The 67,605-nt window shown below is 41.7% G+C and overlaps 1 protein-coding gene across 1 annotated transcript; it reads right to left on the bottom strand.

Annotated features, from left to right (window-relative positions):
* Positions 1-28,180: 28,180 nt before the first annotated feature.
* LOC108785110 (interleukin-18 receptor 1-like) lies at positions 28,181-61,328 on the bottom strand. The gene is made up of 5 exons (XM_018554119.1): positions 61,240-61,328; positions 38,593-38,732; positions 36,813-36,974; positions 32,630-32,785; positions 28,181-28,619 (listed from the first exon to the last, which is right to left on the bottom strand). The coding sequence occupies exons 1-5, from the start codon at positions 61,326-61,328 to the stop codon at positions 28,228-28,230; spliced, it is 939 nt and encodes a 312-aa protein (XP_018409621.1). The 3' UTR covers positions 28,181-28,227.
* Positions 61,329-67,605: the final 6,277 nt, after the last annotated feature.

Below are 67,605 nucleotides of genomic sequence, written 5' to 3'. Positions count from 1 at the left end.
CACCTTGCTTGAGAGTTACTATTAACTCTCAAGCTACCAGAAACTACAGTTATCCGGCACATACCAATCCCTGTGAGTGCCGGATAACTTGGAGTTTACTGTATTTAAACTATTTTTTTTTTTTATTTTGTGATTGTAAGGTATTGTAAAATGCCCACAGCATTTGTCCAGAATAGTATGCAGAAATTACTTCCTGCCTCATTTAAGCATAGTTCATTCCCATGATCTTTGTATACATACACATATGGTCAAAGCAGAGGACATGAAATCTAAGCCACAAGGAAACACATCCATTGTCCTGTAAGCTAACTCTTATGGGGCTAAGGGTACACCTGTCCAGTGAAAATTGTCTAGGGATTTTGTAGAGATTATTTCCCACTTCCTGTTATGCCTGTGGAACAGGAAGTAAAAGTGACACTAAGCTTAGGAGTTAAATCTTAACAATGAATTCAAGTATCTTAACTATTAAAAAAATTTATCTTATTTGTGTGTCACTCAGCTGTAGATCCTCAAATCATCTCTAAATTCATGGTGACACTGTCCTTCCTTCTGGAGGGTGGCTACTTTTGTTCCCCACCACTCCAAGATCACTCCCATGATGGACTACAATCTCAAAACAAATTAGTAAACTAAACATGAGATTGTGTCCATCACAGGAGCGAGCTTGGAGTTGTGGCTACTTTACAACACACAGGGACCATGGGGAACAAAAGTAGCCACCCTCCAGAAGGAAGGACAGTGCCAGCATGAATTCAGAGATGATTTGAGGCTCTACAGCTGAGTGATACACAAATAAGATATACGGGTCTATTCACTAAGCTGCCAAGTAACTAAGTGACCCGAAGCGAAGTGAGCCGAACGCTGTTCGGCTATTCACTTCAGGGTTGTACGGCTGATTCCAGCCGTGTATGGGCTGAAATCAGCCGTACATCGGGTGGCTTCAGCTGGCTTCGGGTTGGCCAAACATGCTCAGCCTGTTCGGTCGACCCGAACTCCATATATATACTGAGTTGAACTCCATATATATGGAGTTTGACTCAGCCGATATAACATCTGGATCGGCCAAGCCGAACCTCCGGCAGGCTACTCGCTGCTGTGTGGCCTATTCTCATAGATGCCGAACAGCAGTGGGTGAATAGCTGAATGCCGCCGAGCGGCATTCAACTCAGCTTTTCGGCTCACTACCTCTGTGGTACCGAGCAGAATAGAAAAACAGTTTAAAAAGTAGAAAAAAAATAGAAAACAATTAGGCGGAGCTAGCAGTGACAGCTAGCTCCGCCCCAACTGTTTTCTATTGGCAGGGCAGTTCTGCTGCCGTCAGAATAAAACTAAATAAAAAAAACATCATAGGAATGCATAGCTACATTCCTATTGGCTATTTCACTTTGCAATAGCCAATAGCAAACTAGCCATTGCACCCACCCTCTGCTGCTGTCAATCACTAGAGGGGACCTGATGGAGAACTTCAGGTCCCCTCTGCTTATTGACAGCAGCAGTGGGCGGGTGCAATAGCTAGTTTGCTATTGGCTATTGCAATTTGAAATAGCCAACAGGAATGTAGCTATGCATTCCTATGTTGTTGTTTTTTTACGGCAACCAACGGCTCCGATGTCAGAAGAAAAACAAAAAAAGACAACAGAGCAGGGAAAGGTTTACTCTGCTCTGTTTCTTTCCCGTTGGCCGGGAGTCGCTATCTAATAGTGGGAGACTCCCAGAGCCAGTGGCGGAACTACCAGGGTTGCAAAGGTCGCAGCTGCGACTGGGCCCTGGAGTTCTGCCACTTAGATGGGGCCCAGGACAGGAGGACGGGCCCCAGAGGCGGCTCCACCGGCACTTCACTGAGACACGGCCGGCTCAGTCTCCAGCCCAGCAGCGAGAGCAGGAGGGGAGAGAGAGCGAGCCGACACACAGATCAGAGGGATGAGAGAGGGAACTCCCGCGCTCCCCCGCCGAGGTTGCACTCCACATTGCCCTGCTGGGACTCCGCTCCATCCTGCAGTGGCAGAGAATGGGATAATTGCCGCCGGGCAGGCACTGAAACGGGGAGGAGGTGGAGGACACCGGGGCTGGTGCCCAGTAGCGCCGGTCCAGTGAAGGAAGAGGTCGTTGATGGTCCTGTGCTGTAAGAAGCTCGCTGCGGCAGGTAAGGAGCTGCAAGGAAATGCCCCCCTCCGACCAGCCAACCTGAGACCCTGCACAGCTTACCATAGACAGTCTCTGTGGGCTGTGCAGGATTGGGTTCTGTGGGGGCCTCAGGTGGGTGCGTTGCTATGCCTTCTCTCTCTCTCTCGTGGCTGTCTCTCTCTCTCTTTCTCTAGTGGCTGTCTCTCTTCGCTCTCTCCTGGCTGTCTCTCTACGCTCTCTCCTGGCTGTCTCTTTTTGCTCTCTCCTGGCTGTCTCTCTTCGCGCTCACCTGGCTGTCTCTCTTCTCGCTCTCTCTCCTGGCTGTCTCTCTTCGCTCTATCTCCTGGCTGTCTCTCTTTGCTCTCTCTCCTGGCTGTCTCTCTTTGCTCGCTCTCCCTCCTGGCTGTCTCTCTTTGCTCGCTCTCCCTCCTGGCTGCTAGAGCGTTGGGGTCTTGCTTTAAGAAAAAGTGGCAACCCTAATCAGCTCACCTCCCGGGTGAAAGGGGACCAGCGCTGGATCTAGAAAAAAGCTGTGGGTGCGGGGAAGGGGGGGGAGTTTTGACCTGTGCAGGCCTGTAAAATCCATGCATTGGCCCTGGGCCACTCCGCTGGACATCCGCCTCGCTCTACCATCACTTATCGCGATGTTCGATTAAACATTTTTCATTATGGGTGTAAGTGGGGGGCCTCACATTTGAGTTTTGCCTAAGGCCTCACAAACTCTAGAGCCGCTTTTTAAAACAATCTACCTAATTTTTTCCTCTGGGGGGGGGGCCCTTCTTGGATTCTTGCACCGGGGCCCTGAGGTCACTAGTTACGCCCCTGCCCAGAGCCAATGGCCAGCCGTTCAGCCAGCTTCGGCTTTCATCTCGGCTCAGTTGAGCCAAAGCATATGCCTTCGGCTCGACTTAGCCGCTTGGCCTACTTCGGCAGCTGTGCGGGCTATAGTGAATAGCCCGTACAGCAGCCCTTCGGTTCAGTCCTGGGGTCGAAGCTAGGTGAAGGATCAGCCGAACCTATGGCTAGATCCTTCGGCAGCTTAGTGAATAGACCCCACAGTATTATTATTAGTTAGGGTACTTAAATGCATTTTAAGATTTAACTGCTGAGTTTAGTGTCACTTGAAGGTAAATCTCTCGAATGAGAGGTATTATCCCCTGCCTGCTCTATTCAAAAATAAAAAATGTTTTGGTTATGCATACAGTTTAAGAAAAATGTCTCAATTGTTTGCATTATAAAACAGTAGAATATAGTAAAACAAGAATATTTTTAGAACAATACAAGTAAAATACTATCAATTAGATTTAAAGGTATATTTTGCAATAAACCCATCAGTGATTTGTCAAATTTATTGAGAGCTGAAAACTTTTGTGTTGGAACTAGATGTAGCTCTAGATGCTTGATTCCTAACAGCAAGACATTCATTGTAGTTGTTTAACCTCTTTAATAATTCAAAGTCTTACCTGTGAGCCCCGTCAAAGTAGTGCAATTTACGATGGACAAAATAACATTCAGTATGAAGCACACGCTGTTTTTCATCTTCTTTTTTCTAGCGAGTTCACGCTGTCATTTACGCAGCATAAAGAAGAAACAGATGACTTCTGCCAGAGAAATGACACTCTACCACAAACTAGAAATACTTCCTTCCACATTTACCTATGAATAAGAAAAAAAAAATTCAGTTAAAAGGTCAATACACACAAAATCAATGCAGTGCCTTGGAAAAGTATTCACCTCCTTAGTGTTTTTCCTGTTCTATTGTATTGCAGCCTGGAATTAGAATAGATTTTTAGTACCATGTGTTGTACACAACATGCCTACCATTCTGTAGGTGCACAATCATTTTTATTTTGACACAAACAATATTTAAGACAACATACAGAAATCTTGAGAGTGCATATGTATTCACCCCTCAAAAGTCAATACTTTGTAGAGCCACCATTTTCTGCCATTACAGCTGCAAGTCTCTCGGGGTATGTCTTTATTAGCTTAGCACATCTAGCCACTGGGATTTTTGCGCATTCTTCAGGGCAAAACTGTTCCAACTCCTCCAGGTTAGATGGGTTGCGTTGGTGTACAGCAATGGCTTTTTTCTTGCCACTCTTCCATAAATCCCCATTCTGCGGAGTGTATGACCTAAAGTGGTCTTATGGGCAGATACTTTAATCTCCGCTGTGGATCTTTGCAGCTCCTTCAGTGCTATCTTTGGGGGTTTTGATGCATCTCTGATTAATGATCTTCTGCTCAGTCTGTGAGTTTTGGCGGTCTGCCCGCTTTTGTCAGGTTTGTAGTGGTTCCATATTCTTTCCATTTCTTAATAAGGGATTTAATGGTGTGTTAAATGTTCAAGAGCAGCTGTTGTTAAAGTGTTTAAAGACTGGACTGTCAGCCGAAAATCTGGGTCTGAACGCACGAATTGTGGCCGTCAGCGACTAGTCAATGTTAGGGCAGAACGGAGAGTGGCAAGACTGGTACAAGACAACAGAAGGGCAACAGTTCCTTACCAGTGCCAATAAACTTTAAAAACTAAAAAGTTTTCACCAAGGGGAGATGTGGGGGACCCCAAGCTAGATCTTAGTGGGTCCCCAGCCTCGAGCCCTCGTGCAGCCACAGGGGCAGTAGGTTTGCCCTCCCTGTATATACAGCCCTTCCCCTGCTACTTCTGGGCTCTCGCCTGCGCCACAGTCAGACTAGGATAGTGATGGCGAATGTCTTTGAACTCAAGTGTCCAAACTGCGACTCAAAATCAATGTATTTATCTCAAAGTGCCAACATTGAAAAAAACTTTAGTATTGTGTTGCAGCTTGGGCGCTCGGGTTTAAAAAATGTTCAGCATCACTGCCACTGCCAAACATTCATACACTCATTAAAACACACAAATCACGCGCTCATTAACCACTTGCTGCCCGGAGCAATTTCTGTGAAACCGCACAAAACTACAATATACAAAATTTCCCATAGGCGACCCTTTAAATGCTCTTATGGCTCATCAGTTTAGGGCTATCAATGATTGATGGGCCTAGAATTATTGATCTCACTCTGACGCTCGCGACGATATATAACATGCTTGCGTTGTATGTGCGTGGACGTGGGGAGCGGGGGACCTTAACTGCTTGCCGTCCGCCTGTTGTGAAAAAATGGACGGACAGCAAACTCACATTTGCGGGTTGCCTTAATTAGACGGCTTTTTTTCTGCTCGCACGCGCCCCATAGTGAGGCAGAAAAAACCTGTCCGTTCTGAGGAGCCGTTTCATTTGGATTGGCCGGACAGCAATTAATCCACATAATCCCTTTCCCCATCTCTATACTGTATCTCTATATATGCTTTCTGTTTTACTGAATGCTGTTTCTACAATATATCTATTGCCTCTCATGAATGTGCTAATCCCTCATATATTACCTCTAGGTTCCTCTTAGCCTACATATACACTTGCCACCTGATAGGATATTCTTGCCTCACTGACTTGATTTGTCTATTTTTGTACAGTCTGGTTTATTCACTTAGGGGTCTATTCACGAAGCTGCCGAAGGATCTGGCCGTAGCTTCGTATCAGCGTCCCTGGTTACCTTCTAACCAGGGACACTGATCTCTAATGAGCTAACTCTCCCTGGTGGCCCGGGAGTCTCCTGCTCCCGGCCGCCAAGGAGAGAAACAGAGAAAAAAAAAAGCTGTGTCTTTTTTTCTTTATTCTGACACGAGCGATGTCAGAATAGAATAACTTTTTTCACTCTTTTTCTGTTCTGCTCGGTCCCTCTGAGGGACCGAGCAGAACAGCCGAGCCGAATGCCGCTCAGCGGCATTCGGCTATTCTCTCACTGCTGTTCGGCATCTTTCAGAATAGCCCGAACAGCAGTGAGAAGCCTGAAGTGAAGAGCCGAACAGTGTTCGGCTCACTTCACTTCAGGTCGGTCATTCACTCGGCTGCCCTCGGCAGCTTAGTGAATAGACCCCTTAGTATCTATTGAATCTTTGTATCTATTCTCTTTATATTGTGATCTCTTTTACACAACTGTTTACATTTTACTCTATAGAATTAGATCTTAGTATCTATTCTATTGATTCTCTTTATATTGTGAACGATTTATATTGTGAACTCTTTTACACAGCTGTTTAGATTGTACTCTACTTTGAGTATCAGCATCTTACTGTTATGTTTGAAAATTATTCAATAAAGAAATACATGCTTAAAAAAAATAGTATCCATTTGCAATCCTCAATTATACAAGCTGCATACAGTTCTGCATACACTACAAAAAAAAATGCATAATCAAATTAGGAAAACAATTCTATTTAGAGAAATATCACCCTTTAAAATGACTATGCCTCTGCTTAACTGACTTCCCCTGAAGTGTAATCTGATGTTAATATCTACCCAGTATATAGCATATAGAAGCCCTCATAAACCGCACGATACAACGTTTAATGATAATGATATTTAATGGAAACATGATTTTACTGTATATGCCTTAACCAGACCTGTTCACCTTGCATTTGAGGAACATCATAAATATCTCTAGTATAATTAGAAAGATAGTCATTTTAGCCAGTTTACCCAGTAAGTGAGATGGCAATTATGAGTCAGATATACTGTACCTCACCTCTAAAAAAAAAAAAAAATATATATATATATTCTTGGATCAATAGAACTAAATGGCATGTTGCACATGCTGCAGTATTATATTATGATATTTGATAGTATTTATCAGTATGAGGTATATATAAATGTTTTGGACATTTATCGGTTTGAAAGCAGTCAAAAATTTGTTATGATGGTGATATTTTCTGACACAAAGCTAACTTAATATCTAGTCATCAATGTCACAGTAAAAATGTTTTTCAGTCATTTGAACCCTGCAATCTTGACTATAACTGGAGCAAAACTTACTTTTTTTAGTTTCCAATGGAGCAGAAAGAGGTAAAATCTCTGTCAGTTTTTTTCTCTGCGTCCCATTGGGAAAATGTCCTTTTACTTCATATGCCAGAAACACATTAGGAAGTGAGAGGTAAATACAAAGTGAGGGGAAATTCCTTCCTAAACAGATTTCCCCATTTGGAAGATTTCCCCTCCTTTCCTGTTCTGACAACTGTAAAATATTGGATTTCTCATCATTATCTATCCCATTTCAATGCTCAGCAGGACAAACAGTGAGGGTGAATCAACCCAGCGGGTTCATAGACAACAATAAAAAAAAACTGACAGGTCTTTTAACACTCCCCTACTCTGTGTGGCACTAGGAAAAAAGGTTTTGGATTACAATATACCTTAAAGTGAACCGGTCAGTCATTTCGAACTTTGAATATAAAAATCCCAAGTAAAAACACTATAAGGTGTCTGCTAAAACCTTTGTTAGCTAGAATTTCCTCTTCTCTGTGCCCCTTTGATCCTGCTTTTACCTTATAACTAAAGGCTTGACTTACCGGCAGAACAAAGCCTTAGATACTATCCATTTGTCTAAGGGAGAAAAAAAGGTGCTCATATTGAACAGTGGACAACAGGTACATGGAGGTGATGCCTAAAGCTGCATTCACATGGGGGCTTATGCTGCGTTCAGGGATACCTGTGGCAAGAACGTAAGGATTCTTGCCACAAGAATCCTAGGTGTGCCCTTTCAAATGTGATTACCTGTGGTTTGGTATAGGTGAATGTCCCTAGACGCAGGATAGATGTGTCTAGGGATAATCATCTATCTTGAAATGCAGGTAGTGTGGACTGCTGCTGAGTAATTCAGCCGCTGTCACTCTGTCATTAACCTGTGGAGGCACATCAGCTGCATATGAATGGATACACCTGGGATTCCCTGAACACAGCATAAGCCCCTGCGTGAATGGGGCCTTAGTCCTAAAGGTGGGGGACATGATGTATAGGGAAACATTATTTTACTTTAATTCATATATCAGATAGATTCAGGCAGGATAGATAGAGTGTTGTTTATTGTCAGGGCTATATCCTCTGTCATCATTCTTGATGAGTCTGTATTTTGGTTGAATTTTCTTCAACTAAAATACAACGCGTCAACTAAATGCATAATAATAAATAATACATTATTAGAACATACCCAGTACTATTGGACAATATTTCAAACTTTGTGTAAAGGAAATGTATGTTTTGCTATTTTTTTGATAGACATAGAAAATTATTGAGCTTGCAGTGAAAACTGCAAACATAACAAAGAACTAAACATAAACACTATAAATAAGTAAAGGCAACTGGACTTGCTGTATTTTTCTTGAAGGCGTTTCACTGTTCATCCAACCAGCTTTTTCAAAGCAGAATGACTTGTACAAAAAATTATCTGGAAATAAATATGGTGAATGTTGCTCCAATCCACATAATCTGTTAGTCACAACCAGGTGTTGATTGCATTTGCATAATTGGAGTCTAGGTATTATTAACCTATAGGGCCCCAGTGACAGACATCTGAAAAAATGTCATAAGACACGCAGCCAAACACTAGTTACCACAGAAGGACTTGGGTTAAAGGTGATACCACTGCAAGAGTTGCAGAAAATCAAACCTTGTATCAATCCACCCATAATAAAAAGTATACTGTATATCATCATTTTTGTGTGATATACAGTATATGTTTTAATTAACCTTTATAATGCATCACTTTGTCTTTACTTATACCTTCCTTTTTTTAATTTACAAGATCATCTATACATGAAATAAGCCACAAAAATATCTGTAATGTTTTCAAAATCAAAGAGTACATGAATACCTAACTGGGCAACAGTCATGTAAAGAAAATGGTATTAAATTCCCTTATACTTACTTTGCTTTTCTACTTTCCCCCCAAACATGAATCATGCCTACATGTTTCACAGTATTGTGGAAATTTCCCTTTTGTTATATACAAAGCATTCATCTTCTTTAAAAGTAAATTGGTAACTCAAATAACCTTTTTCTTTTCACTGAACCACCTACATATTTTCTATGCTCTTGTACATCCTGTCTGTTATTAATTTACAGCACTGCTATTCTCTTTTAGGTACTCTACCATTAAACCCTGTCATGAGGATTGTAATTGCACAGCACAGGAGGAAGTGCATCCTTATGTTGGCGGTCAGTGGTGAGAGACGCCTAAAATGCTAGTGGTTAGTGATGTGTGTGCCCCATAATATTGGTGTTCAGGGGTCAGTGTATTGCCCCCTTGCATTGCTAGTTCCTATGCCCCTGTACATTGGTGGTTTGCGTACTCACCTAAATTGGTCATTGTGATCTCTTATAACATTGATGGTCAGTGTGCCTCTTTATAACATTGGTGGTCAGTATGCCCCTTTATAACATTGGTGGTCAGTGTGCCCCTTTATAACATTGGTGGTCAGTATGCCCCTTTATAACATTGGTGGTCAGTGTGCCCCTTTATAACATTGGTGGTCAGTATGCCCCTTTATAACATTGGTGGTCAGTGTGCCCCTTTATAACATTGGTGGTCAGTGGCATTTGTCCCCCTTCATTGGTGATCTGTGGGAACTGAATTATTTACCTTACAAACACTTCCTCTTGGCTCGTGGGTCTTCCGAGTGAAATTGGGCATGAATTATGCAGGCTGCGTCAGTCTGGACATTGCTCCATCACGCGCTGCCTACATACAACAAAGCATATTACTCTGACAGTGACTTGTCCCAATAGGTCTCACTAGACATGTGGTACCTGGCAAATGAACATGGGCATGTCACTCTGGTGCCGAGGTCAGCAGTACACAGCAACGTCTGTGCATTCAGCACGCTTGCTGGTGTGAACATCTTAGTTACAAAGCATATATATAGTGCCAAGATGCCATGAGGCAGCAGGAGGCAGAGGAGGAATAAGAGAAGAAGGAGGATTCGGGGTGCTGGTTGGAAGAAGGAGGTCAAAATTGGTGGGAGACCTCAAGGGGGACGTCTCATTTTTGCAAAGAAAATCTATGTTACGTTTCCTGCTGTGGCTGGATCCACTGCACTGTAGGCAAAGCTGTATGGGCAAAACCTAGGGGAATAGGCTGGCTGCACTTTCAAGGTGACTTTGGTTTGACACTTGTTCTTGGCAACCTGGGGAAAACACTCCTGGCTGGTCATGAATGAAGCTGGAGATGGCAGGATTAACAGATTTACAGTCAGGTTGAAGCATACACTTCAACCTGCTTGTCCCCGAAGAAGACACTCTTCCCTCTTTTATGTAAAATAAGCCTCTCAAATCCCTTGTAAGACCTCCATTCCTATTGTTTGAGGCTGCAGATGTTGTAGAGGTTAAAGATAAAGATTCTTATATAGTGGTAGGAAATGTGGAAAGGGAGGTGCAAGAAGGACAAGGAGTGTAGACCTTTTGTGAGTTCACACCTGTTGAGTGTGGACATCATATATGTGCTGCTCCCACCTAGCTTTGTGGAGAACAGTCATGTGTCTCCCCATGCATGTAGTATTCAAATGTATCATGCTTAATATGCTGCAGGCAGAGGTTGCAAACCACTATCGTCTGCAGCGAGTGTGTGAAAAAAGGCCCGATTATCAGTGCAACACACAATTACACACTACTGTGCATTACCAAAAATGCTCCAATTGTAGGTGTGGCATGACTGGCTGAGGAACAGAAGCCAGAGCACATTAGCACAAAGTTCGCTCTATCACCATGCTCCCAGATAGCAAGGATAACTTGCTACAAACTTGTGGCAGGGTTAAATTGTAATTCTTGTTAACTTGCTGCACACATTCCTGGCAGGTTGTAGACTTGCAGAACACTTGCAGCACAAGTTCTAGTTGACACTTTTTGAATTTGTAGCAAATTTGCTTGGCAAGTCTACAGCAAGAGTCCTGCAGGTCTTAGCAAGAGCTCTGCAAGCTCGCTGGTCTGGAGACTTGCAATGCAATGCAATGCAATAGTTTAGCAAGTCATTTTCAAACTTGCAGCTCAATTGCTTGCTATCTAGGCTATTCCAGAGCACTTAAAAATAACTTTTTTCCGCATCTGACAGCTGGTAGGCTGGCTGAGTCTGTATTTTCAGCACTAGGGTCTAGCTGCTGCACCATGGAGGCTCGGGTGGGTGCACCCCCTAATTACTCCTCTTTATCTATGCTCTGACTCCAAAGTGAATAATTAAAGGAGGACTATGAGGTGATTGATTTCCACTCATCCTCACTCACTTAGAACCAACCTGTGACAAAGAAGCTGTCACAGGTCGGCTCTATTGAATGGGAAATGAGCAGAAACATGCAGCCGAACCACTCACTTTCCGATCATCTCCCTGCAGTGAGCGGTGACTCTCAGTCACCGCTTCCCACAGGGATTCCCCTCCCCTCTCCGATCCTCCAGCGCTGACTCTAGGAACGAACAGGGAGGGGGCGGGCACAGCTGGCTCTGTCTCTAGATAGGAAGGGCCAGCTGTCACTCATGCAGCTGGGTGGATCCAGACAGTATTGTCGGGATCCATCCCGGCTGTGGCGCTCTCAGCATATCGCGTGCAGAAGCCCACTATATGCTGAGCTTTGGGTCATGGGAGGAGGTTAGTATATGTCCTCCCGTGACCCTAAAGAGAACTATGGGGGGAAAACACTTACTCCATAGTTCTCTTTGAGGGTGTTGGGCATGGGTCAAACTTACAGTTGGATATCTGAATAGCCATATTTTTCCAGTGCATACCCCTGATACTTTATTTACATTACATTTCATAAGGGATGATTTATACAGAAAACCTGAAGCCACTTATGTTCCCATACACTGGATGTAGGCCTAATTTATCCCTAACCTAACTGCCTCAGTGGCAGCTCAATCTGAAAAGAATAAGAAGTAATTTTTGCAGAACCCGCACCTCTTTGAACTAAACATTGTTCAAGAAATTATTTAAATTGAAATGCTGACTTAGAAGATCAGTTAACATGTGACAGAAAGGAAGGTGAGGCCTGGGAATAGTTAAAAATTGCTTAACCAATTGTAATGGGCAAGGTAGATGACCAAATGCATAAAGGGTTAACAACCTACCTTTTACCTCGCTGGTTGGTTTTGGACTGGCTTAAAAACATGAACTACCCCATCCCATAACTTAATGTTATCCTGTAAACCCGAATTAACTGAACAAGAAGTGGAAGCCAACTCTGAAACCTGAAAGGCACCAAAAAGAGCAAGGGAAAATCCAACTCCGAATAACAATGCGCAGCAGAACAAACTGACTCAGAAGCTGTTGAAATCCTGGAGTTTAAGATGTTTTCAGAAATTGCATTGTAGATGTTCTCTGTCTGCCAGGGGAAGCCAGTTTTCTAAATCAATAAAAGTCTAAATCAATAAAAGTCCTAGTGTAGCTTTATTTCAGATATTGAAATGAAGTCAGTGAAAAATAAAATGTCTAAACAGCCAAATCGCTAAAGGTGATCTTGAAAGACAGTTCACTGCATATAAAACACCCATGTTGTCAGTTTGAAACAGGATCCTCATTTTGTTGAACTGCTTACCCCAATGTACCACCAAAAAATCCTGTTGTGCTTTGGTATAAATTTGTGTGAAACCAGCTGATCCTCTTTCATCTCACTGGTGAGGTAAACATGCCACTATGGGTATTTAACGCTTTACTCATGACAGTCTTGAGGTAATCACAGTTGACATTTCTGAGGTAACTGCTGAAAAACACCCAGTGGCAGAGATGTGTGTGTGTGATATATCTAATTATATATATTGACCAGATGTTTCCCATCCAAAATTCTGATTCAAACTCCAATCCACCACTCGCTGTCAGTAACAACGGTATCCCACGGGCATACCTTTCTATCAACACCAGGTAGCTTATCACCTGCAATAGAAATCAGAAAAAAACAGCACCCACAAAGCCATTTATATTTAAGTATTGCGTCTGTGGCAGTTCTAACATGTACACAAACTCCCGACCACTTTAGCTGTCGGGAGTTTGTTTACCCTTTTAGTCCTGGTTGCTGGCATTTTTGGGGGAAGGGGGTGGCGGAGGAAAGGAATTTTTGTAGCTGATGTGTGAAATGTATCAGGTGCCTGGGAAGATTTTCATTAATCTTAGACATATAGTTTTTCCCCTCTGAGGAACGTTTATCCGGAATGTTTATTTGAATAATGAATGTAATCAATGTGCACTGGAACCTGGATGTGTATAGTCCTTCAAATAAATATGATTGGTATCAACAAAAATTATGCTTGATTGAAGATGTCTTGTTAGTATGCAGCAAAACATAACAAGTGACCCGGTTAATTGGTATGCAACGTACCGCTGAGTTATGGTCCCACTTAATATGAGAGAAACCTCCAATTTGTATATAGTGGAGACTCGAGTAAAGTTTTACTCACGGTTACTTGCTCTTTTTAACCCGACGGTCAGGTATTCCAAGAAATGTGGGCACTTGGAGTGTTGTTACAATGTGTACTCGTTATGTTGCCCAGGTGGTATCCAGGTAGTTCTTAGGGTAGATTCCTTAAGACGGCTGGTGTTTTCAGGGGAGTGCCAGGTTCGTTTCCATTAAACCCTATTGGATCCAGATTGCCGGCATGAATAGTCTTTTAGTCCCGCTGTTTAATCAACCACATATCAGGTAAGCATCCTGCAACGCATGACGCGTTTCGCCCCTCCTACGTTTCTCGGGGCTTCGTCAGATCCTGTTGGGTTATTCAATCATGAGGCTTTTATCCATCTGCTCATGTGTTCATTGTTAACCCATTTAATGCCATGGTTGATCAGGCACGAGGATTTTTTCGTTAGATTATGCATTTGTATATTTATTTTCTGAACGGCTGTCAGACATAAAATGACATTGATAAGGGATAGGACCAAACAGGATCATGTTTTGGGGATATTTTTACTTTAGGGATTTATTTACCACATGTGTTGTTGAAGATTTATTTATTACGTAAGTTATTAAATCCTGTTCATGATTTCATTTGGTATGTTAGGTAGATGATGTATCAAATTTATTTACATTATTAAATAGTTCCCATTATCATGTCCCACACACTGGATGCAGGAAATATATCCCCAAAACATGATCCTGTTTGGTCCTATCCCTTATCAATGTCATTTTATGTCTGACAGCCGTTCAGAAAATAAATATACAAATGCATAATCTAACGAAAAAATCCTCGTGCCTGATCAACCATGGCATTAAATGGGTTAACAATGAACACATGAGCAGATGGATAAAAGCCTCATGATTGAATAACCCAACAGGATCTGATGAAGCCCCCGTGAAACGTAGGAGGGGCGAAACGCGTCATCCGTTGCAGGATGCTTACCTGACATGTGGTTGATTAAACAGCAGGACTAAAAGACTATTCATGCCGGCAATCTGGATCCAATAGGGTTTAATGGAAACGAACCTGGCACTCCCCTGAAAACACCAGCCGTCTTAAGGAATCTACCCTAAGAACTACCTGGATACCACCTGGGCAACATAACGAGTACACATTGTAACAACACTCCAAGTGCCCACATTTCTTGGAATACCTGACCGTCGGGTTAAAAAGAGCAAGTAACCGTGAGTAAAACTTTACTCGAGTCTCCACTATATACAAATTGGAGGTTTCTCTCATATTAAGTGGGACCATAACTCAGCGGTACGTTGCATACCAATTAACCGGGCCATTTGTTATGTCTTGCTGCATACTAACAAGACATCTTCAATCAAGCATAATTTTTGTTGATACCAATCATATTTATTTGAAGGACTATACACATCCAGGTTCCAGTGCACATTGATTACATTCATTATTCAAATAAACATTCCGGATAAACGTTCCTCAGAGGGGAAAAACTATATGTCTAAGATTAATGAAAATCTTCCCAGGCACCTGATACATTTCACACATCAGCTACGTTTCCATCCAGCACTAGACACTTTAATCCCTGTGTTGTTTCCTCGCAATTGAGGACCACTTGTTAATATTGACAATACTGATCAGTAAGCTCCTTATATGTCTGTGTGTTGATCTGCACGATTGGATTATTGCAATAATCATTTTTAAAGGTGTGGTGTTAGTGTGTTTCAACTGTGCAGTCATCTATGTACATTATTATCATGTATTTCGTTTTGTATAAATAAAATACCATTTTATATTAATATTTAACTCTCCGACTCCCCCCCCCCTCCTTTTATCGGCTGCACTCTGTTCAGAGAAACCTCTCTTGGTTGAACAAATTACTTTGTCAATGTTTCTTCACAGCCTCTTCACATGCACTAAAGCCATAACCTCAAACTGCCGATAAAGGTCAGTGTCTGGAAACTTCTTTCAAGTATACAAAGCCCAATCCTTTTTAACTTCCTTTCCAATTCCACATCCTCCTCAGTATTCAGTGTTCATATAAACACAGAGAAGGCTTATCAGTTAAAAACATTTATTTAAATTAACAAATCAAACCAAATGCACTTTCATAAACATAGAAGCATATATACATGACGAAAACTTGATTCTCCCAAGCATGTAGTACCAGGGAGGTGACGGACATTAACCGACCTCAATTGACATGTTTTATCTATCACAATAACGTTTTTGACAATTTTTTTCTTATAAGCCAGAATGCATTTTCATACACGTGAATGGGATTTGCTTCAAGGTTTGACATTTTCAGACTTCATGCAGTATTCAATGAACCTCCGGTGAACTGAACCCAGGAACATACACTCATCCCTACTCCAATAAAGCCACTTTTTGAGTTTTTTTCTTCCATGGCTTTTTTTTTATGGCTCTAACATTACTCACTCTGCACTAAATAATGCCCAGACCTTAGATCAAAAGGATTCCCAGCTGGCAGTGAGAAACTCTTCTAAAGATGCCCATACACTTTACAACCATCGCAAGACATTAGTCAGGCAGATCGTACTCTCGATTAGTCAGGCAGATCGTACTCCCGATCATCGCAAGCCAGCTCCCCTGAGGGGCGGGCTTCCGATGACCGTAATGCTGAACGGGCAGTGTGCACGTGCGCACACCGGCCCGTTCGGCATTTGTCTCCCGAGCAACGTTCAAACCAGCCGAAAATCGTACGATTTTCGGCTGGTTTTCTAGCGTGCTCCTTAGACAAAAGACGTGACCGTACAGTAGGAACGGTCGCACGTCTTCGTTCACACTGCTCGATTCTCGTACGATCGCGGGATTTCCCGCGATTCTCGTACGAGAATCGAGCAGTGTATGGGCACCTTAACCCAGACTTTCTTTGCGGCTGTATATCATGGAACATACTGTTGCCACATGACCAGTTGTATTGGGGATAGTAGACTTCAATACTGCCTGTGCTGGTTCGACTCTCATCTGTGGTTTGGATGGGGGAGCAACAGCAGGATTTGGTAAGTGACAGGACATCAGGTAGCGGGAGAATGAATCAGGTGAAATGCAGAGGGTCAGGATTCCTTGAGAGATTTCTTTAAGCTCCTAGGAGACCAACCCTAAATACTGGGTGACTTTGGATGGCCCAGGTTACTTGACAGGTCTGCAAGCCAAAACAGTGACCTGCCTGCAGGTAATGTAGGAAATTGTAGAAGGAAAGGGTTGGCAATGGCTGAAGAGAGACTGAAGGTGCAGAGTTAATTGAGGACTGGGAAGAAGCATTAAAGAAAGATAACGTGGGGGGAAAAGTCAATAATATGAAGTGACTTCTTTAAGTGGAAATTGTTAGTTTTCCTCCATAAAGTCTGTAGAGAGTTAGGTAGTTGTTTGCTCTCTGCAGCTGGTGAGACAATAAGGCAGGGGTAATAATCCTTAGGACTATTAAACTCCAATCCATAACAGTGGAAGAAAGCAAATTTTTAAGGTGCATTATCTGGTACATGTGACCCTGGAATGAATGAACTCTGCTGCTATAGTGGGCTGCTAGAACAGAGCATCTGCTCTTTGCACTCTGCCGGGAATGATTAAAGCCAGCTATGCACACATTGAATTTCAGCGGGTATCCCTCGATAAGCTGATCAATGAAGCCGGTTGGAAAATTCTTGGCCAAACGGAACTAGCAGCCAATCAGCTGCTAGCTCTGTTCAGGTATTCAGATGACCACTGTCAGAATACAAAGGAAACAATGGGGGATCCGTCCATTAATGCTCATAAGCATGAACAAAACAATAGAATCGTGTATACATGGCTGATGTCTTGTTCAGTAGTTATCCTCTAAACGCGCATACCCATATTTCAGATATACTATAATACGTATATTGAGAATCATTGCAAGTGCAAAGATTTGTAACCACAAATACTATTCAAATATAAATCACCCCAGGAGTGGCGAGAGCAGATTTTTTTTAACTTTGATTTGGGATTTAGACTCCAATGAAACCAGATCCATTAGCTGATTTGAGACTCTAGTGGAGTCATTTCAGGCTTAGAAAGGGATTCTTATGACCTTTATGACTTGTGTTTTTCACAGTGTTAAAGCGGTCTTAGCAAGGTACGTATTCTCTGCAAGTTACTGTCATACAATTAAACAGTGAGTTTCCCCACTAAGCATGATTGTGTCTTGGGCGTGAAGAAGTGTCGCAGGGAAGCATCAGCCCGCGATTTTTTGGTCGTTGCGATGTTGGGACATCTCGGGATCGGACAAACAAGTTGCTATAAGTCTCGGTTAGAAGAGGTATGGTACACTGGTGCCGCGGAGCTCACCGATCAAGTACCTCACGCTGCCATGTCCAGGACACGCCCCTAAGCATGATTGTTGTGGTTAGCAAGTTTCGCTGTGCAATAGTGAGAATTACTAACCATCAGGTTAGGCTCAGAGAACACACTCCCATATTACACAATTTGGGTTACATTTTTCTGCATATGCCTGTCATAAAGAACTAATAAACAGGAAAAAGATTTAACAGGTATGCAACGGTCATCTTAGCACATTTCCATTCTCAATAGAAAACAATATGATCTGGAAGAAGAAGGCAAAAAAGCGTGCCCAATTAACCTTTTACCTTGTACACTGGCTGGAAGATTATTGCTCAGCTTCAACAGAGAGATTGCTTAACACGGTGTTAGAAAGGAAACCACATGCCCTAGTTAATGGTAAATGTTGGGGGAAACAATTTCCTATGTTTGCACAACGGTTTTTTTTTAATGTTTTTTTTTTTTGCAAGGGGAAGATCAACGCACTTGATGCACAGTAGAGATGAGTGTGAATGTAAACAGTAATGCTTGCCATACACAGGAAATTTTGTAGCACTTTATACCAGCTTCAACCAGCTTTAAAGTGACATTAACATAAACCAATACTGTAATGTGTGCCTTACTGTAATCCATGGTAGTTTCCCTTCTTTTTGCTGCTCTTCCTTTTAAATCCGTGTCTCTTCTCATGCTGGGGGAGAACTTCCCTTTGCAGCTGAGTGCCTCTTCCTGTAGTGCTGGCTCAGGTTGTGAACCTACACACAGACACCATGGGGTCTATTCACGAAGCAGCCGAAGGATCTAGCCGTAGCTTCGGCCGATCCTTTGGCTAGCTTCGGCTAGCTTCGGCCCCAGGACCCCTGCTTCTGACAGCTGGGCGGAGCCAGCCGTGATCTTACGGCTGGCTCCGGCCACTTGCAGAGAGATCAGCGTCCCTGGTTACCAGCTAACCAGGGACACTAATCTCCAGACAGCAAATGCTGGAGGGATAGACAAAGTGACAGCATTAAAAATAGTGACGCTGGTTTAAAATATATCTTAAAGTAAGCCTTGCTGTGTTGGATACTCTTGTTGCTGTAATGCTGAAGGATATAATGCACAGGATTTTCCTAAATTAAGTGGCTTCTCAGTGTTTTATAGGCCTCAGCAACTTTAAGCTGAACTCCAGAGAAACAGCTTAATGCACAGTTGACATACTGTAAGTTACTTATTAAGAGAGGTACACGTGTGTGTGGCCCTGTCCTCAGGGTTATGGGCAAACATGCTGTAGCCACGGGTTGCATGCATAGTGGTAGCCGGGTGCACACCCATGGGTGCTAAAATGTGCATGAAGATATGCGCAAAAATGTGAATAAGCGTGTGTGCAGAATATGTGGAAGCCACACTGCCTCATCGAGGCCCTTCTGTGTAGTGTGGTCCTAACTCTAATCTATGAGAGCCTCCATCTTGGAGCATAAATGGCAAAGGATGAATTGGGTACAGATTCGCCAGGTGGTAGCCCAACCTCCTTAAAGGCACAGGGACACACCAGAATGGCAGCTGGAGCCTCCAGTTTTTATGTACTAGCTGTATTTCTATACTTGGAAAAAATTAATAAAAAAACTTATGAAACTAAAAAAAAGAATTAAGAAAAAAAAAAATTTCAAAGTCCCCCTCCCATACATACACACATGCATTTGAATACTGAAAAATGGCCTGGATGGGAAGGGGGTCTAAACACCTGGTCTTGAAGTGGTTAAAGGAGAACTAATGAGGCTAAATTAGGAATTTCCCTGTGAAATCAATTTTGGCAAAATCACTCAGTTTTTCCCTAGTTGTGAAGCAAGGTAAAGTTCGGTAAGCCGACCTGTGTTTACTTTACACATGCAATCATGTGAAGAAGCTTTTTGTTCAAGTTCTCTTACACATAAATAGATGTTTGTAGTGATCACAGATTGTATTAATTTCATTACACTTCACCTCACTTCACATTTTAGTTAATCAGGTCACAATTAGGTTTGCGAAAGATGTTTCCTCAATATGGTTACACACTGATGTAAAAATAAACTATGAAAAACCTCACTACAGTCTGTCACTCTCTTAAAGCCGAACTCCAGTTACTTTGCATATGTTCTTTGGAGAATATACTTTGGAGTGCAGTTTTACATGTTTTATATTTGGAATTATGAAGCTGGAAATGGGTGTGAACTGGCCTGCTGTGCAAATCAGCCTCAGCATACCATTCTTTCATAGCTCTGCCAGCGGCTGGTGAAGTCATGTATAGGGGTATGACACTAAATCGGTTTAAGACCAAAGGAAATCACTTTGACGCTATGCTGAAGTAACCTGTCAGCTATATGGTTTTGTGGTTAACAAAGGAAAGGGCTGAGACAGAATGACCTAGATTTTCTTAAACAGGTGAATACTGTTTGAAAGTGTTTTTACAAGACGAATAAGTGTGCATTATATGGTCAGTGAAGTATTTTTTAGAATAAAGATTTTATTTGGCAACAGGTATTTTTTTGGTACCTGCAGAAAATGTATATAGCTTAAAATGATAACATTAATACAGCCACTACATCTAAGGACTGGTAAGCTGCAATATATTACATTTTGGTTCTTGGGTTTGGATAATTGCCATTCAAGATGTATAGACTGTGTCATAAAATCAATAGAATAACTTATTAATGGTCACCGTAAATAAAACAAACTTATTCATAGTTTGGGCTTTAAAATTGTGTTTTGAGGAAACCTGTACCCAAACAATTATGCAGATTTCCATTGCTGAGCTCTCCTTCTCAATATGCTACAAGGGTGAGTCAAAAATGATCTGCACTGTTAGAAAAGACAAATACATAATTTTTCGACATAATCTCCTTGCTTTTCAATACACTTTGTCCATCTGTCAACAAGCTTTCCCTCATTACAAACATGTTTTAGGCTGAGCTGCGAGCCACAAATGCACCGCTGTCTTCACTCCTTCATCAGAGGTGAATCTTTGTCCTCGTAGGGCTGCTTTCAGGGGACCAAACAGGTGAAAGTCTGATGAAGCAAGATCAGGACTGTAGGAAGGATGCTTTAAGACCTTGAAACAAAGTTTTTGCAGATTGTCAACAGTGTGGGCCATCCTTGTTGATGGCTAACACTTGTGCAAACTTCCTTGAAAGTCTCTATCCATTCATACACACTTCTTCATGTCAAAACACTTTCTCCATACTGCGCACAAAGTCTTCCATTAATAACGGCACTAGGCACACCCTCAGACCACAAAAGACTAATAACTGCAGGCTCCTCTTCTTTCGTGCAAATGACAAGTGGGCCGTCCATTTTTTCTCGCACCGCATTTACAAAAGAACATGTTCATACCTGCGCAGCAGTGACTGGGGAGACAGTAGCCTTGAACAGAAAGAGCTGATAAGACAGTGTGGCCAGCAGAAGTTTTAATATAACCAGAGTGCAAATAATTTTTGACTCACCCTCGCAGTTGCCTGACTCTTATGCTGATCCAATGGCTTCAAAACTTACCTGGAGAACTATGCAGTCCCTTACCTGTGGAACTATGCAGTGCAGCTGTTCTGACTTGATTTGCTGCATACATGTTCCAAGTCAGGACTAAAGCCAGAGGCAGCCAGGCAACTTGCATTTATAAATATGTGCTGGCTTTGTCATTATTTAGAAGCTTGCCCTGAACAATGATATGTAGCTGTAAATCGGCACTGTAGATCAGCAGATGAGCAGTGATGAGATGGCAAAATTATGGAAAAAAGGTGAAAACAGAATTTTCCAAAACAAAAAACATTATACATTTGGTAATTGTTTATGATACACAGTACTTTTGCAAATTCATTGTCATCCATTTAGGGTTTACATCTACTTTAATGCTGTTGGGGGATTTTGAAGTTTGCCTGTTTCTACTCTAACATTTAGACATGTTTGTATGTTGGATAGATCACTCTGTGACATAGATCATAGACTCAGCTGTTTTATATATCTGCCTCTAAGAACACTTTTCAGCACTGCTGGACAGGTCATTCTGTTTATCAGACAACCAGAGACTGAGGGGGTTATTCACTAAAGAGCCGAAGGATCCAGCCGTAGCTTCGGCTGATCCTTCGGCTCTCTTCGGCTGCCTCTGCCCTTCGGTTCAGTCGAACCGAAGGGCTGCTGTACGGGCTATTCACAATAGCTCGTATAGCAGCCGAGCAGCTCAGCCGAGTTGAAGGCATATGCTTCGGCTCGACTGAGCCGAAGTGACAGCCGAAGCGTGGCGAAAGGTTGGCCGAAGCCGACCGATCGCCACGCAAATGACAGCTGGGTGGAGCCCTCCGCCTAGTTGTAATGACAGATCAGCGTCCCCAAATGACCTGGAGATGCTGATCTGTCATTAAACAATAACAACTGATGATCAAGCAGGGGACAACATACTTTACTTACGACCAGTGGGAAAGCATTCGGAGTATGGGTAACAACTCACCTGGCTATAACTACTGCTCAACTTTGTAGTATATTGACAATACGGTCCCCAAACCCAAAGTCTCCTACAAGGCCATGGATCGGAGAAGAACATTGGTTCGCTCTGTTAAGTATTTCATGAATAAATCTATGTGCATGATTTGGATAACACAGAAAATTGTTGATGGTTATGACACATGAAAGTTATTGTACCTTTATTAATGCTCAACACAATAAAATATTTTTTGGGGAAAAAAACAATAACAACTGGGCGAAGCCAGTTGTGACGTCATGGCCGGCTCTGCCCAGTTTTTCATTGGCCGGGACCTGCTAGAAGACTCTGGCAGGTGGCGGCCAATAGGAAAAAATTAAATAAAAATATTTCAAAGAAAAGAACAAAAATTGGGCGGCGCTAGTGGTGACAGCTAGCTCCGCCCAATGTTTGTTCTTTTCTTTGAAATATTTTTATTTTTATTTTCCTATTTTCTATCATTTTTAAAATAATTTTTTAACCCTTTTTTTCTTTACTCACTGCCGTTCGGCCCCAGATGTTGGATCGGCTGAGTCGAACTCCTTCTGCACTTCCTTCTGACCAAAGGCAGCCGATGTACGGCTGATTTTAGCCGATGTACAGCTGAAATCAGCCATACAAGACTGAAGTGAATAGCTGAACGTTGTTCTGCTCACTTCACTTTGGCTGGGTTATTCACTTAGCTGCCTTCGACAGCTTTGTGAATACCCTGTAACTCTCTGCAAAGATGTTACAGTCTGATTGTTCAATCTGATCCTTTAGATCTAACAAGTCTGTAATGCAAGGGCTGATTGGATACATGGATTGGATTGGATTGATTAAATAGGTTCAAATTGATTGATTGCATAGTTTTGGTAGGTCTAAACTTGATTGTATAGCCAGATGTAATGTGCATAGTGACCCTACATAGTTTTAGCAGATCTAAATTTGATTCTACAGAGGTTTTATGGCCAGACTGTAACGTGCATGGTGACCCTACATAGTTTTAGTAGATCTAAAACTGATTGTACAGAGATTGTATGGCCAGATGGAATGTGCATAGTGACCCTACATAGTTTGGTAGATTTTAAGTTGATTGTACAGAGGTTGTATGGCCAGACTGTCATGAGAATGGTGACCCTAAAGCAATGAGTGACAAGCCAGATTTTTTTTTTAAAGTGGAGCTTCCCTTTTAAGTATGTTAAAGCATATGTTTAATTCAGGTTGTTGTGTTATGCAAAGTGGGGGAATAACTATGAAGAAGGAGCCTAAGCAGGAACCAAACTACCTGAAAAGGCGTGCTAGCACACATTTTCATATGGTACTGTTCACTTTATTGGGTTCCATTAAAACATGTTTTACCAAAAAAAAAAGTGCAGGGAATATTTCACTGCACAACAAAGCAGAACATTGACGTGAACAGCATACATAGACCACAATGCTCTTAGAACGGTTCCTAAGTTACGAAATGTGTGTTACACCACAGGAAATACACACGTAAATTGGCCAAAGGGTTTTGCTATAACGGGATTCCATTGCTAACCTTTCTTTCTGTAAATGTTAGTTGCCTGTTGGTCATACTGTTGGTTCCATTACTTTCTGCGTCATTGACTCAGAACAAGATTAAAAGTTCTGACTTCATTTGCTGCATGCTAGAGTCAGTGAGTCAGAACAGTTTCAAGCCATAGATTATAAGCCAGTGGTAGTAGTAGTTTCATAAAGATGTGAAATATATATATCAGGAAATGTATGTTACTTTTTTAAATATATTTTTCAACCCCAAATTAAGCTGTTCCAAATGATAAAAAGTAGGTTACTAGGTTAAAGTCTGTAGTTGCTAAATATTTTAGGGGAAAGAGTCTTATTGGAATCGAATGACATTATATCTGTGGGTAATGCTAGAAACATCACAAGCAGGCTACATGTTGTTTCACAGAGGATTTTACTTGCAAACACTCAGTAACAAATAGTACTTTCACATCCTAAATGTAGACACAAGTGAGTAGCATTTACTAATGTTCTCCTCTGACACAAAACTACGCATATAGTGGGCAGAGTCACACTCCAGCCGGAAAGGATCCCGACAATATTGTCGGGATCGACCCCACTGCCTTGTTGACAGCTGGCTCTGCCTCTCTAGAGCAAGAGCCAGCTATGGTCACCCCCTCCCCTGTTTGTCCCTCCAATGAGCACTGGAGGAAGCGAGAGATCAACAGTTTATGAGTGCTCAGTTTTTGATCTATAGAGCTGACGTATGACAGTTGCAGTGTCACACATCAGCTCTAACTATTGGGATAACTGCATTCCACTCATCCCATACTTCTCCTTTGCAGAAAAACTTTTCCTATGCAGCTCAAAGGAACAGATTCTCTTAACCACCCTCACAAGCTGCACATACCTTTCCTTTGCTTCCTCTCAGCACCAATCGTTTGCCAGGAGCAATTGATTAGTACCCAGTGCTTCCAGGTATGGAGTATGTGATGCAATACCAGTCCTCCCACCTGGCAGCACTGGTGCTTGGGGACTGGCTGCTCAGGAATCCAGCTCTGCCACATGGGATTAGAAAATAATTCTTAGTCATGACTTGGGGCATATACAAGGCTGCTCCTGAATATCATAGCATAATACGACAGAAGGAAAGTGAAGGGAAGATCCATATAAATAGGAGTGGCAGTTAAAAGATAAGTTCACCTTTGGTGGGTTCTTTTGCATGATAGCGACCATGCAGATAGGAGACCCCAGTACGTTAAAATAACGAAACCTTTAAAAAATATTGACTACTGGAGATGCTCCAGCCATTTGGTAGCCCTAAAGCCTGTCATTTACGCCCATATTTCTGATGCCTTCTCACTGTAACCTATAGATATGCTTGCTGTTACTATGTGAGTACAATGATACATGCAATTTGTTTAGATAATAATATGATGCACTAGAGTTGCTTTTGATGTTATTTTATACACTTTTTGTAGAAATAGCTTCACTATATAGTATATACAGTACTTGCCAGACTGGTGAAGCTGTTGAAGATTGTTGAGCTTGTTGTTTTTGTTTTTTTTAAACCATTTTGAAAAATATATATACGTGGTCACTTTTGAGGCGGTGATCTGACATATGCAGGATGGAAACTTACGGTACACATTTGCTTTTGTTTATTTTATGTTTTTGATTTGTTAATTAGAGTGCACTGACACCTTGGCTTCCTGTTAACCATAAATGGCTGTTAAATACAGTTAGATATTCAAACCAATGCTAACGGTTTGTAAAATAAATTTATTTTTTAGTTACATAACTTAAATAATAGCAAAATGTCATACAATAAGATAAAATGTGGACCACCTTTGAAATACACCATATCATAACACTGCAAGTTACATACCTAATATTAAATTCGCCTAAGCAAGTTATAATAAAAACTTCCATATAAAAATGAGTATGTTTACAGTTAAATTATTACATTTTAACCTTTAAACAATGTACACAACCAGGTATGAAAAAGAAGGTAAACTGGAAAGTTGTCTTTCCTGACAACTTTTTTTCCACAGCACTGTTCCCTGGTAGAGTATGATTATTATTATTATTATTATTATTATTATTATTATACAGGATTTATATAGCGCCAACAAATTGCTCAGCACTTTACAAAATAGTGGAGGCAGTACAGTTACAATACAATTTGCAGTACAATACAGTTTCAGAACAATAGGGTTGGGAGGGCCCTGCTCGTGAGAGCTTACAATCTAGTAGGAGGGGCAAGTGATACAAAAGGTAATAATAATTGATGACTATGTTCTCCTGTGACCTGTCCTTTATTCAGAAAAAATGGAAAACCAGCTGCGCTCCTTACCGGAACAATGGAAGACCTGCAACAGCAGGTGGGTGCTTGTATAGCGTGTATAGCACCAGAGTATAAAGAAAATGTCACCAGCACACCAAAAGTAGTTCAGCAAAAGTCAGTTTATTGACACTTTGCCATTCAGTACAAGTGCTTTTGGGGCCTCAAGGCAGTGGAGGACACCAAATGCTGTTGGGGGATTTTGAAGTTTGCCTGTTTCTACTCTAACATTTTGGGGGGCCGTCACCGCAGCTCCTGGTCAGCCCGCCCGCATCAAGCCCGGCTCTCTAATCGGCCACCGCTCGCTCCTGAAGGGGGTCCTCTGGAGGCCCCCGCGGATCAGGCAGACGCGGCCACCTAAACAGGCCCTGTAGAGGGCCGCCTGCAGGGGCCTCCAGAGGACCCAATTCAGGAGCGAGCGGCGGCCGATTAGAGAGCCGGGTCTGATGCGGGCGGGCTGACCGGGAGCTGCAGTGACGGCCCCCCCACTCCCCTCGCTACGCCACCGGCCGGGAGTGTCGGATGTGCAGAAAGACGGCAGAGGGATGGAATAGCTGCGGCCACAACAGACCCCCACAACCAGGGTCCAGGGAGCCCCACTGTCCACCAGGCTAAGATAAGGTGACATTTTTAAAATAAAATGTTAAATGTTTTATTATTTTATGTTCCTGAGACATTTTTAAATGTCCCGGGAACATAAAGTAAAACATATTTTTTTTTAATACTTACATGACCTGATCCACTGACAAGCACAGCGTCCCGGCTCTCACGCTGTCATTATATGCATACAGAGCGTTACGGTTACTATTTAAACCGGCGCACTGTGTGCAGATTCTGAGAAGATACGCTATTAGCGTAGAGGGAGCGATGCAAAATGCGCAGCCGGCTTCGCCGCTACGCTAATAGCGTATCTTCTCAGAAGCTGCACACAGCGCACCAGTTTAAATAGTTACCGACACGCTCTGTATGCAGCTTCTGACAGCCTAAGAGACGGGAGCCTGCCCTTGTCGGTCGTTCCAGGTGAGTATTAAAGGGTTATTAAACCCTCTGGCTTTTTTGCATATATATCTACGGCTAACAAGCAGTAGATATATGCAAAAAGTTGGAAAAAAACCCGCTTTATGGGCCAAAAAAAATCTTGCACCAGGGCCCTTTGTTCCTTAGGTCCGCCACTGCCACAAGGGTACCCCTTCATCAGGCTCAGAATGTTGTTAGACTGTGTCATTCTGAGCCTGATGAAGGGGTACCCTTGAGTCCACGAAAGCGCTTGTACTGAATGGCAAAGTGTCAATAAACTGACTTTTGCTGAACTACTTTTGGTGTGCTGGTGACATTTTCTTTATAGTCCTGTCCTTTATTCAGGCATACTTTATATTAAGTATAGTGACATTATTGTCATAGTTGACACACAGCCAGAGAGAGGTCAGCATTTTGTTATGGGGCCCCATGACCTGTAGTTATCCCCCTGATAAGGATCCTTCTCCTGGTATGTTAGCTGTGTGAACTGAGCCTTTTCTATGCAATTGCTATATCCACACTTTACAGAGGTAAGCTGGCATAAGTGAAAGATACAAGGTTATTTTATAAGCAAAGGTTCTGTGTGGGATATGACTGCTTTGCCAAAATGTACACTCAGTAACAGAGAATGGACTTTTCACATATGATAAATATTAATATATTCCTCATGTCAAAAAGAAAAGACTTTATGCTTTGACTGTGCATTTTCCTATAGGGCTTCCCTGAAAACAACAGGTATAAAGAGGTCCTTAACATTTCTATCTACCATTTATGTTTAAGTAAAAAAATATTCAAATGGTGCATGCAAAATGTCCTCTCATATGAACAATTGTAGGCTGATTGACGATTTCCCTTATAATGGTAAATCCGTAAAAAAATAAGTCAAGGCAACTGGACTTGCTGTATTTTTCTTGAAGACGTTTCACTGGTCGTCCAACCAGCTTTCTCAATTCTGAATTGAAAAAGCTGGTTGGACAACCAGTGAAATGTCTTCAAGAAAAATACAGCAAGTCCAGTTGCCTTGACTTATTTTTTACAGATATACTCTGAGGTTATAGTTGTACTAACATGTTGAAGAAAAGGGCATTAGGGGGCTGAAGTTCTGAACTGAGGAAAAGGTAGGACTAAGTAGGACTGTTGTTGTTGAAAGTGAATGTAGAGCCCATGTATAATTTCTTGCACTATCGCAAATGAACGTCAGGCTTCATCTATGACTGTCATGGACAAAGTTATTTTGTATGTCTCTTTTCATTCTTTTATTCCTGAGTTAAAACATCAATTATATGTTTTTCTTTTCTTGAAACTTGTATTTCCTTCAGGTTATGAAAATCACTTCTTGACAATGCTGGCTTTGCTGGCATTAGATACTGCATTTTCTTCCAAAATCCAGAATTCAGAGGACGAGACTTCTCTCCTTTCCATTTAATCCTATTTGTTGTCTTGAGCAGCTGCAAAGATTCCGGTATAACACTTAGCTCACTGAGAGGTGTGAACTCAATCAGAATAACTTTAATATTCCGTTCCACCAATGCTTTGTGTAAGCCACTTTCAAGCTCATACATTACTTTATCAGAGGTATAATTTTTGCTGAAGACAATGATTAATCTCCTGCTCTTCTCCAGAAATGCATTCATGTCATCAACCATTGCTGTATTGGTGTTAAAAAGAAGACAATAATATTGCATAATAGCTTAAACCTTAAATATTTTCTGCTAATGAAACTCCAGTTAATGGTTATAACTGTGGTTTTTGAAAGTACTAGTTATGCAAATAGCAATAAACCACACGGTATACACAACTCTCTTATTGAACTATATCTGCGATCAAACTTTTTTGTTAATTTGGTTAAAATTGTTTTAAAATATTTCCCTTCACTTCTGAAGACACAAATGGAAGTTAGATGAAATATGTCTGAAAGTGGGATAAAAGCAAAAATTTCCAAGCACACTTACCAGGTAGCCTGCAAAAAACACATTGTCTAATCGTAAGGGTTAAAAACAGAGGTTTTAGTTGCACAACTTTTACAAAATATGTGAAAGCCACACTGCCCTGTCAAGGCTCCTCTGTGTAGTGTGGTCCTAACTCTAATCTATGAGAGTCTCTGGGGTCTATTCACGAAGCTGCCGAAGGATCTGGCCGTAGCTTCGGCCGATCCTTTGGCTAGCTTCGGCCCCAGGACCCCTTCGGTTCAGGAGAACCGAGGGGGTGCTGTACGGGCTATTCACAATAGCCCGTACAGCTCCCGATCATGGCCGAGCGGCTCGGTCGAGCCGATCACATATGCATCAGCTCGGCTGAGCCGTGCAGAAAGGGACACTGATCTCTAAACAGCTAACTCTCCCTGGCGCCCCGGGAGCCTCCCGCTCCCGGCCGCCCAGGAGAGAAGCAATGCCGTGTCTTTTTTTTTATTCTGACACGAGCGATGTCAGAATAGAAAAAAAAATGTCTCCCATTAAAAAGCATTGGAACATTACTATTGGCTATTTCAATTTACAATAGCCAATAGTAAACTAGCATTGTACCCGCCCTCTGCAGTTCCCCATCAGGTCCATCAGCAGAGGGCGGGAACAATGCTAGTTTACTATTGGCTATTGCAAATTGAAATAGCCAATAGTAATGTCCCAATGCTTTTTAATGGGAGAGATTTTTTTTTCTATTCTGACATCGCTCGTGTCAGAATAAAAAAAAAAGACACGGCATTGTTTCTCTACTTGGCGGCCGGGAGCAGGGGGCTCCCAGAGTGCCCGGGAGAGTTTTTTCTTTTTTTTAAACTTTTTTAAACTTTTTTTTTTTACAGCAGCAGAGCCGCCGGACAATAGGAAACTATTGGGCGGAACTAGCTGTCACTGCTAGCTCCGCACAATCGTTTTCTATTTACTTTTTTTACCTTTTTTCACTCTTTTTCTGTTCTGCTCGGTGCCTCTGAGGGACCGAGCAGAACAGCCGAGCCAAATGCCGCTCGGCGGCATTCGGCTATTCTCTCACTGCTGTTCGGGATCTTTCAGAATAGCCTGAACAGCAGTGTGAAGCCTGCCGGGGGTTCGGCTCAGCCGATCCAGATGTCCAGGAGTCGAACTCCTTCTGCACTTCGGGTCAGCCGAACATGCTGAGCATGTTCGGCTGATCCGAAGCCACACAAAGCAAGCCGATGTACGGCTGATTTCAGCCAATGTACGGCTGAAATCAGCTGTACCAGCCTGAAGTGAATAGCTGAACAGTGTTCGGCTCACTTCACTTCTGATCGGTCATTCACTCGGCTGCCCTCGGCAGCTTTGTGAATAGACCCCTCTATCTTGGAACATATATAGCAAAAGATGTTTTGGGTACTGGTTCGCCTGGAGGTAGCCCATTCCTCCTTAAAGGCACAGGGACACACCAGAAGCCCCCACATCACAACGGCAGCGGCAATGGCAAAAGTGAGATAAATCCTCCTAGTAGATCGTTGTCACAGCAGCAAGTGTCCGCTTTGGAAGATTTGCCCTCTATTCCTCATTTGATGACAACTCTAGTTTTTAGATTTTCCCTCACATTCAATTTTAGTGACAGTAGTCACCAGGACAAACAGAGGGTGAATCTCCTTAGAGGGACACAGATTACAATTAAAAAAATGTCATGAGTTCTTATCCTTTGCCAGTCTACCAGAAGTGAACAAAAAAAAAAGATAGACCTTAAAGCTGAACTTGAGGGAAATTTTTAAACTACCCATCAGAATGAATGGCACTGCATCACAACAACACATCACATGCTGTAGCACGTGTTAATATGTGCATGGCCTTGTGTTGCAGTAACATGCTTGTTAACACACTCATTACCACAATGCAATAGTGATAATAGAGATCAGAACAAATAGAGCTGGTGACTTTACTCAGGAGGGAAACAGAGGGAAGAATACAACATATGTATAAGGGTTCTAATGCTTCCCTGCTCCAGTCAAATCTAAAATGAAAATGTTTTGGCTATGCATCCACTTTAATCGAAATGTTATACATGCCATCCAAAGCATATTTTTGTTTAACATCTTCAAGTATTAGTTGCTGAAATAGTACTTTACTCATCTTGTGGTTTGAAAAAAAAATAGAACTGACTAGGAAAACACTTTTTAAAATAAATTATTTGTTGTGTATAGCCTTATGTCAAATATTTGTTTGTGACATAAAAATAAATATTCACAAGTTTTATTTTAAATATCTGGTAACCTAATATCCCTTTCTATGTATGTGGCCCAGACACAGACGTAGCTGATTGAAACATTTTACTGTTACCCTGCTGGATCTAATTCTATGCTGTTGTAGAGAGAACTCTGAAGTGACCCCTTACTAAGTGTGCATTAAAACTTCTTAGACTATATCACTTGCCATCTAATTGGTCCAAACAGGCACTGAGAATGGGAATAGGCAGCAGATATATACAGTAGTACTAGAAAGTGCTGGTAGACTTTGCAAGGCAAGTACCATGTGTAATGCTAGTTCCAGGTGCTCAAGGTCAATGTTAAGATGCAGACAGTGACACATTTAAGTCAGCTGTTTCAGCAGACAATCATTGTGAAAGGAGTGGATTCCAGAAAGCAGGCACAGTCAGAAGTGTTAAGGGTAGGCTTCAAATGTCTCTGGTTAAGCATGTTGTCAGGAGTTCCTATCTTACTGTGAGGACTGTATGACTAGTCAAGTATGTCAGAGACTGTTCCACCTTGGCTTGTGTTTCTATCAAGTGTGGCAGTAAAGTATGGCCACTTTGGCGCCCAGGACTCTCAGCCAGAGGGGCTGAGAGGTTCCACAATGTGAATACCTTTGGAGAGGAGGAACTGGCTGTTCAATCCCTTCCAGATTTTCCAGACTATAGTGGGATGGGATCTCCAGTCCTGGGGCCGGTTGTTGCCAGTGGCCAGGTTTAGCTGCTCAGGTGGCTGAGAGCAGCCTTATTAGGAAGCCAGCCCAGTGCTTTAGAGGAGAGTTCTGGGCGTGCAAGAGGCACACAATGACAGGCAGACGCTGCTGCGTGCATGAGCACAAGTGACACGGCCAGGAAGCATGGAGAGGTCAAGAGGGTTGGGGACCTTGAGATACCTGTCGGGGAGACAGAGAGGGACAGTGACCCACGAGGGGTGAATGCTAACAGGCTTGGAGCTGAGGAAAGCCACTGAGTAGTGCTGAGGACTGTATTCACAGAGAACTACGGTAAAGTCCTGGGACTATCACACGGGAGTGTATGGGACAGACAGAGGTCGGTGAGACCAACCACAATGTCTTGATGAGACTCCTGAATGAACTGTTATGCTTAAGTTATGCTGAATAAAGACGGTCCTTTTATGTTAAAGTCGGCTTCAGGAGTTGTCCCTTAGCGCTTACCGCTGTGCTATATTCCCCAAACTATCACACAAGCTTATTTCTGCCTCTTTCGCTTGCTGGGCAAATCTGCCTTTGTGGATTATTACCCTGTCCATGCTGACTAGCCTACACAAAGTTCAGCTGTTGCCTAAATATTGAGCATGTTTCATTGCTGGATAATAACAAAAAGGATGCTGCCAAGTGCAAGTCAGTCATCTAGCTACCCATGGCACTACTACTAAGTTTAAAGTATTAGAATCTGTGCACAAGAACAAGAAAGTATTCTTAGAGAAGAATAGGAAAACAATTACCATTGGGGAACAGTATTTCTCACCTCCTCCTGGAGAAACATCTCTCTCAAAAATGCATAGTTTAAAACCAAAGCAGTTTTCCAAAACTGGGGCAAGAGTGTGTAATGCAAAATGTCTCTCATCACCCTGGAGGCTAGAATAACTTTCAAAAGAGATGTACGCATCATATTCTTTAGAATCTGTAAAAAGTGAATATAAAGGTATCAACATATTTTCAGTTGCAGTGTTTATATTGAGAAACATAACTTTATAAATAAGAGAAACATTTTGGGTAATGTGTTTTCATACGACTCTAATCATCAGTCATACTATATACTTTTTATACCATAATTAAACTGCATACTAAATGAAGTGAATTTTAGATGTTTAAGGAAAAATATTATAATAAAAACTCTCCAACCAATGGCTGCAGGCCTTAAAACCACAGGGGGGTGAACAATGCCTGGGGCAATAGCCCGCACAGTAGACGAAAAGCTCAAGGCCTCATGCCCAGGGCACTGTACAGAGATGAAATGCCCACAAGAAGATGTCCCCTGGCATATTAAGTTACAATACGATGTATTCTGTTGAAACGAAATGTTCCTATTTTATCGTTCTATCTTTTGTCTCAACATATCCCGAACTTTACAAGGTATATGCTTCAAAAGTTGCTAAAATTGTGTTGGTATTTAACATACGAGAATGTTATCATAAATGTATATCTTTCTGACACGAATAAACTATTTTCAAAAAAAAACTCTCCAACCAAAAATGCTTGAAGGCTGTGGTCTGTAAAATGGAAATGTTACATATAAAGAGCTGACGGTGTGTGTGTGTGTGGGAAGGGAGGGGAGAAACTGCTGCAAGTGTACTTCTGATTTATAAGGAGAGTGAGGGGCAGGTATGAGTGAGGGGGAGTTTAGGAGAGGGTACATGAGTTGTTTGTTTAGGGGGAATGGAGGGATACAAAATAATTTAAAGAGGAAGAGGGAAGGGCAAGAGTGGGTTGAAAAGTGGTGGGAGGAGAAAGATAGAGAGGAGATGAGTCTAGGAGAAAGGGTATATGGGGGTATCCCTTCGTGGCCTGTCGGATCAAACTGTCCTCAAATAAATTAGGTATGAAGTGATCAGTTGTAGTTAGTTTATATAATCAATAGAGTCTTAGAATATATGGACTTGATTAGGAATTAGAAGTTGAGTGTGCAACAAGATCTGCAAAAAGATGGAAGTCGTTATAGACGATACATGATGCCCATATGTTTTAAAACTTATCTAAGGCATCCCTATCTACTGGTATAAGAAATTCCACATGAACATGCATATGCATTTTATCAGGTTTATAGAGATTCTGCCATTCTATGAGTAAGGGGGTGTTAGTTGGCTTCCAACTTAGCTTGTGGGAGTATTGTTAAGAGCACTGACCACATATGTAACTGTCATGCTTTCCACTGACTGCACCATAATGGAAAATAATTTTCATTAATTACCATTGTAAGGGGCATTCTTCCCACTGACCACTAATGTATGGGGGGGTGAGGGGGGGTTGTTTCTACAACTCATCTTGACCTCTTATATAAAGGACCACATCTCCAATAAGGAGTCACTACGGTTTCCACTTTCTTTCCTTCATTTCTCTCCACTTAATATTAATAATTTCATAATTATTACCCTCCATCATAGCAGTAGTAGAGTATGTACCATGTAAGCCATCAATTATTGCAGAAAGTGTGAGGTTTAAGTGATAGTCTTTATTGGCTAACTTAAGTTGATAAGGTGCAAGATTTTAGGATGTCTTAGATCTAGGGATACCGATACTAGTATCGCTGCAGATGCCGAGTATTTGGGTGAGTACCCATACTCACCCAAATGCTCTGATGCCTAGCCCGATACCCGAGCTTCCGGTATCAGGAAGCTGAGCAGCGAGTCATTACACGCTGCCTGGCTTCCTGATTGGCAGGGAAGCCGGCTCCATGATGCATCGTCACTTGTGGACCACAACTGTAATTTGTGACGAGGGAGCATGGAGCGGGCTTCCCAGCCAATCAGGAAGCCAGGCAGTGTGTAATGAGTCGCTGTCCGGTTTCCTGATTGGTCGGTAAGCTGGCCAATCAGGAAGCCGGGTGCCGTGCAATGAAGCTCCCTGATTGGCCTGGAAGCTGGCTTCATGCCCCCTCGTAACAAGAGAGCATGAAGCTGGCTTCCCGGCCAATCAGGAAGCCTGGCACTGCGTCATTACACGGTGCCTGGCTTTCCGATTGGCCAGAAAGCCGGCTCCATGCTTTCTCGTCATCCAGTGACGAGAACCATGGAGACGGCTTCCCTGCTAATCGGGATGCCGGGTGGCGAGCCTTTAAACGCTGTCCGGCTTCCCGGCTACTCAGGAAGCCAGGTGGTGAGTCATTACACGCCGCCTGGCTTCCTTAATGGGAATTTCGGTATCGGTATTCGGTATCGGCGAGTACCGGGAAAAATATTGGTACTCGATACCGAAAAAACAGAATCGGTGCATCCCTTCTTAGATCCCTTCTTCAGGCTTTACACAATTCTGAAGAAGGGATCTAAGACATGTTGAAAGTTTGCATCTTTAAGTACTTAAGTTAGGTAATACAGGATATCACTTACATTCCAAACTTTCATGAATATTATGCAAAGCAAAAAAATTGTATACCTAGAGAAAGGGGCATTAAAAAGGTGTCAAACACAATAGGTATGCCACTGTCAGTGAGCCCAAAAAAATGTGGTCTTGTAAAAGATCCACCAAGTTTTCACCTACTCATCAGTTGTAGATGGGGTAAGAGGGTGGGCATGTTACTGGGTGTAATTTATATGCAGGGAATCAGGGTTCCTTCAGGGTAAAAAATTTGAGAAAGGCTGAACTATTGCAAGTCACCTGTTACCATTTTTGCCTCCACCCCATCATTTTTGTTATATAGATTTATGTTATGTCTAAATCTAAGAGTAAAGAAAATAGGTCACCAGCACTCCATAAGTTAAAATGAATGAGTCCTTTTAATGGACAATGATGTCACAGAAATCCAACATGAGCCGACGTTTCGGGGCCACACAGGGTCCCTTCTTCAAGGGTCCCTTCACAAGGGTCACATCTCTTGCCTTGAAGAAGGGACCCTGTGTGGCCCCGAAACGTCGGCTCATGTTGGATTTCTGTGACATCATTGTCCATTAAAAGGACTCATTCATTTTAACTTATGGAGTGCTGGTGACCTATTTTCTTCAATCTTGTGTTTTGCACGGTGCCATCCGTGAAGTTACTTCGAGCACCATTTATTTGATTGTTGGCCGGGACTGCTGAAAGGTGTGCGGAGGGCACCTCCATCAATTGCATCTAAATCTAAGAGTAAACATTTAATATATTGCAGCTTACTGCATCAGTTTCAGCTGCGGCTGTATTAGTTTTCTTTTTTCAAGCTAAGAACATTTTTGAAAAGTGCAAAAAAATCCTGGGGATTCAGATGGAAATGCTGTATCCTTTCCATGCACTGAATTTAAATGTTAAATTATGTTATCGGTTTTATTTCTTTTGTTTCTGTGAACAACAAAACACCTCCCCTCTATGTAATGGAGATAAGAAGAAGGGTAGGTGTTTGAAGTCCAAATTAGGAAAGCAACCTAGGGTGACAAAACTACTCCTCCATAGATACAATTCATTGGGGTTGATTTACTAACCTTATAAACACGCCACGAACAAGTATACACCTCTGTAGTGTGTTCCCTCCCAGCATGATCTATGGGAGGAATCTAGACACCTTTGTAGTGTGTACACACCCATCAGGTGTGTTGTGCAAAGCCCTGCATGAATTGCAAGGTGATGTTGTGTATATTAGCTCTACATTGTATTGCTTGCGTTGATGAATGCAGGAATGTAAATGTATGATTTTTCCATATATGGCATTAGTGGAAATATGCTTTTAGAGACTTTTTGGTTGATAAATATGTTTTGCTGTGTAATAATCACACGCACCTAGTGCGTGCGTGTGTTTAGGTTAGTAAATCACCCCCATTGAGTGAGTGTTGTAACACTAGGACAGAAAAGTTTGTTAATGGCAGGATCACCAGGTGAAAATTAAAAAGAAAACTAATGCAGCTGCCATATCCAGGAACTGATAAGCTACAATATATAAAATTTTTGTTTTTGTGTTTATACACACTTTACTGTACTGTTTGCCTCAATGAAATGTCAAGTGTAACGTTGAGAATTGTGACACCTACCTCCAGTTGTCTCATCCAGTCCTGTGATGCTTCTGTACAATAAAACAATCTCAATTCTAAAGACGATGCACAGAATAAACAGGAATATAATAGCAAATGTACAAGTCACAGCTGCAATAATTGAAGTTTTGAAAACACTTTCAGGAATATCTGGATTTTTGTCTGTTTGAAGAAAAACAAGAATAAATTAGCATTAAAGCCTTCTTCCCACACTGAGCATATGTCTTTCCAATTTTACAATAATACATATAATAATAAAATGCTATAAATGTAATCGCATGACAGTATGAAAACTATCGCATGACAGTATGAAATAGCAACTAACACTTCCAGAACAGTGCAGCATATAAGTAACCTTTTATGGACCTGTGAAAATCAAGAAATTGTAAGATATAACTGTGCACACCAAAGTAAAACTGCCTTTGACATCTTTCAGGTACATGTAGTAATAACAAATCTAGTACTACTTTACTTTGAGGACTTACTACTTTGTCTCCCAACTTTACCACAACTTGGCAACCACTGGAGGTGGGCATTTGGGTGGGGTGCACCATCTCCCCATTGGCCTTCACTGTGGCAATGGAACTCATTATCAGATTATCTAAATGGGTGGAGGGAGTAGCACAGCTGCATTTAGTCAGTGGTTGTCACCAATACAAGCCTATATGACTGAAATAACAACATAGACAACAACTGTCCCCTGCACCAAGAGACTTCTGGAATAGCTTCATCAAAACATCACATAGGCGAGGATGAAAATTAAACCCAGAAGTCCCTCGCCCCCCCCCCCACATACAACGCAAACACGTGTAGGTGCGCCTACGTTCAAAAACGAAAATTGCACCACACATGTTACATATCGTTGTGAGCATTGGAGTGAGAGCAATAATTCTAGACTCATCAATCACTGGTAACACTAAACTGATGAGGAGAAAAACCATTTAGAGTGTCGCCTATGGGAAACTTTGCTTATTGTAGTTTTTTGCGGTTTCACGGGCGCACGCAATTTTAAGGCTTGACATGTTTGGTATCTATTTACCCAGTGTGACCCTGGCTTTTATATTTTACCAAAATATTGTGTATTTTATTCTGTTTCTGTGCACTAAATGTCATTTTAGTGTATTATATTCTAAAAATACTTGTTTGATAAAGATTTGCGCAAACACTGTGCGACATAAAAAATTTCAACAAGCTTCTGTGTATTCTACAGGGCCTCTGCTTTCATAATATATAATTGTTTATGGGTTGAAGCTGTTTTCAAGCCAAAAAGTACAATCTTGTGAGCTGATAACTTCCTGTGTTCTTCCTTCTTCCTTGTGTTATCATATCAAAGAGGAAGGTAAGAGCATACTTTATTTTTGCCACATCAACAGTTCATTTTCTGTTTTTTTTTAAGTGTTAAAGCATGGAGAAATGTGCATGTATTCCAGAGGTGTACAAAATATGGTTTTAAAAAAAAATTATTTGACAAACATGTTATGATGTCAACCAGTGCTTAGTGAACATGCTTTCTTACAAAAGGCATGTTCACTACATCAAATCATTAAAATTGAGTTATTTGCGAATGCCATTATTTGCAAAATGGACTCAACTGACTCCCATTTGCATTTACTGAAATCAATATTATAATTTTTTTTAAAAACAATGATTACAAAAGCCTAGGTTATCAGTTACGATATTTGATTAAAAAAAAGTGAAATATTATTCCGGAAACCCCTTCAAATAGTAATTTTTTTCGTTTCCAAAGCAGATTTGATGTAACAGGTTTCTATAATCTTACCTTTCAGTCTGAAAATGAATATCTTTTTGTCTGTTTGGTAGGGATTACTTAGAATGCACTCATATGGGTACTTAATATCATCCTCATTTATACTTGAAATTATCAATTCAGTATATGCAAGTCCTTCTTGTATCTTGTGGCTTAAAACATGAAAAGCAGAATGTTTAATTCTCAGGGGATAGACAATATATGCAAATGATTTGATTTACTTGTATATAAAAATTGCTTTATTTTAGCAGTTTTGTAGAAAAAGGAAACATTTTTGGCAAGTGTATAAGTAAAGGACAAGTTTACATAAAAAAAGTTCCCCAGCCCCCTCCCTAATCTCCTAAAATGTTCAAAACCGAAACGTCCCACCCAGGTGCTAACTAACTTATCCCCTCCAATAATGGTGGCTTCCTGTGTTGTTACATCCCAGCTATCAAACCCTAGTGTGACCCTACTCGCACCTGCGCAGTAATATCTCATAGACTTGCTGCAGCAGCACGCGTACATCCCATTCAAGTCTATAAGACATTACTGTGCAAGATTTTGCCATATGGTATACAGTATATACAATGGAGGGGCCTGCTGCCTTCAAAGGAGGTAAGTAAGCACATGGGAGGAGAGTTTTAGTTTATGCACCACTCCCCCCATGACTCTTATATAAACTTGCCAGTTATATTGTTTGGGACTTTATGGGTGCTACGTTTAAGACAACCAAATTTAAAAAAAAAAACACATTTGAACATAAAAATAATGTTTATTGCTGTAAAGACATCCATAAAAGACATAAATTGTCAATGCCCGACTTGCCAACACAAGAGTCATATTTGCAATAAAAAGGCATTAGTAGACAATATACCGCATCCACAGAGGACAATTGTATGATTTTAGGTAGCTGTAAAATATATTTTTTCCCTTTCTTTTCCACCAAAGTCACAATGATTGAGGAGGAGTCAACCACGGATATTGATTTGTCATATTGATTTGTCAAATCAGTACCCACAGTTGATGTAAGCCTAGGCAAAGTCATTGACTGGAGCTCAAGGGTGGCTTTTTATTGATAAAAGGTGGAGTTTTTATCCTTTTGCTGTATGTTGCGAAATGTCAGGGATTGTGAATAGCCCGTACAGTACCCCTTCAGGTCTACTGAACCGAAGGGGTCCTAGTGCCGAAGCTAGCCGAAGGATCGGCCGAAGCTACGGCCAGATCCTTCGGCAGCTTCGTGAATAGACCCCTATAAGTTCATCATGTGTCAATGATAATTGTCTGCAAACGTTTTGGCATCCCTGGGGATTTAGTAAAAAATGATGCAGTCTCTACAGAGAACAAACCTAAAAGTTATTTCTTGCAGAACGCTTCTATTTCAGAAATATTCTTGGGATGCATGCAGTGTGTATTCGAGATCTAGCTATAGACTTTCAATACTCATGTTTGGGGACTTTGCATTCCAAAACCTCAGTCTTGTATTTCTGAAGAAGCTCAGTTTCTTCACCCACTGTAAAACATTAGCTTACAGGATATGGTGATAACTTATTTGGTCACAATCCTAAAACATGTTTAAAGTAACAGTACATCATAGCTGGATAACATTTTGTTTGCTTTTACAAGAAACACTTGGGGTGTATTTACAAACAAATGTGTCCTGCAAAACTCTGTGAATGTTCCTTGTGTGCAAATGGAGGCAAAATTGAACATTCTTACTATACTTTCTTTTCAAGTTGAATGTAATATTAGGAAAATACCACATTATTGCCACTAGCTAAGGAGCATAGAAAATTAGTATTTATTATGTTGCTACTCTGCTCCAACCACTGAAGATAATACATTTTTTACAAATATTATATTTGACTTTAAAAGAAAATCTGCTAAGAATATTTGTTTTGTTTATAATTACACCCCTAGTTTCCCCCTTTTTTTTACCTGATCTCCTCCAAGAGACTCCTGGGGTGCCAGGGAGAGTCAGCTATTTGGAGATCAGTGTCCCTGGTTAGCAACCAGGGACGCTGATCTCTCTGAAAGTGGCCGGAGCCAGCCGTAAGATCACGGCTGGCTCCGCCCAGCTGTCAGAAGCAGGCTGTCGGCCGGCCAGCTTCGGCTTTCAGCACGGCTCAGCCGTGATCCTTCGGCAGCTTTGTGAATAGACCCCTAAGTCTTTGTTGTATCCCGGGTTCTGTCAACCACTGAACCCGGGATACAACAAAGACTTAGTCTACTTAATGCAATTATGGCCATCTGGTGGCCATAATGCAGTATTTTGCTAATATTACATTCAACTTGAAAAATAAAATATACTAAGAATATTAGTTTTTGCCTTCATTCTCAAAAAATGAACATTCACAGAGTTTCAGAGCGCAAATGGCTCTGCAAATTGTTTAGAAAAACGCACCCCTTAGCTTCTAAGTATAAATGATATATAAATGGGTAAGTGCTGAAAACCATATTTGCCAATAAATATGCAGGCTTTGCTTCCTAACTTGAAATTTGAATTTAACATTTTCACTAATTTTACATAGGGGGTTATTCACAAAGCTGCCGTAGGCAGCCGAGTGAATAACCGACCCGAAGTGAAGTGAGCCGAACGCTGTTCGGCTATTCACTTCAGGCTTATACGGCTGATTTCAGCCATACACCGACTAAAATCAGCTGTACATCGGCTTGCCTCGGCTGGCTTCGGGTCAGCCTAACTTTGCTATTGGCTATTGCAAAGTGAAATAGCCAATAGGAAAGTAGCTATGCATTCCTATGCTGTTTTTTTTTCTGACTGACTGCTGCCAGTGGCTCCGATGTCAGAAAAAAAAACAGAGCAGGGAAAGGTTTACTCTGCTCAATCGATCTAATCGCAGGAGACTCCCGGAGCTTCTGGAAGAGTAATGACAGATCAGCGTCCCTGGTTACCTGGTAACCAGGGGACGCTGATCTGTCTCTGCAAGTGGCCGGAGCCAGCCGTGAGATGACGGCTGGCTCCGCCCAGCAGTCAGTAGCAGGCTGTCGGTCAGCTTAGGCTTTCACCTTGGCTCAGTCAAGCTGAGGCATATGCCTTCGGCTCGACTGAGCCGCTCGGCCAACTTCGGGAGCTGTAGGGCTATGGTGAATAGCCAGTACAGCAGCCCTTCGATTCTACTGAAATGAAGGGGTCCTGGGGCCAAAGCTAGCCAAAGAATCAGCCGAAGCTATGGCTAGATCCTTTGGCAGCTTTGTGAATAGACCCCATAATTTCACAGATTCCTCAAGTTGATGAGTTGGACAACCCACTAACAGCAATGCACTTCTTCTGTGGCCAATATCTTATCTCAACACAAAGACATGGTTGTTCCACAGGTGCCCATAGCTCCTCTAGTGGCCAGGCAATAAATATCTTCTTTTTTTTACAATAACACAGATATGGACTAGCAGGCATACACAAAAAGTCAAAGTAATTTCAGAAATTAATTAAATAATTATTATTATTATAATACATACACAACTGTTTTATAGTTTTTCAAATACATTTAAATATGAAATCTTGTAGCTTGCTCCTATGTACCATACCATGGGCCAGTATAAATTACTTACATTTCAGCTTTAATGCATGGTTTGTTTATGGGAAATGTACAGTTCTCAATTAAATTATCCAAACTATCAACATCAGACTTGCTGTGGACCCAGGAGAATTGAAAACTGCCAGTCTTGCCTACTGAAGCCTCACATTTTACAGTCACATTTTGTTCTAAGGGTTAAAATAAATATTAGTAAGTAAGAACATTGTACCCTTCTACTAGGAAAAATTAAGTCAAGGAGGAATACAATATTAAACTGACTGAACACTTAGAACAAAGACGTTGTGTATTTTGTATTCTTCTAACTTAGAGAAAGGTCTGTTTTGCTACCATTTAAGTAAGTTAGCCTCTGCTTGAATGCTAGCAGAACTGCAAGAATTCAGCACAAGAAATGGCCCGGTTAAAAAAGCATTTGAATTGCAGTTGGTAAAATTAGGATGTTTTAATATAGGACTTGTACTTCCAGGCTGTCAGACTAGGTCCTATTCAGACCTTTGCATTAATTTTTGTTGCACATTTTCAAGTGAATTTTAATGAACCTTTGCACGTTAACATGTTTTACATGCATAGTTTGTTATTTTTACAAAAAGAAAAATGGTTTCACATTTTTATTGTGTGGTTTCAATAAAACTGCCACTAATCACATTACTAAAAAAGTTTACTTACGGCAACCTTTTTCTTTGACAGGGTTTACAGAAACTAGTGCCATATACCGTAAGTACTTTTCAGCTGGCACGTAACTGGCCAGTACATAATCCCTGAAAAAAAAAATCTGGTCTGTTTTGCACCCAGAGACAAAATTATTTCCCAATTCAGTACTGCCATCTTGCCTCTCAAGCAACAAAGACAAGGTGAAGATAGGCAGTCAACCAAAGCCCACTCATCAAACTCATCTTTACAGATGTTGAGCATTTGGCATATGACAGCAGTGAAGAAGAGCGGTTAGAGATGCAGATGAGAATGTAGCTGTTGACTTTTCACAAAACAAATCACGTACTTGATTGCATTTTTAAGGTTTAACTCCTGAGTTTAGTGTCACTTTAAAAACAAAAGATATTGGCCCTGATTTTAAAAACCTTCAAGTGGCACTTAAGGCACCTTTAATTGTGCCTAAAGGATGCTAAAGTGGCCTAAGTTTAGTGTCACTTTAAGGGCTCTTCGTGCCTCTTATAGTAAACCTGCCATTAGAATAAAAAAAGGGGTTGCTAGTTGCCTGGTTGTTATTGTGACATCTGGGTGCACACTAAAATTCATCTGCATACTCATTCAGTATCAATGACTTTTGAAACAAGAGCATCCGCATTTCAGCCCAACCACTAGCATTTTCAGAAATAGATGGCAGCAATGGCAACCTCCATTATTTCTCATGCTTGTTAAATAATTGCTATTATTTTGAGCTTGTAAACAACATGTATAATGATAATTAAGGCTGTACCTACCCATCTCTACCTCTGTGTAGATAGTGTTTTCCAAGCCTATTAACTTAGGTATTACATGTTCTTTTCCTTTTTAAAGTAATAAATAAAATAATTAGATGATAACTATAAATAATATCAGTATTCCTATACTCTGAAAAAAAAGCAGTATAAGGATAAATGCAATGGTGCCAATACAAAAAAGGCATGACTCGGGATTGTATAACTGGCATTCAGGCGTGGCATAAATGTATCTCTTTCTAGTAAATATAGGTTGAGATTTATTAAAGAGCAGAGAAGAGAAGCAAATATGTATTTGCTCTACCATAAGTCATTTGCCTAAGTTTTTATTTATTTTAAATTCCTATGCACTTGGTTGGATATGTAATGGGAAGGTAAGGCAGTTTATATGCATTTCTTTTATTTATATTTGATTAATTATGGTCACTGCTAAAATATACAATAAAAAACAAAGGCTTTTTTTCTAGTTTGATAAATATGAAATATTGCATACAAATCATTTGTTTTTTCATATGCAGCCAGTAAAGTGCATTGGTAAACAAGACTAAAGGCAAACTTTAATGGAGCCACAAAAATATAAAACACGATCTACATTGTCGAAATTTAGACCTACTGAATACTAGCTTGCTGTGCTTGTCATTTGTATTTTATGTTGTGAGGAAGTCATACAGTTGTCCTGCCTACACATTGATTTGTCTAAGTTCAAGAATAGAAAAGCATGAGTATCTTCATTTTCTGTTTTTAGATAGTATATCTTGGAGAAAAGCCCAGGGTACATAATGAACGGACAGGTAGTCTATATTATTATTATTATGGATGAACCAAACATACCTAGGCTTGGTTTGTGGGAGATTTGCTGAACTGCACTGAAGTTTGAACATTAATCCAAACTTCACTGAAGTCATTCATGAGAGTCATGAAAGTGGTGCAGCAAGGTCATGAAAGTTTAAAATGAATTCTGTCCATTTTCAAGGCTAATAGGCAAGGGATTGTCAAACAAAGAGCATGGGGAGATGGACACTGCCCTGGGGAACATGTACAAATGCAAACACTTTTTTAAAGAAATTCAGTTAATCGGGGAGCAGCTCTCTTTAAATAACGTGTTTGGAGGATGCCCTAAACCTGCCTGTGAAATGGTGGAGCCTGTAGGATGTGTAGGATGCACTGTAACAAAACTAACATTTTGTAAATGAGAAAAAAATACCATTACCTTCGACTTTTGTTTTAGAGTTGTTTACTGTTAGCTTAATTTTTCCTGAAATGTTATAATATTGTCCATTGTGCACATGAGTGATAACATATGTATATATAGCTGAATCTGAAACCTTTAAGGCTTTAAATGAAATTTCACTGATGTTCTCAGCATAGCGTTTACAGTCCTGGAAAATAATATAATATTTAAAACTTAAAATGTACAGTGAGTATGAAAATAAAGATCATTCATTGAACAAAGCATCAGCATGCAGGCAATTATAAAGCAGCACATATTTTCACAGGGATTTTATTTTTCCTTACGTGGTAAAGCAAGGTATACTGACCCAAGTCCCCCCTCCAGGTCCCTTGCTGCACTGGGTATGGGGAAACGCTGAGCAGTGCAGCAGATAGTCCCTCGCTAGTTGGTCCCCTTTTGTCCTTTTTTGATTATGACACTCCTCCTTTTGATCCTAAGAGGTTCCTGCCACTGGACGGCCTATAGGTCCACATCACACAGACAGTGACATGGATACACAAATAAGGACCCCGGAAGTAAAAAAAAAAAAAAAAGGGAGAGAGAAGACTCTCTCGTACTAAAGAATCACATGACAGCAACTCCCATGACAGCATGGAAGGAAGAGGTGGGGGGAGGGGTAATTTTATCCAGAAGTTGGGTTTAAAATATACACAATTATAACCCACAGATTAATTAAAATGTGTTGACAAACAAGTATGGATGATCACGTAACCTGCAGATATCCCCATCACTGAACTTGTTGCGGAAGAATAAGTATTTTTTAGCTGAAACATTGCAATGCTGTGGGCAGAATTTTCTCCAATAAAGTTTCCTTGAGGGTGTCAACTGTTCAGTTGCATTTTTAACCAATGTAAACACAATTTGGCTGATTTTTTAAGGAAGTTGATCATTTTTGATTTATCAACTTCAGTTATCCAATCATGTTAAAAGCAAATTACTCTTCACTTTGAATTCCCAAACATTCATTAAGCTTTTCACATGATTGGGTTACTAATGTGAATATTCATTCAATATTCAAGTTTTTCAATGAAAATTCTCAAATCACCTTTAGTAAATCAGCCTTAATATGTGTAGGGTGTAGGTGTAAGAACTATTGCTCCTAGCTGCTGACAATAGGAATAACTGGTCACATATTTTTTGTGAAAAGACAGTCTAATTATAAGTGTCTTATATGCAAGCAGCTTTCCCTGTAAGGGTGGATTCCCTACAAACCACATAACATACCATTGCTATGAAATGTATTAGTTACTCTGCTCTTTTGGTTACCAGACAATTCCTGTCTTAGTACAAGGGTTGATGTGCTCAAAGAAAATAAAAGTAAGAGCAAAAGGTTCACTGGCTTTCCCTATGTAAGCAAATTTACTGTTATGACACAGGTGGGCTCATCTCTTCCTTCTTAATTATCCAGCCTGTTTGATTGGGGTTTATTAACCATGTAATGGTTACCATATAATGATTATGGGAATATGCAAGGTACCCATACATACGGGTAAATTATCGTATGATCTGATTGAATTCAAATAGTAATGTGCCAATCAGAATGTGTGGTTTGAAAATCATTACAACTGAATACTGGTAAGTGATGACATTTTTATCTGATGTATTATAAAATAATAGAATTTGATGAGAACTCATTTACTTATTGTTAATATTGTAGCATTAATAGCATATCAGAGAAAACCAACTGAATACAAAACCAGCAAATCTTCAAATGCTATCATTTTCCTAAATGAAAACAAAATCACCCATTTTAACCTTTTTGCTTCTAAAATTGTAAAGGATATACAGTATACCTAATTTATTTTCTATGAGCTGATCTAAAATATGAGCACGTTATTCTGACATATGGGTGATCAATTCAGGATTCTACAGGATCCAATCAGCTGGCACCTGAGGCTTTAATCCAGTATTTCTTTTATGTCTTACGTTGACAAAACAATAACATTTGAAGCGTTTCATGCAAGCCATGGGAAATGCTTTGATTAAATTGTAACACACCTCTGATGATAAAATAATTTTTTGTATTATTAAAATTGTATGTAAATTAATTAATCCTTTACTTTTTTTATTTCACTTACAGGACATGGCAATAAATTGTTTATTTACCTTATACCAGACAACTGAGTAGCTAATGTTTTTATGTCTATCAGGTAGATTATATTTGATAGTTGCTGCTGTTCCCGAAGTGTTGCTTAAAAGGTTTGCTGAAAACACATCTCTGCAATAGTTGGGATCTTTCTTCTTTACATTCAATGCCTTTACAGAATAATCTTTTCCCCTAAAATTAACAAAGAAATTAAATGTTACTTTTGACGTCAGAAAGAACTGACTAAACCCACAAGTGTTCAAAAATGTAAAACAATTTAGTTTGATGTTCATCGTTGGTGGTCAACCTGAAAACTATAGAAGACTGCAAGTGCGGCCCCCAACACTTAGAAAGGGGCATACTATATCAGTGCATTTTCATGTATTGAGGTTGGGCAGTAATGCACCTCAACACTTAAAAATGTGGGGCCTGCTACAGTTTTCGCAGTGTACTGCAATGCACACAGTAGAGAAAGTGGCAGTAAAATAGGCCCTATCAGTGATGTTACTAAAAAGTAACTCACAGCAGTGTCAGTGGCCACAATGAAACCCCCAATATTGATATCAGAGGATGCAGTAATAATCCCCAGCACTGATGTCAGCAGTCACAACAAAACCCCCGTCACTGGTTTCAGAGACTGCATTAATGAACCCCACATATTGACTTACTAACTGCTAACAACAACTACGGCCACTACGCCTTACTCTTGCAATTAGACCTTTCTGCTGCTTTTGACACTGTTGATCACCCGCTGCTCCTCAAAAAACTCCACGCACTTGGCCTACAAGATTCTGCTCTCTTATGTTTCTATTCCTACATATCTAAGCACTCCTTTAGTGTCACTTACAACTATAACTACTCCCCTCCTCTTCCTTTTTCTGTAGGGGTCCCCCAAAGCTCTGTCCTTGGACTCCTTCTCTGCTCTATCTACGCCTCATCCTCCCTTAGTCAGTGGATAACCTCATATGGCGTCCAATACCATCTCTATGCCGATGGCACGCAAATAAATATTTATACTCCACAACTCACCCCCTCAGTCTCCTTGTGTATCACTAATCTACTAACTGACATATCAGTCTGGATGTCACAACACTTTTTAAAACTCAATCTTTCAAAAACTGAGCTCTTGATATTTCCTTCTGTCTGTGCACCTTCCCCAAACTTTTCCCTTGAAATTAATAATTAATAAAACAACTACCCCCCATGACAAGGTGATAATGGTCATCCTTGACTCGGAACTCACCTCTCTGCCCCACATCCAATCACTATCCAAATCCTGCCATCTTAACCTTTGTGACACCCCCAAAATATGCCCCTTCCTCACCAGTGAAACCGCAAAGCTGCTCATCCACTCACTTGTTATCTCTTGTCATGACTATTGCAACTCCCTCCTCACTGGCCTAATTCTACACAGGCTATCCCCCCTTCAGTCGATCATGAATGCTGCTGCTAGACTCATCCACCTAACCAACCGTTCAGTGTCTGTAACCCCCCTCTGAAAATCCTCCACTTGCTTCCAATCGCCCAAAGGATAAAAGATAAATATTAACAACCACTTACAAAGCCGTGCACAACTCTGCCCCCGGCTATATCCTAAACCTTGTCTCAAAGTATCACCCTAACCGCCCCCTCCGCTCTTCCAAAGACCTCCTGCTTTCTAGCTCCCTCCCATGCTTGCCTCCAGGACTTCTCTAGAGTCTCTCCCATCCTCTGGAACTCTTTATCCCAACCTGTCAGTCTATCTCCTACTCTGATTGCCTTTAGGTGATCGCTAAAGACTCATCTCTTCAGGGACGCCTATCCTGCCTCAAAGTAACCACTGAACTTTCACGTTCTCAAACAATTCAACCCCACACAGCTACTTCCTCATGTATCACTTGCTCCTCCCTTTTAGATTGTAAGCCCTCACAGGCAGGGCCCTCCTTACCATCTTGTCTTGAATTGTATTTAGATTGTAATGTCTTTCTTATATTGTAAAGCGCTGTGCAAACTGCTGGCGCTATATAAATCCTATATATTAATAATAACAATAATAATAATTTGTGTCAGCGACCACAATAACCTTTATATTGGTGGTCATTGGTAGTGCCATACAAAAAAAACTCTGCACTGTTGCTTATTTGCAGTGTTATAACCCTCCCCCCCCCTCCCCATTGCTGGTCAGTGGCAGTGCTATTTAACATCCTCCCCATTGGTGGTCTGTGGCAGTGACATGTAACACCCCCACATTGTTAGTCATTGGTTACACAGCCGTTTAAACGTTCTTGAGCCCCTCTCTGAGTACAGTCTTCATTTCAGTGCCAGGTGCTGGAACACAGAGAATATTTCAACTCCTTGCACCCTGCTGCACTTTGGTGCCCAATAGGTGGTGGACCCAGCTCAGCGCATTGTGGACTGTAAAGAGAGAGCTGGCTTCTGGTTGGAAACCAGGGCCTCACTCTCTCCACATCCCCCAGTGGGTCCGGAGGTCAGGGTTAACATTTATATATCTTGCTTATGTGTCATAATTAATAAACTTGCTACAGAAGTAACATGCTCACAGCTGAAATTTGAGAAATGGCTCTGAAGCTTAACCGATTAAACACCTTATCCCATTGGAAGACTTAGTTGATTTATTAAAGGAGTAGGGGCTGTTCACATAGCAAAGCAATTCTTCACATTCCAAAGTGTTTAAATATAACTTTTACTTACCGCACATTACATGTGTATTCCCCATAATCATTTAAAGATATTGGCCAAAATTCAAGCAGATTTCCATTCACAAGAATTCGACTGTCTGTGTCCACAGAAATCTTTTCTGAAGCATTGAAGGCTCTTTTGTGCCAAGTAATTGTGGTCTCTGTATTATTACTTTTGCTGTGCTCTTCTTCACATTTTAAAGCACAGTACTCATCCTCAAAGTTACATGGATGCACTTGAAAAAGACAAAAAATCTTTTATCAGTGGCTCTGCATTGTACATGTGGCAATGCACCTCCATGTTTGCCCATTCTAAGCAAAAAGAGGCAAACACATATTCATTATATTGTCATTAGATGGAGTTCCTGCTTTGCTAATATATATTTGCATTTAACCCGATGTAAGAAGATGCCACATACTGTAGATGTTTTAGTAAGCTTTTAGTGAAAACAAAAAAAAGGTTTGTAGAATTGGAAGCCCCACAATGATTTGTGTGATTATCCTTCCCTGAGCCATGACTGGGCTATTAGAGGTTCTATTCACTCTATCATCTGGGTTTGGTAACACTCTGTATTGGTCTGATGTTCTTATACTCCTGTTTTGTTTCTTGTTTCCCCACTCCATTTTCCAACTATGCCCTATTATAGCCCCCCCCTCTCCTCTCCTACCCCAATATTACTTGTTTTGTCATCAACAGCCTGCGTGCTGGTGATTGCACTACTGCTATATTCAGGTGCCTGTGAATTATAACTTTGAGTTTCTTGAAGACACTAGCCCGATTGGGCCTTTGTCCATGACGCACTCTTCTTTTCTGTATATCTGTACTTTTATTACGATGCATATGTTTTAAAACTGAAAATAAAGATTATGTAAAAGTGGACAGCAGACACAGCTGGGAAAGGAGCGTTATGATGGCAAGGGACAGGCTATTAAGGGATTGAAGGAGGTGTTCTGACAACGAGGAAACACAGCTGAGATAGGAGGATTTAGTTGGCATGGGATGTAGCTGCAGGCTTAGCATTGTGATGTTGGGGGACACAGCCAAAAAAGGAGTGTCGCAATAGCGGGGGACACAGTAAAAAGAGGATCATCATTACAGTCTGGCCAAGAGAGAAAAAGGAACTGGAGGGAGGGGACTGGGATAGATTATATTGCGGCGGGGGGATATATATTGACAAAGAGAGATACATTTTGTGTGTGGGGAGGATGAAAGATGTCAATATTTAAAAGTACTTCAAGGGGGGACATGATGGCTTAAAAATATGTGTTCTGGTTAGGGTGGGGGTGACACGGCAAGCTGCATTCTGTCTGGAAAAAGAAAAAGTGGCAGGGAGAGGTCGCTTCTGAATGCTGGTGGTCACAGCCAGGACACAAACCTTCTTACTACAGGCGGGAGGTATGGGGTACACAGGAAGGGGACCATTTTGAGAAGGGGACCATTTTGAGAAGGGGAGAAGCCCGGTAAATGAGCAGTAGAAAGCTGCATTAGCTTCTGTCTTCAAGAGGACTTTTTAGCTGTGTGACAGTTCTGTGTGTAATTTCTAATGCAACAGAGTGTTGCTGCTTATGTGCTGCTTGCAAAATAATCACAAATCTTTCAATATTAGTCAACTGATACAGCTGTCACAGAAAAAGTTGAACAGGTAACAATAAAGTAATAATATTGTAAATCTGCGCTTGTGGATATAAAATAACCCCAATCGGCTTGAAAGCTGTTATACAAAAAAACACACACAAAAAAAGCACTTAATAAAGTGAAAAATCAAAAGTTCATTCCACATCCCATAGAGTGAAAACATATAAAAAAACATAAAAGTCATGTGTCTGAATAATTCTGGGTTTCACTCTGTGCTCTCCTCATGCAAAAACGCCCCTCAATGGGTATGCACTCACCCCACACGTTGACTGCAACCTAACAGCCAATTCACACTTTAGTGTCACATAAATTTCAGCGTCCTCCTTCCTCGGGCTCCCCTTGTTAGTATACGCTCATCACAGATAACCCCGTTTGCATGAAGGATAAATAAAGTTCCTCATTGTGCAGTAAGCCTAAATGTATTTATTAAAAATGCATAAAACACTCACATGTAAAGTTTAAAACAGCTGGCCGGTAGATACATTTAAATCATCTAGTCTCCTGTGTTCCGTCTAGCGCCAGAAAGACCCGAAAGCCCCGTCTTTCTGGCGTTACACTGTGGAGCATCTCCGAAACGCAGGCACCTGCAAGAGGACGCTTTCCCCACTCTGTCAGGTCACTACCCAGCAGTGAAGACACCGCCTATAGCACCAGTAAGTAGGTCCTCTGCAGCTCATCCCCAGTGGCTGTATTTTAACCCAACAGCTGGCCACTAAGGGGAGAGGACCAGTAACATCACATGGGCCATTTGGTATGTGCCACGCTTGTGTATGTTTGTGAGTGTATCTTATGCTTTTCCTATTAAAGTGTTGTGTTTTGCTTGTTCACTGTCCTACTTCAGAGTGTTCCTGTGTTAATGACCAGTGACTGATTTCCTGAATTCCTTCGATTTCCTTTGAGTTCCTTTGCTAAACACTTGCTCTAGGTGGAGAACCTGAAGGCTAGTATTACAGAGTAGTAATGCAGCAGAAAAGCATTATCTCATTCATCCTATTGTGAGTGCAAAATTGGCTTCTTTATTTTTTCTACATATTGTTGGAATAAAACTTGAGGTTATTGTGCTCTTCTTTCTTGTTTGTTAATTGTTGTGGCTGTTACTTCCTCCGATCAATTGAAACCTATTACCACTGGATAAAAATATTAGGTGCCGTAGCCAAAAATACATGTTGAAATCAGGGATCCCAACCTGAAAGAAGCACTTTCAGCCCACTGCTGCTTTCAATCAGCAGAAGAGGACCTGATAGAGCGTCCTGATAGAAAAATTCAGGTCCCCCTCTTCTGATTGACAGCAGCAGTGGGCGGGTGCATTAGCTAGTTTGCTATTGGCTATTGCAAAGTGCAATAGCCAATAGGAATCTAGCTATGCAATCGTATGCCTTTTTTTTTCTTTTCTGACTGACGGTCGGGCCGCGGCTCCCGATGTCAGAAAAGAAAACAAAAAACGATCGCAGGGAAAGGTTTAATCTGCTAGATAGAGCTGATTAAACCTTTCCGGGAGAAAATGTTTCTCTCCCGGGCGGCCGGGAGCCGCTATCTAATAGCGGGAGACTCCCGGAGCTTCCGGGAGAGTTGAGATGTCTGTGAAAGAAATAAAATCAGGCTACTACTGCTACTGCTGTATTTCAGACAAGCAATAATGAAAAAGTAAAAAAGAATCAATTACAAATCCAAAATATGTGATGCCGGTATCACTGACGCTGTCCATGACAATAATACTGTTCTGTTACACCACATACAAGTTAAAGGCATCTCATATGCATGCTATTGAAAGGATTGGTGTTTTTTTCATGTCGCCCACAAAGTTGCATAAATAGAAAGACTCTGTCCCCAGTATTGTAACCTTTATGTTTGCATTGGTTCAGTCCCCATGCTCTTTGTTTGACAATCCCTTGTCTATTAGCCTTGAAAATGGCCAGATTTTTTATTTTATTTGCCTCCCATAGATTTTTATGGGGTTCTGCTTAAAGTTTGCAATTGTCGGACTTTACAATCAATTTAACAAACACCCAGCAAACTGAACCCAGCACATTCACTCATCCTGATTGATTCCAGTGGGTTTTTATTCAAGGAACTGGGTTGTTCTTCTGAAGCTGAAGGATGCTAACCAACATCAAGTGGATCAGAAGCACCAGAATGGGTTCCAATCAGCTAATAGGCAGGGTCCAGTGAAACACTCTCTAATGTATATTATTCCCTTATTTCACTTTTTTTTCTTCATGTTTTTTCCCTTTATCTGCCGAATGCAAACAGAATCCATTCATTTTTTTATGTTAAATAATTTGATCTACAGGTTACATGCAAATGACAGGTTACATGAAAATGACAGCTATGCTGTTATAAAATAAATAAACTCATGGCGGTATTAGGAAAAATGCTAAACAAGTGCTACAAAAGTAGGAGGGAAGAGTGAGAGGTTTGTTTCTTACAAATAAAACAGTTTACTTACCAATTTTCATCAGACAGGCAAACCCAAAAATGAAACATGCAGTTTTTTGTCTGTACATTGCCTTTATCTTCACAGATTCCAACACACGTGTACTTTTCCCACAACCAACTTAGACATCTACTCACAGGGCATTTCTATGAAACTTTCTAATTACATGTGATATAAGTTTTGCAGCTGTTTGCTCAGATTCCTCTCCCAGATGAATGACAAGGTTTGCAAACCAAGTTTACCAGCAGCCTCTGTGAAGCCTCATTGCTGACAGCGTGCAGAGGAAAGGAACCTTCAGGTCTGAGGGCGTACTTTCTATCCTGCCCCTATTCCTTCCCAACCAATTGGTACACAGATATCTGCATGTCATTTAGTAGCTTTCAGCAGCTTTCCTCCCCCTTCCCTTGCTCTCCTGTACACCACTGTCACTACTGATTTTACAAGTGTTATGCACAACAGAGAGAGACCGTGTAGCCTCCCTTCTATATCTTTATATTACATTTGTTTTATTTGCTTTTATGCAGAACATCAAAGAATTAGAAACTTTAGGGTTACAAAATCAGTATAGCATCAACAAACAAAGAAAACAAAAAACACAAAAAGAACACGTCTGTGAAGGTTCTCATTCATCCAGGTCCTGGTATATCTGTAAAAAATAAATTAAGGCTACTGGACTTGCTGTATTTTTCTTGAAGACGTTTTACTGGTCATCATTATGTACTGTATGTACCAAATAGACTAGAGGGTTTGATCCATACGTTCAAACTGCACCAAGTGATCTTGGAAGGTAAAGGGTTTACCCTATAATTCCCTATATTACAGTATGTATGTTTGCTAGAATGACACGTTTGCTTATATGCCATTTGAACCTCAAGGAGGCCTAATTTGATAGTTAAAAATTTAAATTATTAAGCCTCATTCTTGTATTTTTCCATAGCATGTTTTGTTTGGAGGCATTTATCCGACAAGATACACCGTAAATGACTTGCATTTAGTTCAGGATTGTTTGAATTGAACAAACACTTTAGCGGTTCTATATACATTTTGTTGTTAAAAAAAAAACATTGCATATCTGTGCTACAGACACCCCAGCTCAGAGTAGGAGGGTTTCAGCAACAGATACAGTGCTGTCAATCCAGAAAGCAGTGGGCAGATCTAAGGCCCCATTCATATGGGGCATTCTGGACTTCTTGCAGCAGGAACCTACGAATGGCTGCAGCAAGAACCTACGGATTGCTGCAGCAGTCCCATTCAGATGTAGCTGCTGTACACACTGAAGTAGATGACAGGGTGACAGCAGCCCCATCTGTAAGCAGCCGTCCACATGTAATCGTACATGGTATGATTACAGGCTAACTGCCGCTCACAGATGTGGCCATTGTCACCCTGTCATTTACTCCAGTGTGTACAGCAGCTGCATCTGAATGGGGTCACCTGGAATTGCTGCTGCAGGAATCCGTAGGTTCTTGCCACAGGAATTCCAGATCGCCCCGTGCAAATGGAGCCTTAAGGTGCCCATACACTGCACGACTCTCGTATGAGAATCGCGGGAAATCCCACGATCGTACGAGAATTGTGCAGTGTATGGAAGGCGTGCGACCGTTTCTAATGTACGGTCGCACATGTTGGAAAACCAGCCGAGAATCATACGATTTTCGGCTGGTTTTTAACATGATCGAGAGATCACTGCCGAACGGGCCGGTGTGCGCACGCACGCTGCCCGTTCAGCATTGCAGTTATTGGAAGCCCGCCCCTCAGGGGGGCAGATTTGCGATGATCGCAAGTACGATCTGCCTGTCCATGATGGGCAGATCGTACGTTTTTTTAAGTACTTTACAACCCTCGTAAGACAAAAGTCTTGCGAGGGTTGTAGAGTGTATGGGCACCACCAGGACTGGCTAGCTGGTGATTAACAAGCTACAGGCTTGTGAATCAACAGTGACAGTGCTTTTAGCCATGCCCCTAGCAATGTCCCCTTACTCAATGTATTGCAACCAGACAGAGCTTACATAATAGTCACAACACTGTTAATAATTCAGCCGCAGCGCTTTGCTTCACTGCTGTTGCAATGTATTGCAGTGTGTTGCTCATGTTGTGGTCATCTAATGGTAGCATATCTAATGTCTGACATCTAATGGTAGCATAGTGCCTCAGCATCTTGTTTATTTCAGCATATGGTATGTCCCTGTTCCCCTTCCTTTTAGAGCTGCTTGGTACAGTCTTGAGAAAGACCCTCCCTTCTTCTCCATATTCCTCAATTAGTCTCAAGTTTTCATCTCAGAGACTAGGTTGTGAAAGTCATGACTGCTTGATTCATCAACTTTACACCAAGCCCCATTGAACCCAAATAAAGACACAGACTGCGTGACATGGATGTTAAATGGCCACAGCAGCACTTTATGTAACCAATGAAACAATTAACAATTGTAACACATACCAAAACAAAATAAACCATACCCATTAAATACTTGACAACTGTTGGGGTCTTTGGTGTCTGGTAGCCTAAGGATTGACTAGATGCATCCCCACATGCTTGAGGACAGCTCCAAAATTACAATTTTCTGCCTTCCCGAGGAACCAATTTCTTGTAAAGATAACTGATACCAAAGAGTGAGTATCATTTGATTAAATGGGCCCATGTTTTGTAACCATCCCACTCCCCCGCCCCCAAGTTGCTGTGACAAATTATCCTATTACCTGACCCAGTTGATATACAAGAACAAGATACAACTTGCTTCTCTTGTCCACACTTCTGGATTGAACTTCCAGCAATCACCAAAGCTTCTACCCTTGCAGCACCTCCCAACCACTTGATGGTTAACCACCAATCAGTTAAGGCCTCTTACACCTACACTCTCAACATACATTTAACTCTTCCTAGGGACTAGGGAATATATTCCCCCAGTCATTCATTTTATTCCCCTAGTTTTGTATTTGTTTTCCTACACTTCAAAAGACTGGAGAAACATTCTCTGCAACATACTTTGCGAAGTAAAACTGTGTTGGATTAATCTTCGGTGTTTTTTTGGTGAGTTAGGTTGTGTGTTGATGCTGCTGCTACAGCAAGTGGCCATAAAGTCCAGACACAACACCTGAGATCTATGGAGGTACGAGGTGTGACAATTTAATTCCTGGAATGCTTGCGGTGTAGCATTATGGTGGTGAGTCACACAGCCATTTGCATGTTTTGACATGTTCTAACTCGCACTCTCCTGGGTCACAGACCAGTTGACTCAACAGATTTCCTCAAGGATGGTGCCTCGAATCTTGACAGAAGATCAGAAAGAATGTAGTCCTAAAATGTCATCCGATCTTTTGAAGAATGCAAAGGTGTTTGATAGTGTTATTACCGATGATGAAACATGGTGTATTTAGTATGATCTGGATAGTTCACTATAAGTTCATAGAACATGGTACAACGGTCAACCAACATTGTTACTTGGAAATTCTGAAAAGGTTACGGGAATCTGTCCGGAGGAAAAGACTGGAACTCTGGCATGACAAGTGGATTCTCCATCAAGACAATGCTCCTGCACATGTGTTACGTGTCCACGAGTTCCTGGCCCAGAAATCCACTTAGAAACTTGATCAACCACCTTTTTCTCCTGACTTGGCACCCTGCTACTTTTGGCTGTTTCAAAGATTAAAAAAAGATTAAAAAAAGGACACAGATTTGAGGATATTGCAGAAATCCAGGACGCCGCGACAAAGATACTATACAGCATTCTGGAAAACAATTTCCAGGAATGTTTCCAGCAGTGGCACAGTCATCTAGAAAAATGCATCACTTCACAAGAGGACTACTTTGAAGGTCAGCCGCTAGTGTATTGGTAAGCAAACATTTTACAGTCCATTCTAGGAATTAAATTGTCACACCTCATATATCAATGCATAACGTGGCAGTTGATACAGAACAACTGTGTAATTTAACCCCAGGGCTGTAGTGTGAATTAATCCCAGGGCTGTAGTGTAATTTAATTTAATCCCAGGGATGTAGCGTAATTAACCCCAGGGTTAATTAAAATTATAATAACTCAAGGGCTTCAGTAAATTTACTCCGGGGCGGTAGTGTAACAAATTACTGAGGGTAGTGAAATTGCCACTTGAGAACCATTGGCCCTAAATAAATAAACAAATAAATAGTCTTCATATATATTTTAAATAAATAAATTAAAAAAAGGGATAATAATAATAATGTCTTCTATGAGTGGGTATGCAACCAGGTGCATGTCGTGCGCAATGTATGCGCTAGATGTGAGCGAGGTGTTTGTTTGGAATCCCTGACTCTGGATCTAAACAACAAACTGGCAACACTGAGGAGCATAACCATAACGGAAAGGAGTCTGGACCTAACGCACCAGGCTGTGGTGGAGGGAGGCCTAGATGAGAAGGGGGGTTTGAAGGAGCAGGATCCCGAGGTGGGTAACTGGGTTACCGTTAGAAGGTGGGGGAGAGGGAGGAGTGCGAGAGAGGTCAGCCCTCAACTGATTCACCCCAATAAATATGCCAAGTTGCAGGTTGTTGGGGATGTTAGTTCAGGGGGGACACTGCTGGAGCAGGACGCCTCCTCTATCCGCAGGGGGAGTGACTGCTCCGGCAAGGATGGGAGCCGGATGGAGGGTCAGGAGAGGCAGATCCTGGTGGTGGGAGATTCCATCATCAGGCGGATTGAGAGGGTAATCTGTCATTGGAACCGTGAGCGTCGAACAGTGTGCTGCTTACCAGGGGCTCGTGTTCGACACATTGCGGAATGAATTGACATATTACTAGATGGGGTTGGGCACGACCCAGCTGTCATGGTGCACATCGGCACCAATGACAAAATAGGAGGAAATTGGAGTGTCCTAAAACAGGAGTTCAGAGACCTAGGTGCAACAGGAGTTCAGAGACCTAGGTGCTCCACGGCAGTATTCTCTGAGATACTGCCGATGCCACGAGCCACTGCGGACAGACAGCACGAGTTGAGGGAACTTAGTAAGTGGCTCCGGAACTGGTGTCAGAAGGAGGGCTTTGGTTTCCTGGAGAACTGGGCTGACTTCTCAGTCGCCTACCGGCTCTTCAGCAAAGACGGGCTGCATCTTAATGGGGAAGGTGCAGCATTTCTCTGGGGGGGAAAATGGTAGAAAGACTGGAGGAGCTTTTAAACTAGATAATGGGGGGGGGGTATAAAAATGTATAAATTAAATAAAGAATAAATAAACATGGATACAAATAATACAGAGGGAAGTAATATAGGGGTAAATAGCGGGCTTGCTCCAGTCACCAGTGTCAAATAGAAATAGCTGGGAAGGAGGGCAATGTAGTCGTGATGGGCGACTTCAATTATCCAGACATAAATTGGGTTAATGGTACCTCAGGTTGGTGGGCCGATTTCTGAACATGTTGCAAGACAATTTCATGGAGCAGTTGGTTGATGTTCCAACTAGGAGAAATGCCATCCTAGATTTAATCATTACTAATAATGCAGAGTTAATTGAGGATATTGTAATTGGGGAGACACTGGGTAATACTGATTACTTTCACTATTGGATACAGGAAAGGGAAGTGGGCTGGACGGACAAGAACCCTAAATTTCAGAAGGGCTAACTTTGAAAAGCTGCACCTCCTAGTGGGGGACATCAAATGGGAAAACTTGTTTCACAACCTGAACACAGACCAAAAGTGGGACTGTTTTAAGAACACATTATATATTGCTAAGTCTGTATGGCTAAATAAAACTGTAAAACATCACATCAAGGACAAGAGAGTGTCATTTAAAAAATATAAGATGGAGGGGACAGCATTGGCGTTCCATAACTACAAAGAATGTAATAAAAGATGCAAACTAGTAATTCAGGCAGCTAAAATAGAGTGCAAAAAGCATATCGCCACAGTTAGTTTAAAAAAATGCTGCCAATACATAAACAGTAAAAAGGTAAGAAAGGAGCAGATAGGCCCAATAAAGGAGGAAAACGGGAAGTTAGTCACAAATGACAAGGAGAGGGCAGAGGCGCTGAACACTTTTTTCTCCTCAGTATACACTCAGGAAAAAGACGGGTTTAATGTACATGATAAAACACATAGTTCAACACAATATACCTCAGTGGTTGATGGAAACTGGGATACAACAAAGACTTAAACTACTTAGGGCAAATAAAGCATTGGGACCAGATAACCTGCACCCCAAGGTACTTAAGGAACTAAGCGAGGTTATAACAAGACCATTATTCCTCATTTTTAAGAACTCTTTAATGACTGGTAGAGTTCCAAGTGACTGAAGGAGGGCTACGGTAGTCCCAATTTTTAAAAAGGGGGCAAGATGCCAACCTGGGAACTATGGACCAGTTAGTCTTACATTGGTAGTTTGCAAACTGTTATAGGAAATGATTAAGGACTATTTGGTAGAATGTGTTCAGAATAATGGCATAATAAATGATAATCAGCATGGGTTCAGGAAAGACCGTTCCTGCCAGACCAACTTGCTAACTTTTTGCGAGCGGGTAAGTAGAGATCTGGATGGAGGGAGGCCGGTGGTTGTGGTATATCTGGATTTCTCAAAGGCTTTTGATACGGTACCACATAAGCGCTTACCACACAAGCTGAGATCCATGGGCATAGATGGAATGGTGTGTACGTGGATAGAGAACTGGCTACAGGAACGTGTACAGAGAGTATCGGTTAATGGCACCTTTTTGGACTGGGCTAGTGTCATGAGCGGTGTGCCTCAGGGTTCTGTGCTGGGACCCTTGCTGTTCACCCTGTTTATTAACGACATCGGGGAGGGTGTGAATAGCAATGTTTCAGTGTTTGCTGACGATACTAAAATTGGGAGGGTAATAGAAACGGACCTAGACAGTATAACATTACAGGAGGACCTGGATAAAATAGGGGAGTGGGCAACTATATGGCAGATGAGGTTTAATGTTGATAAATGCAAAGTAATGAGCTTTGGGATTAAAAATAAGCAAATGGGCTATACAATTATGGGTGTCCCACTAGGGAAGTCAGAAATAGAAAAAGATTTTGGGGTCATTGTAGACCACAGATTGAAGAATAGCTTGCAGTGCCAGGCTGCTGTAAGCAAAGCAAGCAGAGTCCTGTCCTGTATTAAGAAGGGGATTTATTGTAGAGACAAGTCTATAATTTTGCCACTTTACACATCACTGGTTCGGCTTCATCTGGAGTATGCGGTCCAGTTTTGGTCACCAGTCCACAGAAAGGATGTCCTTGAGCTGGAGAGAGTCCAGCAGAGGCAACCAAATGAATTAGGGGAATGGAGGACCAGAGCTATGAGACACGGCTACTAAATTTAAACATGTTCATGTTGGAAGTAAGGAGATTAAGGGGGGACATGATTTTCATGTATAAAATGTTCAATGGTGACAGCAACATTAGCAACAAACTCTTTGCGATTAACTCTGTAACAAAGACTAGAGGTCACAACCTAAAATTGGTGGGAAAAAAATTCCAGCACAAGGGGCGAAGGGGGTTCTTCACAGTTAGAGCGGTTAGGGTCTGGAACTCGCTGCCAGAGGCAGTGATTTCGGCTAATTTCGGATGATTTCCTGAGAGACCGTAATATACAGGGGTGCAGGTACTCTTAAGAATGAGATGATACATGGACCTATACATTGTAAGAGACTTACCGGCTTCCGTTCCGGGATCGCGATCCGTGACCGCGCATGCGCGCCGCGGGCCCGGCTCTCTCCACTCGGCGCACGCGCACCTCGGGCATCGGCTCCTTTGGCGCAGGCGCAACAGGCTTTTTAAGTCGAGGCCAAACAAATCTTCGGCGTCCTACTGTTTGCAACAGTGAACGCCGAAGATTCACGCTCTGCAACCGCAGAACGTACAGGGACCGAGAGCAGCATTGCCGCAGCACACCAGCGTGGGCGAACCCCATTGAAATGGCTCCTCTCATCCAAATTCCACCTAAACCTTGCAGAGTGACACCTAGGTGCAAGTAACTCTCAGCCACAAGAGACCATCAAAGGGACTTCAGATAGAGGCTCCTAAACCGCAAGTATCTGGTCTAGTCTGCCATTAACTCAGATCATTTTTGGAACTGCATATCCTGATTAATCAATTCAGTATATAACAATTACAGTGTGTGCTTAGGACTGTTATAGTTAGTCTACAACCTTCTGATGTTATACTGGACATGTATGTGATATTATAAGAGAACATTTATTCATCTCAATCATTACATATCTGCTTGATAAGATCCCTATGTGTGCTATCCACTAATCATAGCAAGTGTAATACCAGAGCTCACCACCGGGTGTCACTCTCTCGCATTAACCCCGTCAGTTTTAGTTCATAGTTACTACTTAAACTCAAATCCACGGTCAGATATGATGTAAAGGTCTTGAACTCTTATTTAAAAGTGCTGAAGGGACCACTTGCTGACCTGACCGTGAAATCCCCACTCCACAGTTGTGATCCTAGGCCTGCGTAGCAGAATTGTTACATACATACGCATACATCAGCAATGGGTTGGACTTGATGGACTTATGTATTTATTCAACATCAAATACTATGTAAGAGTGCATCAGAATTGTTACCCCATAACAGGAAGCTGTATAAGGTAAACTTCACTGGCAGGATCAAAAGGTATGTGTAAGCCTCTGCAGAGAGGCTAAGTGAAACCTGTAAGTGCAAAGGCAGTTACAATTAGGTGCTGCAGTACATAAAGGTATGTCATAGTTCTACCTACTTTGAGTGCACATATACTGTAAAGCTGAAGGAAAATGGTATGAAGAAAAGTTATCAAATAGGAAAGATAAGCAATGCCTCTATTTCAGATATGATATTAAGGTTCTTTGGAGAGATGATATTAAGAACCCATTTTCCCTACACACTAAGCTGTGACCGCCCATATTGGTTAAGTGGTGCCAACTTTTACACATGGTTGAACTAAAGAAATTACATTATATGCATGCTAAATAAACCGACACTAGTGTTTCAAAGCAGACACCTACTGGTACCTGAACATATCTATACATAATAAACTTAAACAAGAGGGTACAGACTTAAGCTTGCAAACTTGTCTTGTGTTAAAAAAATTATTAGTGACCTGTTATTAGTAAATTATTTATTTTGTGAAGCAGATGTTTAGGGAAATTGTTTATTCTGTGTTAAGACCATGGTGTTAAACCCCCTTCCTGGCCAGGCCATTTTTTAGTATTCATCGCAGCAGTACTCAGCAACACTGTACTGAAACTAATTTTATACCATTTTTTGGGGACACATAGAGCTTTCTTTTGGTGGTATTTAATCACCACTGGGGTTTTTATTTTTTACAATATAACGAAAAAGGTACCCTAAATTTTGAAAAAAAACCCTGTTTCCCTATGAAATGTTATGAACCATTTATTATCACCCCAATTTTTTGGTAAAATATAAAAGACGGAGTCACGTCGGGTAAATAGACACCAAACATGTCAAGCCTTAAAATTGCACGCGCGCGTGAAATCGCAGACAACGACCACACCCAAAATTGCCCATAGGCGACGCTGTAAAAGCTTTTTCCGCTCATCAGTTTAGTGTTATTAGTGATTAATGGCCCTAAAAATATTGCTCTCACTCCGACGTTCACGGCAATACGTAACATGTGTGGCACAATAGGCGGAATCGTCGTTTTCGCACGTTGGCGCACCTGATGCATGTTTGCCGGGGGACTTTTAAAAAATGTTTGTGTTATTTTTAAAAAAAATTATTTGGGACTATTTTTTTTAAGCTTCTTTATTTTTTTATGCTTTAATTTTTTTTTTACACTTAACTTTATTGCAATCACATGCGGGGCTAAGAAACTCCCTATGTGATAACCAATTCACATAACAGGTCCTCTTTATAGAGACATCAGGGGTCTAATGTCAGACCCCTAATGTCACCTATGAACCCTCAGAGAAGCTGATGAAGCAGAGATCTGCTTCAGCAGCTTCTCACCGACATCTATAACCAGAGAGTGTCTCTGAATGCAGGAAGTGATGTGATATACATCACTTCCTGCATTCGTGCACCAGAGACGATCAAAGGGAGCTCGTGTACTGATCTCCCTTTGATCTCCACTGACAGAGTCGCAGTGCCGGTCCCAGCCGAACCAGGCACAGCGGATCTCAGGACCGGCAGCGGCGCTAACGGAGATGGCGGGGGCACACACCTGCACCCACTACAAGCGATCGGGCGTCTGTAGAGATGCCTGATTGCTTGAATGTAAACATCCCTCGCTGGCTGTTTACATTTCTGACAGTTTCCCCACTCGTGTGTGTGCTGGGCACCGCGCATGAGCGGGGGGAGGGGAAGGACGTCTTAAGATACCCTCTCGCTCCTTTGTTCTATCAAAGATTGTGACTGGGTTGGAATGTGTGACCGGTCACGTGGTCACACATTTTAACGTAATCACGCCCATTTTTAAGGTGGTGGAATATGTGACCGGCAAAAGGTGAAGAATTCCAATGCTTTCTCAGCTGTTCCAGGGCAGATCGGCATCGCAGATGGTATGTGCAGGAGAACCGATCTGCCCTGGAACATCGGTCCTGGATCGGTCCTGAAATGTCACTTCTATCCGACTTTGTGGAATGTGAGATCGCAGTCACAGAGTCGGGTTGAAGTGACATTTCAGGACCAATCAGCTGTTCCAGGGCAGATTGTTTCTCCTGCACATACCATCCGCGATGCCAATCTGCCCTGGAACAGCTGAGAAAGTGTTGGAATTCTTCACCTTTTGCCGGTCACATATTCCACCGCTGAAAAACTGGGCGGGATTACGTCAAAATGGGTAACCATATGACCAGTCACACATTCCACCGCCGAAAAACTGGGCGTGATTACGAATGTGTGACCACGTCTCCATTCTAACGCAGTCGCAAAGTTTGATAGAACACCGGCCTTTCAGGAATGGCCTTGACAGGAGGTGGTTAAGAAATCCTAACCATATTTACAAATTCTGTAAAGGATCTGAATACTCAGTGGCTGATGTAATTTCAAACTCTTCAGATGAGATTATTTATAAATGGCAGTCTGTTCCAATCCATCTCTTTGAGCAGTAGGGAGGCTGTAGCTGTTTTTGTATACTACAATTTCAGAATAAGACTGTGGAAGACAGATGAATGAAATATTGAAAGAAGATTATTTTTTTCTTCATACTAATTTTATATGCTACTGTTCACACTGTTCTTCGGTTAAATTATTTCTTATCAGCACTACGACAATGCCATCTGGAGGTTGAAGTTGGAATGCCCATCATGCAGTTCCTGCTACCTATTCTAGCCCACGTTCATGTACTAAACTGACTATTTCTGTTTTTATAAAATACACATAACGTAAACATAAAGATTCAAACCAGAAGAATGAGAGGTACAAACAAAAATCAGAGTACCAGTTAGGACCTTTGATACATATTGTATTGCACTTTGTGAATATAGTTGTATTCTCTATAGTGAAATACACTTTATAGCATCTAGAAAATATGAACAGTAAGCAGTTATTAACACTTAAAAAGTACAGCAAAAAAATCTGTTTTCCCATCTGTAGACAAATGTAGATTTTCCACCTTCACCGATGCACCACTTCATTATGTCAGACGGTCTTTGCTGGAATTGCCAGATTACCTGTCTGGGCCTAGCCATAAGTGAATTAAACGATAAAATATGTAAAAATTATATTATGAATTTGATTTACTAAAGCAAGTGAACAAGAGCAGGGAGAAATCACTTCAGTACACTTGCATCGTGGGCCAACATGAGAGCCTGGATTTAGGCATGCACAGCAATCATGATCCCTGTCTAGCTGAATGTGCACTGATGTTCATTTACTGGATGTACAAGAACAGATAAAATATACTCACAAATGTAGTTGAGCGAACACTTTATCGTCACACTTTCATACTGGTCACATTGGAACCACAGAAGGGAATTTACCCTCACTACAGATGCAACGACTGCCATTCACTTTTCTGACACCTCCAGCCTCTGTGTACCTTGGTTTACGCATTTCAGGGGCACGCCCCTTCCTCAGAACCAGAAAGGGGCCGTGCCCCTGAAATGTAAACCAAGGCTCGCAGCGGCTGACGTCATTGCGCATATGCATGACTTATCGCGCACGCACGTGATGACGTCACGCACTATCACCTTGGGACAGCAGCAAATAAAATCTGCCTACTCATGAGGCAGATTTATGGTGGAATTAGCTGAGAAATGAGGAAACTTGTGCATGTGCAGCAGTAGAAAGGGAAGTGGCTGCACTGCATAGTTGAAGAGGAGGAGGAAAAAGGCACATTAGCAACATTCTAAGGGCTCGTTTCCACCATTGCATGCACTATTTTTTGCGATCATAACGCACTGGAACGCAGGGCATTTTATTACCACGCGGTCCTGTGCAGCTGATCGAACTGCGGGTGGGAGCCGTGTCTGCAGTGCCATTGGCATGAATGGCACTGCCACGCCCCCTCCCACCCCAGAAGGCAAGGAGACTTTGTGTATACGATCTCTTGTGTTCATGGCACGCGACAGTGCGATGAGTGCATGAGCTGGGGGAAACGAGCCCTTAAGGTGGAGGAGGAGGTGGAAAAAGGCGAATTAGCTGCACTTGCAGGAAAGTGGCTGCTCTGTTCCTGGAAGGAGAAGAAGGCACTTGTTTTCCAGCCATGTGTAGCGAAGCTACTTAAATGACACAGAATGCGGATGTGTCTCTATTAGGGATGCACCGATACCAGTGTTTCGGTATCGAGTACCAATATTTTTTTCCCGGTACTCGCAGATACCGAATACCGATGCCGGAAGTCCCATTAAGGAAGCCAGGTGGTGTGTAATGACTCGCCACCTGGCTTCCTGATTAGCCGAGAAGTCAGGGGGCATGTAAAAACTCGCCACCCGGCTTCCCGATTAGCAGGGAAGCCGCCCCCATGCTTCTCATCACTAGGTGACAAGAAAGCATGGAGCAGGCTTTCTGGCCAATCAGGAAGCCGCGCGCCAAGTAATGACTGTCATGAGGTGACGAGGGAGCATGGAGCTGGCTTCCCAGGCCAATCAGAAAGGCGGACGCCGCATCATTACATGGCACTCGGCTTCCTGATTGACCAGCTTCCCGACCCATCAGGAAGCCGTGCAGTGAGTCATTACATGCTGCCGAGTTTCCTGATTGGCCGGCAAGCCGGCTCCATGCCTCCTTGTCACAAGTGACGAGGGGGCATGGAGCCAGCTTCCCGGCCAATCAGCAAGCCAGGCAGCGTGTAGTGACTCGCTGCCTGACTTCTTGATACCGGAAGTATGGGGCTAGGCATCGGAGCATTTGGGCAAGTACTCGCCCAAATATTCTGCACCAATACTAGTATTGGTATCCCTAGTATCGGTATCCCTAGTCTCTATGTGAGATGGTTGCTTGCAGCCTGAGCTTCAGAGATTGTCTGACTGAAATCTGTCACTGTGGTGTAGTAAAAAATAAAAATATTGAGAACCATATGTTTAATGTTAATGAAAATAGGGTGAGTGGAGGTTTTTTGGGCAGGTCTAGCTTTAAAAAATGCATGCAGCAGCCAATCTGTCACCTATGCTGCCTTGGTAGCACATGAGTTGTGCATGAATGATTTTATTTTTGTTTATTTTCTTTTTCTAGCTTTATTAGAGACTTTTAGTTCCTATTTATATTTGTGTGTTTTGGCAACATGCAGTAAAATGCATGCATGAGATGCACTGCTGTACCATTAAGTGTACATGGCACCCCAACACACTGCACAGAAGAGGGCATGCACCACAGCGCACCATAATGGACATTTCTGGTCTGTTACAGTGGATTGGCAGCCCATTCATAATACATGGGCTGCCTTAATGCAATGCATGTTAATGTATGATGTAATAATAAGTGTTAAGCCCTGTGCGTTAATGCACAGCAAGGGATTGCATAGATGTTAATAGGTCCTTTCATACTAGCAGGATTGTACCAGGGGGCAAGGCAATGCATCCTGGGTACAGCCATGTTGGGAGTGATAACAAATGTAAGAACTGAAACTTACA

This window comes from Nanorana parkeri, unplaced genomic scaffold (assembly GCF_000935625.1).
Source record: "Nanorana parkeri isolate BGI_ZX_2015 unplaced genomic scaffold, ASM93562v1 scaffold143, whole genome shotgun sequence".
NCBI classification, from domain to species: Eukaryota; Metazoa; Chordata; class Amphibia; order Anura; family Dicroglossidae; genus Nanorana; species Nanorana parkeri.
The sequence above is the reverse complement of the archived record's forward strand: the minus strand, read 5'-3'. Positions and strand labels throughout refer to the sequence as shown.

What these genes read in the sequence shown, in the direction of transcription:
- LOC108785110 (XM_018554119.1), bottom strand. Translation starts at nt 61,328, where the DNA reads ATGCCCGAGGTGCGCGTGCGCCGAGTGGAGAGAGCCGGGCCCGCGGCG. An exon ending in ATTCATTTTCAGACTGAAAG is followed by an intron (nt 36,975 to 38,592) that starts GTAAGATTATAG and finishes TTCTTCAAACAG; the next exon opens with ACAAAAATCCAGATATTCCT. An exon ending in ACTGGATGAGACAACTGGAG is followed by an intron (nt 32,786 to 36,812) that starts GTAGGTGTCACA and finishes CACTTTTTACAG; the next exon opens with ATTCTAAAGAATATGATGCG.